The sequence below is a fragment of the Mesoplodon densirostris genome, chromosome X (genome assembly GCF_025265405.1).
Source record: "Mesoplodon densirostris isolate mMesDen1 chromosome X, mMesDen1 primary haplotype, whole genome shotgun sequence".
Classification (NCBI taxonomy): domain Eukaryota; kingdom Metazoa; phylum Chordata; class Mammalia; order Artiodactyla; family Ziphiidae; genus Mesoplodon; species Mesoplodon densirostris.
The window spans coordinates 23,829,361-23,900,320 of NC_082681.1; the positions used below are offsets into that span (position 1 = coordinate 23,829,361).

At 49.2% G+C, this 70,960-nt stretch overlaps 1 protein-coding gene across 1 annotated transcript; it reads right to left on the bottom strand.

The window, feature by feature from the left end:
* Nucleotides 1-4,494: 4,494 nt before the first annotated feature.
* Nucleotides 4,495-29,814, bottom strand: XPNPEP2 (X-prolyl aminopeptidase 2). The gene is made up of 21 exons (XM_060087242.1): nucleotides 29,561-29,814; nucleotides 26,988-27,058; nucleotides 25,434-25,544; nucleotides 24,427-24,490; nucleotides 23,319-23,423; nucleotides 22,989-23,075; nucleotides 21,832-21,978; nucleotides 18,470-18,571; nucleotides 17,714-17,795; nucleotides 17,235-17,430; nucleotides 16,370-16,459; nucleotides 14,895-15,004; nucleotides 14,128-14,205; nucleotides 12,951-13,022; nucleotides 10,910-10,970; nucleotides 9,548-9,617; nucleotides 8,949-9,053; nucleotides 8,470-8,529; nucleotides 7,883-7,959; nucleotides 5,137-5,226; nucleotides 4,495-4,832 (listed from the first exon to the last, which is right to left on the bottom strand). The coding sequence occupies exons 1-21, from the start codon at nucleotides 29,607-29,609 to the stop codon at nucleotides 4,638-4,640; spliced, it is 2,022 nt and encodes a 673-aa protein (XP_059943225.1). The 5' UTR covers nucleotides 29,610-29,814; the 3' UTR covers nucleotides 4,495-4,637.
* Between the last annotated feature and the right edge of the window lie 41,146 nt (nucleotides 29,815-70,960).

Here is a 70,960-nt window from a genome sequence, read left to right on the forward strand (position 1 = left end):
ATATCCTGTGTGTCTCCACCTTGTCACGGGCAGGGTCCCTCAGCCCAAGCTATTCTAGAACACAGGAGATGTGACAAGCAAGGCGGCCTAGGACTACTCAGGACCACTGGGAGGGAAATTAGCGTTTCAGCTTCAGGGCCTTGCCAGGGACCACTGGGGCTTTCTCAACCTCCCAGCCTACCTCACTTGAGCTGCTTGCTCAGTTCCTGTTTCACAAAGAAACTAGGAAGTGAGGAGATAGGCCAGCCTTAAGGCAAGGGTTGGCTGGGCAGGGCTGGCGCTGGGGAGTGCCTCCCACTCCCAGCTGAGAGAACCCTGGAGGACAGAGATGGACAGAGAGGAAACAGTTGCTCTTGACTCTTTCATATTCCTATTTTTTGGCACTAGGAGTGCCCAACCACTGAGGAAGTGCCCAGTGAGTTGGTAAAATTCACTGCTGACGTGGTTTAGCTGGTGAAGAGTAGCGAGCCCCGCCCCTTCTGTGGTCCTAGCCCATGAACAGCTGGAGCAGCTGGCGGGCAAATGAGAGAGAACTGACAGTTATCTTTTTTTTTTTTTTTCGATACGCGGGCCTCTCACCGCTGTGGCCTCTCCCGTTGCGGAGCACAGGCTCTGGATGCGCAGGCTCAGCGGCCAAGGCTCACGGGCCCAGCCGCTCCGTGGCATGTGGGATCCTCCCGGACCGGGGCACGAACCCGCGTCCCCAGCATCGGCAGGCGGACTCTCAACGACTGTGCCACCAGGGAAGCCCGACAGTTATCATTTTGAAAGTGAACCATTTAGACTCTTTGTGTACGTGTGCAGGTATGCATGTATGTGGCATCTTACCCACGCTCTTTCCTATTCCAGAAAGGATTTAAAGGGTCAAAAGTGTAGCTCAATCCCATCATCACCACTGCTGTCACAGCTGTGTGACATCAAACAGGTCTCCATGGGCCTCACTTTGCTCATCAGCGCCAGTAAGGGAGTGACAGAGGCACACACTGAGAGGCACAGGGGAGCCAGCACAGAGCTGAGTCAGGAATGCTGGGGACTTCATCCCAGCTCCTGCCCCAAAGGACAGCGTCACCTTGGGCAAGTCCCTTCCTTTCTCTGGGCTGCTGTTGCAGTTTCCCCGTCTGGACACTGAAGGGACCAAACCTGGTTTTTGTTTATTTGGTCCTGGAGCTCCTAGCCAGGACGGCCTATGGCATTTGTGGGGCCCGGTGCAAAATGAAAGTGCAGGACCCCTTGTTAAAAAATTCTTAAAGATTTCAAGATGGTGACAGCAGAGCATCACATCAAGAGTGGGGCCCTTCTAAGCACAAGGCCTTGCACGACTGCACAGGTCAGTCACCCAGGAGGTGGCCCTGCAATTGCTTCCAGTACAACTTTATGGGAAGCCCATCCAGCCCCCCCCCCTTTTTTTTAATGGAAGTATAGTTGATTGACAGCATTGCATCATTTTCAGGTGTACTGGGGCTCTGCTTTGCCTTGTGGCATTTCTGAGGAGCCTTGAGCTCTGGGAAGCATAGCTGGGAAAACAGATTAGATACTTGCTCAAAAGTCTGTCTGGTTTTGACAATTTGTATGTAAAATTTTGGTCCCAAACGTTTTCCTTACCTCCCTCTAAAAGTGGGCAGATAATAGCATTTTCATCTCTTGTCTGTGCGGCTTCCTGGCTTACAGAGCGCTGTCACATCTGGATCTTACGGGCTTCTCACCTCATGAGGAAGGCGGTCCAGGTAGTTTACAGAAGGAATAACTGAACACCAGAGAGGTGCAGTGACTTGAGCAACGCCACACACAGCTGGTACAAGGACCCTAGAATCCTAACGCCTAGGAAAAGGGAGTTTTCCACATGGCCTGCTCCACAGCGGCAATCAGCAGGCGAGGAGGGGTTTGGTAAGCTCTGTCCTCCAGCATAAAAACCAAGGACCGGAGCCCAAGGGGACATTTATTTATCTTCGGTAATGATGTCTCAAGCGCCCTGCATGTGTTAGGAGCCCTGCTGTGGGTGCCCTGACCGTTTCCCTGCCTGATCCGGAGGGAAGCCCTTGAAGCAGGATGCTCCATGTGCTGGGCACCTGAGGCCCTGGAGGGGAGGCGCTCGGGTGGCTGCGGCCCCCTCTGCAGCCAGGCTTCTGAATTCAAAAATGGTGGATTAGAAGAGGCAGTTAAACTGTGGGGAGGAGATGAGGCGCAGCCCTGGGTCTTGCACTAAAGGGAGGAAAGGGGGGCATGTGAGCTGCCCTGGGCTGAAAGGCCTGCGAGTGGGTCTTGGCCAGGCACCCAGGCCCTCCTGCTGCCCAGGAACCCCAGGATCAAGTGTCAGGGGTCAAAGGTAAAGGCCTGGGCGGGAAGGCCCTGGGGAAGCAGGATCGTGTGGAGAACATGAGCTAAGTGCTACTCACCAGCCACGTGATCCTGATTGAGTCTGTTTTCTCATCTGTAAAACAGGGAAAGCCAGATCCCTTGCCCTTTTTTGAGAGAATGGGTCCTGGAGTCATTGGCCTGGTTTGATTCCTGCTTTTTTCATATCCTTGATGCGTGACCTTGAGCGACTTGGTTAATCTCTCTGAGCCTCGCTCTGTTCTCTCACTTGTAAACTGGGAACCATAAAAGTACTTTCTCAGAGGTTGTGGGGATGAAATGGGAAAATGGGATAACGTATGGTACGCTTAAAAATTTCAGAGGGTAGGTCTCATGTTTAATGTTCTTACCACAATAAAATTTAAAAAATGTAAAAGAATGCATGTAAAGCACAGTGCCTGGAACATAGTAAACACTCAGTGGATGGTAGCTCTGATGATGATGATGATGGTGGCGGCGACGATGGCCACTAGTTTTATTATGAGCAGCTGTCTTTGTGGGGCGATCCTGTGGGGGAACAAATGACTCAGCAAACAGAGGCCCGCTGTTGGGTGTTACAGGCTCTCAGTGAGGATGGCTCAGAGCTGTGGCCTTTGGGTGCAAGTATCGGTGGTGATAACTGTCACAGGTCACCCTCATGCTCGGCAAGCTAGGCCTGGTGGTCCCGTCTGGGGGGCTCCTCTGCCCCAGAGACTTGCTTCTCTCCTCCCCCGACTCTGCTCCACTCCTGCTGGCCCCAACTTTCCGTGACCACCTTTGCCAAGTCCTCCAGCATGGGGCTCCCCTCATCCGGTCCACAAGGCTACCCGTCCTTTAGCACAGGAGGTGGTTGGCTGGGCGTGGCATTCATGCGAATCCACGTATGCGCACGCATGCTCACTTGCACGTTCTCAAACACATGTGCTCCCCAACTGAGCTTCTGGGAGCCTCACGTCCCCGCTGCCACCGCAACTCCTCCCCTTCCTCTCCCACCACAAAAGCCACAGGTAACAGCAGTCCCCGGCTGCAGAGCAGACAATGCAAAACCCAGAGGCAGGCTTCCTTGCCAGGCTGTTTTAAGCATTCAGCAGGATGTGAGCCCAGGTGGCTAACGGCTGGGCTGGCCAGAGACAGCTCTCCCCCACCCTCCCCCTGCCCCAGCTTGGCGAACTTGGAAGGGGCTGGGAGGTAGGCTAAAGGATTCTGCACAGTGCCAAAGAGCAAAAGAGCTGGACTGCTGACCCATTCTGGCCCCGCCACTTTCCCACCAAACATGGTGTGTCCCTGGGCAGGTCCCACCCCATCTGGAGTTCAGTTCTCTTATCTGTAAAATGGGGAAACCAGATTCTACCCACACAGGTTAAAGGTCATCCAAGAGTGTGGAGGATTTAACAGCCTTGTCCCAGTGGCTGCACTTTGGAAAGCTCAAAGGGTGACACACGTGCCAGGAAGTCTGGGAGAGTGATTGGGCACTGTGCCTCAGGTTGTTTCTAACTTTGGGTAGGGCCGTATTCCAGAGTGCTCCCCGCGTCCTCTCCTACCCCATGGCCAGATTGCTACGGCTTAACTCCCTATGCTGTCAACTGGCGTGGAGTCTGCCTAGGGTTTAGGAGTGATAGGCTCACACATGGGTGGGTGGGGCGCTGGTGTATGTGCCCCTCTCCTGGCTGGTCTCCCTGACCCTGGGCTGGCAGTAACACAGCCAGAGGACTCAGCCACCATCCCCTCCTCTCCCTCTACAGGCACAGCAGGGAGCCCAGAGGCAGCAATTGTTCCTTCAGCTTGTGGGCTGCAGCCAGGAGGCCACTGCAGGGCCAGGGACAGTGGGGGTGGACAGAGGTGGCCTCAAGGATGCGGGGAGACCAACAGGTCAGGAGCCAGTGTGGGTCTGGCTCTCTCCAGCAGGTGCTGACAAGGTGGGGCTCTCCCAGGCCCATGGAGCCCCTGGGGGGGTAGGGCAGTGTCCTATATTGGTCTTTTGGGGGTGGAGCAGACAATAGCCTCTGCCAGGTTACAGGCTAGGCCTACCGGGCTCATGGGAGGAAAGGGACTAGCTGGCTCCTGTATCCTGGGGCTGGGGGTTTGGGGGCGGGGAGCTGAGGGTGAAATGTCGAAGCCCAGGTGTGGCGGGGAGCTGGGGGGCCGGGGAAGCTGTGACCCAGAAGCCCTGCACCCCTAGGGCTTGGCCCTGCAGAAGGAGGCTAAGGGCGGTGGTTTCCAAGCAATGGGTCAGCAGGGGCTCTTGGGGCACGGGTTGGGGGGTGAGGGGAGCTGAGTGAGAGGGTCAGGAGGGGAGTCTCGAGCTGCTAGACACTCCAGCTGAGGATGGTGAGAGCAGAGACTGTCATCAGAGGGGCCAAGGAGGCGGTGGGCGCTGCCCTGGCGACCAGGGGCTCCGTGTGCTGCTGCAGCCAGGAGAACTCCTCCAGCAGCTGGCGTCGCTGGAGCTCGGGGCCCACCTTCTCGCGGATGGTCTGGTAGTAGCGGTTCAGGTACTGGAGCTGCAAAGGGTAGGAGGGGTAAGGGCCTCCCCAGGCCAAGCTGTCAAGGTGTGGGAGCTTGGTGCCATCCAGTGTCACTTAGGCCCAGGTCCCCACAGGTCCCCAGCCATCATCAGGTGAGCAGGGGAGGGATACCCCAGTGTGTGCCTATAGGTGCCATCAGTGTGGACCCTCCCAAGGGAGGGGAAGGGGCGGAGGGTCTTGGCTTAGGGGAGGCAGAGGTGAGAGAGGCCCAGGGCTGGGGAGAAGGCAGTTAGTGACTCGAGGGCTGAAGGGTAAACAGAGCCGAGGGCCGCTCGCTCACCTGCTCGGGGGACAGCAGGCTGACATCGATGAGGTTCCGGTCATAGGGCACCAACGACACCACTTCAAATGTCAGGTAGGTCCCTGGGTACTGGGGCGGGGCACAGGGAAGGTAGGAAGGCAGAAAGTGAGCGAGGGGGAGGAGCTCGGCTGAAGGGCTGGAGGGAACACTCCACCCAGAAGCCCTGGGCATGGGGAACTGACCTTGTCAAGCCTGAACCCTCCACAGTGCCCTTGGCCACCCCCGCGTCTACCAGTTAGGCACCCGCCTTTGGTGCTTCCCTCATGATTCCTGAAGTTTAGACTTAGGCCTGTGTTTTTCAAAGTGTGTGCCTCCAGAGCGCCAAGGGAGCCTGTTAAACATGTAGACAGATTCTGGGGTCCACACCCCAGATCACTGGAGTGAGAATCTCTAGAGCAGAGCTGGGAACCTACATTTCAATAATTTTAAGGTAAGTATTAGGCTTTTATATCTTTCTGTCTGATTTCCATCTCTGTCTACAGCTCTCTCTCTATCCATATCTCTATGTTTCTATCCACTGATGTATCTTTGGAGATAAATATAAAGAAGAAGAAATAGCCCATAATTCCCATCTCCCAGAGAGCTCTTGCATGTATGTGCTTAGAAAATTCAAAGTACAAAAAGATACTCAATAAAAATGGAAAGTCTCCTCCCGGCCTGGTTTCCTTCCTGAAAACATTTTTGGCACATATAGTATATATATATGTGTATATTCTAAAAATTCACGCAAAATGGATCCTACTATCCGCTTTTCTGCACCTCCCCGCCCCGCTTCCATAGTAAACCTAGGAGAGTGCTCCATATTAGCACAGGGAGGTCTACCTCACTCTTTTTAAGGGTCCATAGTGCGCAGATGATAATTTATTTAATCAATGATGGATATTTAGTCTGCTTCCATTTTTTAAAACTATTACCATCACTGCTACAATCAACATCATCGTATAAACATCTTTATACAAAGTGACGTTTTGGGACTATATCCAGAAGGAATATATCTGGCAGTGGGAATGCTGAGACAAAAGGTATAGGCATTTTCGGGCTTCCCTGGTGGCGCAGTGGTTGAGAGTCTGCCTGCTGAAGCAGGGGACACGGGTTTGTGACCCGGTCCAGGAGGACCCCACGTGCCACAGAGCGGCTGGGCCCGTGAGCCATGGCCGCTGAGCCTGCGCATCCGGAGCCTGTGCTCCGCAACGGGAGAGGCCACGACAGTGAGAGGCCCGCGTACCGCAAAAAAAAAAAAAAAAAAAAAGGTATAGGCATTTTCAATGTGTATTTTGATAGATATTATCAAACTGCCCTCCCAAAAGGTTGTACCAATTTGTACTTCCCCCAGCAATGTATGAGAGTGTTCTTTCCCCCACAAACTCACAAGCACTGGGTGTCATCAAAGTATTTCGCTATTGTCAATCAAATGGTATTCTATTGTCACTTTGATTTGTACTTCTTTAAGAATAAAGTGGAGCATCTTTTCACATTTATGGACCACTTGTGTTGATCTTAGTGAATTGTCTCTTTACGTCTTTTGCCCATTTTTTTCCGTTTTCCTTATTTCTGTCTTACTAGATTTTTAAAAGCTTGTGGTAAAAAGGACATTCCCCCTTTCTCTGACATACGTGCTATACTCGTCATACATCTTTTGAGTTTGTATATGGTATTGTTCCCATATAGATGTTTTTTATTTAATTGAGTCAGAGTTATCAATCTTTTTCTTCATGACTCCTGAGTCTTACGTTGAAAGGCCCCTTTCCTCCCTGGGATTATAAATGAATTCAGATAGGTTTCCTTCTAGATCTTTTATGGTTTCACCTTTAAACCTCGATCCATTTGGAATTTTATTTTAGTGTAACAGTGAGGTTCTTCAGTTTAATTCCCCCCACCAAATTATTAGCCATTTGTCCCCCCTGCCCATTTATCAAACAATCTTCCTCTTCTTTACTGTTTTGAAGCACCAGCTTTATAGTAAACTAAATTCCCATCTTGTTTATGGAAATTAGAGGGTCTATTTCTGGACTATTCTGTTCCACTGTTCCATCTTTCCCATCTCTGGTGTCTTACTGTTTTAGTGATGGCTGCTTCGTAGTGTGGGCTAATATCTGCAAAGGCTAGTTTCCCTTATTGGTCTTTTCCAGAATCTTCCTAGCTATCTAGCTATCTTTGCAGGTCTATTTTTACAAATAAACTCTACTATCATTCTGTGAAGTTACAAAAGCATCCAGCTAGTGTTGAAATTGAGGTTGCCTTGAATTTATAGAGTAACTTAGGGAGAAATGACATCTTCATAATACTGAGGCTTATTTCCAGAGACCGCCATTTACTTAAATCTTTTTTATGTCCCTCAGTAGAGATTTTCTCCGTGTAAGTCTTTTAAAGTTTATATCTAGGTATTTTATCTTGTTGGTTGTTATTATACAGAATCTTTATACCTAACAGTCTCCCCTGGTGATTATTATGTCCATTGAGAACCAGTGATTTAGGGCAGGGATACTGATTCATTTGGTTTGGAGTGGGACCTGGGCATTAGCATTAAAAAAAATCTCCAGATGATTCTAATATTCTAATGTGCAAACAGGTTTGAGAAACTGATTTATGGAATTATTCTGGCACTAAGGAATAAAGAAATTCATGACCCTACTTTAAATTCTCCTTTGACCTTCCTTACCCCCCATGCAGCCCAGAGTCACTGCCACGCTGTCCACACCTCCAGCCCACCTCAGTGGCACTTTACCTTGGTCTTTGCTTCTACCACGAGGGCCACATCTTCAAGACGGATCCCAAATTCTCCATCCTGATAGTAACCAGGCTCTGGGAGACACAAGAGATGCTGGTGACATTAGTAGGGGAGGGGACCCAAGCCCAGGTTTCCTACGCTGACTGAGGAATGGCTGGAGGGCCCGGCTGCCCCCGGCTGTTGGCTTGGGCAGACCCAGCACCTGTTAGACGCTCCGTGGCTACTCGGAGGCCACTGCCAGGCTTCAGATTCCCCACCCTCCCTTGTAACCCAGCGGGGAAAACTTAAGAGCCCACTTGGGTCCTGGAGGCACTCCCCTCTCCCTGTGTGCCACTGTCCTGTTACCCCGGCACTTGAATGGAGACTCTGGAGTTTGGATGTACAGCTGGAAGCCAACTCCCATGGGCAAAATGAGGGTGTGGGCTGAAGGGGCTTGGGGTTAGAGTGGGACAACCCATTCGGGGCTGGGAGTGGGGAGGTGAGGGAGTGCAGCGGTGGAGCCGGGGCGGGCCTGTGTGGGGTTGTGCTCCTTGAAGGCTGGCGTTCCCTAGACTGCGGTCCTGGAGGAGCCCCGAGAGCCATACCGATGGAAGTGAACATGCCCTTGGCCATGGCAATGTTGCCAGACTGGAATCCCACTGGCCCTGGAAAGGGAGAGTCAGGGACAGTGTCAGCTCTCCTGCACTCACCAGCTTGGAAACTAGCAGGTTCCGGGGAAGAGGAGGTGACTGGGATCCCTAGCAGCGTGTGTCCACCGCATCACCGTCTACCTGCGACTGGTACAGACCAGATTGGCTCTGGCTTTTATTTCTCTGGGGTCTATGCCAGTCAGCCACTGGGCCTTGACCTGCCTATCCTCTCTCTGAGGCCATCCTAAATGCCAGCAGAGTGGCCAGTTGCCAGCATTTCTCACTTACCCTGTGGAGCACCAACTCCCCACCAGCTGGGAAACCTTGCATGGGTCACTGCACCTCTGTGGGTCCTGGTCATTTCCACACCTGTGAAACGCTCCACCTCTTTCATTAGAGGGGGAACTCCAGGGGAGTGCTGAGGAGATACCTACATTCGTGCACACACAGGAAGTTGCCAATGCCGTGGCCTGTCCCATGACCATAATTGAGGCCAACATCCCACAGGGCTCTGCGGGCAAAGGCCTCCACCATTCGCCCTGGAAGAGAGATGACCTCTGGTCAGCTGGCTGGACCCCAGACTATTGGCTTTGCCCCTTCCTGCTCTCTTTTTTCAGACCAACCACCAGGATGGTGCCTGAGGAGAGGGCCCCCCGAGAGGCAGGTAACCATGCCCTATCTCCAGTATACTGTACGTTATACCCACTACCTGGACCTCCCCACCTGTGAAGACACCCGCTTCCTCCAGGAATCCTCCCATGACCGCTGCAGCCCACACTGACCGCCCCCACCTCTGAGCTCCGGCTCCAGCTCCTGAGTTGGACTAGGAGACAGGAGGCCTGGGCTCGAGGCCTGGCTCTCCCACTAACCCTCTGTGTGACCTTGGGCAAGTCACTTTCTCTCTCTCGGTTGGATTTTATCTATACAGTGGATGGGATGATGATATAATCCCTGCCCCACTAGCCTCCCAGGGTCTGAGTGCAGTGAAATCAGGGCCTGAGGTTCTGGGTCCAGCCTGGTTTGCAAAACCCACCTGATGTAGCAGCTGGGAAGACGAGTCTGGAGAGATCAATGTTTCCTATCAACACGCGGGTATACGCCTCCTGATGGGGAGAGGGCGAGGGAATGCGGTGTGTGGGCCCAGGCCTGGGTTGGGGGATGTTTGGGGGAGGGCATGCTCATGTGTGTTCACCCAGGTTTTGGAGGATGGCCGGAGGAGACCGAGGGGGACCTGCTCAAAGCTGGGGCTTGGTCCATGCGGTTCCCTTTGGCTGGTCCACAGGGACGCTTGTAGGTGGGGGTGAGCTGAGGCCACAACAGTAGGGATTGGGGAGGCAAACTCTCTGGGCTGGAATCCTGACATGGTCACTCACAAATCTGACCTTGAGCAAGTGATTTTAACTACTCTGTGCCTCAGTTTCCTGGTCTGTAATGGGACGGTCATAGTACCAGCTCATAAGGTTGTTGGGAGGACTAGGTAGACTCGTGCATGTCGGGTGCTCCCGACAGACTAAATGCTCAAATAGGGGTCAGCACCCTTCATTGCCATTATCATGATCACCCTTTAGTTTTCTTAAGGGCTTATGGTTGGGTTGAGGCCTGATAATTGGCAGGTCGGCCTTACTCTGTCGGGGCTGTTACCTTGTGGTAAGAGGGAGGGAGGTGGGCTGGCAGTGGCCTCTTCTCCTGGTCACTCCCTGTGGCGACGTGGGTGAGTCCCCTTCACCACACACACACACACACACACACACACACACACACACACACACACAGGCTTGTCATCTTGAGCATGATAGCCTGGGGCATTGGATCTAACAGCTAAACTGAGCTCCTTGAGGCCTGACCAGTGTTTGTTTTCCCTCTCTCTGTCTCTGGCACAATGTCTGAGCCACAGTCCACTTGCTGAATGCACAGATGTGGCCCCCTGCTCTCCAGCCCCCCAGAAGCCCCCAGACGCGCACAGACCATGTCCCTGCCTTGACCCCAAGTGGACCAGCCCTCGCTGCTTCCTGCAAACCTAAAGCTCCTTTCCACCTCTGAGACTTTGCTAGTGCCCTTCTCTCCCCCTGGAATGGAATGCCTGTCTTCCTCTTTTCTGTTCAGCACAGTGCTAGGTTCACAGACAGCACTAAAAAAAATATTTGTTCATTGAGTTACTGAAATGGGACGATGATAAGTTTGGACTGAGACCCTGTTGGGGGCCTGAAATATCTCTGGGGAAGTAGTTGAGGGCACTGGGTTTTCTGGTACTAATTTGCTGTGTGACCTTGGGCAAACTACTTAACCTCCCTGGGCTTCAGTTTCAGCCTCTGTACAATCAAATGGCTCTTGGCGGAGTGGTTGCTTGGGTGTCCGTTGGGTGAGTGTGGGTAGGGAAATGTGGTCCAATGCCTACCTTTTGGAAAGCAGAGGGGGTGCCCCAGTGGACTGTTCTGGTGATGTCTGTTGTCCCGTCCCTGTGGAGAAGGACAATCAACATGTCCAACTCTTCTGAACACCTCGGGGTAGGGATCGCGGCCACGTGCTTCCCGAGTGCTTTCCACTAGGGTTTGAGTGGCAGGGCTGGGATGGGGATGGGGAGGGAGGTGAAAGGAAGAGGATGGCTGCCATCATGCAATTCCCAAACTCAGCATCTATGCATGCAGGGCCTCTACAAAGCTATCACATTCAAAATCACTATGTTTTCTGAGAGGCCCAGTTCCCCACATACATCTTCTACCCCCATACCAGCCATTTTGGTTGTTTTGTAAATATGGGTTTCCTTGGGCCAGGCTGGCTCTAAAAGCAAGGCTTCCTCCAGGCTTCCTAGGAGGTAGGAAGGGATGGTCCCATTCTTACAGATGGGGAAACTGAGGTCCAGAGAGATCATAACACTCTCACACATTCATATACTTATTTGCCATTTATAGAAGGGAGGGAGGCAGAGCAGACGTCATTATCCCCATTTCACAGGTGAGGCAATTGAGGCCATGAAGCCATCTCCCTCCCTGAGCCTCAGTGAGGCCAGGTCTGGTGCAAGCACTGACTCCGCACAGTTCTCTCCATTGTAAACATGGATCTGCCCCAGGGATTTGCTCAGAGTCCCAGTGAACCGAAGCTGCCAGAAGCCAAAGAGTCTGACTCCCAACCACCATCTGCAGCCGTTCCCTCAGGATGCCCGCTGTGGCCACCCCTGGGGGTGGGGGCAGTGAGGAATGATCCCAGGGCCCTAGGGACTCCTCCTTGGGAGCAGGTCACAGGGCGTGGCTGACTTCTTCAGAAGGAGAGAAGAGGAAGTGAGATGGCCATTTCCCCGGCCTCACCCTGCTGAAGCACGCCCCAATCCAGCAACGCCCCAAGAATTCACTTCCCCTTCGCACACTGGCCATCTCAAGTATACACAGCGCCACACCAGTGACTGCGAAGGCTGCTAGGCTGAGTGCCTGCCAGGCTGGCTCCTAGAGCCCCGTTAAGGCTAAGTGTAGGGCCTTTATCATTAGCACATTCACCGCAGGATAGAGGATGGGAAACTATTCCTTGCTCCTCCATCAGTTCAGCACACCCCTTTGTATCCCCCACTCTAAGTTTCCCGCAGCCCACCTGCTTCCTAGATGAGAAGGGAAAATCTTCCAGCCCACCTCAGCTCAGCTCCCATGTGAATGAATGGGCTTAGTCTATTCTGCATGGCTGTAATGTCCAGGTGTTCAGGTTGTGCACTGCACAAAGGTACCACATCTAAAGAAATGCCATTCACTGAATGGGTATATACTAATTTCAATGAGTGCACACAAGTGGACATGCAGATTGTGGGGTCCTGGAGCACGGGACAGTGCCCCCCCCCCGCATAACCCTATCTGTGTTTGTGCACACACTCAGAAGAACACGCACATGTCTACTCACAGACACATCCCCGTGCTGATGGGTGTGCCCTGTCCCAACTGTGCTGCAGGTGTCCCTTGAGGTTGCTTCACTCACCTGCTTACTGCTCTTGAAGGCCTGATCCTGCCCCCGCTCCCCATGACATGGTCACCTCACTGTACAATGAGGGAAGAGGTGGTGAGGACAATGCATCGTGCTGGTGGCGTGCGGGACATGTCCAGGGTGTGCATGAGTGGGTGAGAATATGGGCGCTGTGTTTGTGCAGCCAGGCGGTGTTGCTGAACGTGGCTGTTCAGACTGTGTAATAACGTTCGGGCTTAAAAAACATTTTACTTGCACAAGGGGAGTCTTCCTGATTCTCACGGGGCAGCACCTGTGGGCATCCCCGCTGTTTTGGCCTCTGTCTGTTGCCCACCAGGCAGGGACCCCCACGTGTGAAAATGGGAAGGATACTCAGGCACATTCAGTCCAGGCCTCTCCTTTCTCAGATGAAGGATACACGCCCAGGAAGGGAAAGCTTTGGCTGGCTCTTGGCTGAGCTGAGATAGCCGGGCCAGGGCTGGGTGGGGAGTACATACCAGTATTGTCCCCCGGAATCCACCAGGTACATCTCATCTGAGGACAGCTTGCGGTGCAGCTCCTTGGTGGGGCTGGGAAGGGGAGAGATGCTGAGAAGGGAGCAGCCTAACCCTGAGCTGGGTGAGGTGGGGGTCCTGAGTGAAAGCAGAGGAATCTCCTCCCCCCTGGGAGCCGGCCTTCTAGCTAACTCCTTTGGGGAAGCCATCATCCCCCAAAGGGCCCTGGGAGACTACTGAGCTTCTGCTGCTAATGTCCTCAGCACACATCTGTTCATCCTGCACCTCCCCGAGCAAGGCCCTGGTCCCCAGGGAGGGGAGAAAGGAAAGAGCCCCGAAGGTGGGAGATGGGAGAACTTTAATGAGCACCCAGCTGAGCTATCTTTTTTTACATCAGGAGAAACAGGTCTGCAGAGAAAGGGCTCACAGAAGGCCCTGAGGGAAAGCCGTGAGGGAGCTGGGCCTGAACCCAGATGCTGAGTCTAAGGCTTTCTCTAACTTCTTGCCACCTCTGGGAGCAGAGGGCCCCAAGAAGCCAGGGCACAGGAAGGGAGGGTACCCGAGGGTGGAGCTGGAGAGCAGGAGTTGGTAGGGCTGAGGAGTTCCTACCCTGTTACTCTCTAGTAGGGAGAAGGGGCTGGGCTAAGGCAGCTGAAGGCTTGGGGACGCTGGAGGAGGGAATTCTGGGATGGGTCAGGCCAGCCACTGGAGGGTGTCTGCCCTCTCCCTGCTTTGTCCTTGCCAGGCTGAGGCCTCTGGTTGGCTCGACCCCCCACCCCCAAGTTGCATCAGGCAGGCCTGCAGGTGTTTGTTTTGTACGGAGCCAAACATCTGGCCAGCCTACATCTTGGGCCCACCTTGGTTGGTTCAGGCAGAGTGAATGGGCCCTTCTCCCCATGTGCTTGTGAGCTTTAAGGATTAAATAACTCACAGGAAGCCAAGGAAAAACATCCAGCTGCAGCCCCACCATCTCCCTTCCAGATCCTTCTGCCCAGAGTGCTCACAAAGTCCCAACCTCTCGAGCAGGGAAATTATCAAGTCTTTTAATTCAAAGGAGACTCCCAACGCCCGACTGGGCTCCATTCCCCACCTCCAGCCTCCACAATGCTAAAGGCCTCAGAGCTTAAATGTGGACTCAGGTCCTCCACAGAGCCCCAGAAAAGTCTTTCTTCTGAAGTACCTGTAGTGGGCCAGGGCAGCATTCAGGCCACTAGCAGAGATGGTTTCAAAACTGGATCCGGAGAAGAACTCTTCTTCTCTGGAAAGGACAAGACAGGAATGATCAATGAATGGGCTCAGGGACTAGGCTGGGCCCAGGGTATCCAACAAGGGCAAGTGAAGGTGACGGCTGCCTCTACCTCAGCCAGGCTCCATTTGGCCTTCCCAGTCCCACCTCCTGTCACTTCCCAAGCTCTGACCTGTCACTCATAGACCACTCACGGTCAGAGAAGCAGAGATTGTAGAGGCCAATTTTTCCTCCTCTACCTCCATTTTATAGATGGGGAAACCAAGGCCTGTGTCCCAAAGTGAGTTCCTAGTAAAGCAAGAGTGAAGAAACCTAGCTCCCTGTATCTGATAACTCCCTCAACTCCGGAGCAGCATCCTGGGCTAAGTGTGCCCTCAGGGAACCTCCCTCCCCAACCTGATATTCTCAAGTGGTCCAAGGTCCTACCTGGCCTGAGCTGGCCTGAAGCAGACACTAGGGGGCGCTGGTGGGTTGTGGCCCTTCACGTTGTCCCACTTTCCACAGAGCTGGGGAATGTCATCCAACACCTCTGCCCAGCTTCCCGACCACGACCACCCAAGAACTTGTCACTCCTTGTTCCAGAGGGGCCCTCAGATACAAGAAGGGTCTTCCTTCCCCCATAAGGAGACCAATCCCCCCCCTCCCTTCCCCCACCCCCACGCTAAGACAGTCAGCCGAAAAGGATGGCTGTGGTCCTTCACCCTCGGAACTTCTCCAGCAGCTCTGCCCCTGAGAACTCATCCACGGTGCCTTTGGGCACGTTCTTCTCCAGCCAGACCAAGTATCGGATCACAGCCACAGCGTCCCGCACCTAGAGCAGGGCAGGCAGACAGGCGGGCTGAGGAATGGTCTCATCCGGGGCTCAGGGATGAAGGAGATGGGGGGACTGCTCTGGGAGATGAGCTTTAAAAACATGAGGGTCTTACTGGCTATTCGATGATATTAAGGGATTCTTATTAATGTTTATATATATGATCAGAGTGTGGTCATGTTTTGAAAAGAGTTCTTGTCAGAGATACTGAAATGTTGATAGGAGAAACGATATGATAGATGGGCTTTGCTTTAAAATCATCCAGCAGCCGAGGATGGGGAGTGAAGATAATGAATGTAGGGTTGTAGAGGAAATGAGATTGGCCTTGAGCTGATGATTATTGAAGCTGGGTGATGGTGATGGGGATCATTATGCTATTTCCTCTACATTTTTTTTTTTTTTTTTTTTGCGGTACGCGGGCCTCTCACTGTTGTGGCCTCTCCCGTTGCGGAGCACAGGCTCCGGACGTGCAGGCCCAGCGGCCATGGCTCACGGGCCCAGCCGCTCCGTGGCATGTGGGATCTTCCCGGACCGGGGCACGAACCCATGTCCCCTGCATTGGCAGGCGGAATCTCAACCACTGTGCCACCAAGGAAGCCCTCCTCTACTTTTGTATATGCTTAAAATTTTCCACAAGAAAAGTTTTCAAAAATGAGGCAGTGTATCCTAATTTTAACAGGAATATCCAAAGGGGCAAGCCATCCTCTCCCTGGGGTGAAGGAATTATTATAACTAACACTTATTTAAGACTTGGAATGTGCCAGGCAGTGCTCAAAGCAATATATTAAAAATATATAATTACATAATTATACTTATACATATAGAACTATATAGTCATTATATAAGTATCATATATTTATGTAATTATTATATATTTATAGGTACATATTAGATATATAAATGCATATATGTACACTATATATATTTATATTAATTATGTACTACAATGAATATATTTAAACATACATTATTTATTATATATTATTTATACCATACAATGTAGATATATATCTTTAATCGTCACAACAACCCTCTGCTATGGGTTACAGTTATGATCCTCATTTTACAGAGGAGGTAACTGAGGCCCAGAGAGGTGAAGTGACTTACCTAAGGTCACCCAGCTAGGTGGTGGGTAGAGGAACTAGGATTTGAACTCAGATACCATAGCTCCTGGGCCCAGGCTCTAAACCACTGAACCACCCTGGGAACAACAGGGTGGAGCACAAGTGGGTGCCCAGGAGTTTGGTGTCCACGTCTCTGTTTCACTGAGGGCCTTCTTCAGGCTCCTCCGGCAGGGTCTCCTTTCTAACCCATCAGACCCGGAGCTCCCCAGAGGCGCGTGTGTCTGCCTGCCCATGGACTTACATGGCTGGCCCTGAGGAGGGTCTGCTCCTTGCTGTTTTTCACCGCCTTGGTTACCATCACTGGGGAGTACGTGTCTGCTATGAGTTTCTCCTGTGAGGGGCAAAGAGGAAGCGGTCTGGGAGCCCTCTCTAGGGCACGGTGGTGGTGCTTGAAAAGGATTGGCAGGAAATTCCAGCTCCGATGAGACTTGACGTCTCCTGGAGTGGCAATGCCCTTCCCACGTGTGCTTTCTGACTACGCAGGGCTTTCCCAGTCTTCCCTTCCAGCCTAACCTTCCCTCTCTCCCTCCCTCCCTCCCTTCCTCCTCCCTCCCTGGTCCTGGATCCCAGCAGCACTCTGGGTTGGATCCGAGCCTGGCCCCTGCCAGCCACGGGCTGTTCTGACAGTGTTTCCTGCACATCTCATATCATGACAGCTACCACTTACTGAGCGCCTGTCATGCGTTAGGCACCGGGCTTTACATGCACTGTCTCCTTTAAATCTCCTCAGAGTGACTCTTTTGAGGTTGTGACCCTTAGTGCCATTTTACAGGTGAGGAAAAGGAGGCCGGATTGACTAAGTCACTTGTCCAGGGTCATGGCACAGCCAGTTCTCAGTCTCAGGTTTGGTGACCTCAAAGCCTCTGCTCTACCAGCCTGCACTCCCCCAGCCTCCCTGACAATCTCTGAGCTCTCTGTGGACAGATGTTCTGTCTCTTCCTGGGGAACCCTAGAAAGAAAGTCCCCTAGAAAGGGGACTCAGTGCACCACTGCTGACTGACCAACTGCCAGAATGGCCCAGGGGCTGTCCCCCCCCACCCCCCCTGTTAGGTTGAGACTTATCAGGGCTGTTGGAGGGTAGGGAGGATGGTGCCTGGCAAACCCACCTTGGGTATCACTTCATAGAGCCCATACGAGGTGTAGCTGGTCCCGATCCAGATCTTCACGACTCCTGAGGTGTAAGCCCGGACGCTGTCACGGACTTGGCCGTAATCTTCGAGTTGCACACACATGGAACGCGTGCAGCTAGAGTTCAGGTACTGCAGGGTCTCGGAGCTAAAGCGACTCTTGTTCGCAAATAACCTAGGTGGACAGGGAACACCAGGAGGGTCCAGAGAGAATCTAAGGAAGGTGCAAAAGACCAGCGGCCCTTTGTTCCTGGAGGTCAGAGGAGGCCTGCGCCAGGCAGCTGAGCAGACCAGGTTTGGAGTACGTGGGAATAGAGGTCAAGGGGGTCAGGAAAAGCTGATCGGAGGCTTCCTCAAGGGTCCTACTGGGGCAGGCACCCCGCTTCTCAGAAGGCTGCATGTTGGGGCAGTGAGGAATTAGAGGACGTCCGTGACCGCAAGCCAAGGACAAGCCCTACCTGATGGAGGAGTCAGTGAGCAGCGTGTAGGAATAGAAGAAGGGGTTATAAGGGATGTCACTGCTGCGAAGGTTGAAGAGCCCTGGGGAAGAGAATTGATGGGGACTATTTGAGGCTGACCTGCCTGACGCAAGTACACGTGACACCTTTGCCCTACTGTTGGCTTTGGCCTCCAAGGATCCCCAGCCGCACGCCCGCATCCTCTGCCCCTGAATGTTTCTCAGTCTTTCCGGAGTGGGGCAGGGTCTCTGAAGCACTAATGAGCGCTAGGGGCACTTTCTCCCAGAGAAAGGCAGATACCCAGCCAGTAGTCTGCACACGGTGTCAGTGGGTTCCCAGAATACCTGAAGCCCAGAGCTGGGGTCAGGTAAGAAGCGCTGAGCCACGATGGGATAGAATAGGGCTGCACGGGGTGCTAAAGCCGGGAAGCTGAGTGCCCTGGGCTTGGGGCCAGGAGGTTGGGAGGTGTTTGCTGGGCCTCCTCCCCTTCATGAGACAGAAGCCTTTGCTTCTGTGGTTTCCTGGTCCTCTGATGGCCCGGGGGCTGGCCCCAGATTGCAAGGGGCTTCCTGGTTTCCTTAGTGAGCAGACGTGAGTTCCTGCCCTCACCTTAGTTCCCGCAGGCCATGACCACGGAGCTCTCAGAACCCATGGGTCAGTGGTCGTTGGGGGAGGAGTCCTGTGCTGCAGAGCCCAGGAGGCTTGGGGGTTGGGGGGAACGCAGGCACCCCCCTGCATCCACAAATCTATACTCACAGGCCGTCTCATCAAGTGCAGACAGAAGCACGGCAGTCGGGGCCTCACGATGCTTCTGCATCTGGCTGCGGATGCCAGATACTTTCTCCTGCCAGCTGCTTCCTAGAAGCAAAAGAGCCAAAAGAAAGCAGAAGTGATCTACCTTCTCTTTGGCACTGCGTTCCTGAGAGGGCTCCCTTAGGGCAATAGTTTTCCATTCCTTTAGAAGCAGTAGAACCCTTTCTTTAACCAAACTCTTGCTTGTGTAATCATTAAGGACATGGGCTCTTGACCCAGGCTGTCTGGGTGTAAATCCTACCTCTGTCATTACTTGCTGGGTGACCTTGTGAAAATTAACCCCTCTGTGTCCTATCTTGCACATCTGTAAAATGGGGATGGATTATAATAATAGTGTCTACCTCAATAGAGTTGTTATGAGGTCCAAATTAATAATATTTGTAATGTATGTGGAACTGTGTCTTGGTGTATAGAAAATCTGGTATAACTTTCTGATTAATAAATAAGCATGCAAAACAGAGATCAGGGGAGCAGCCCTAGTTGAAGGGCAAAGGGATAGGGCTGGGCCATGTTTAATCCTCTTCCTCACAGTAACCCCAGCACTTACTAAAGCCACTTGGGTCTGGGCTAAGCACTTTGTGTACATTGTTTTAATCCTTACTTGGCCCATTTTACAGATAAGGAAATTGAGCCTTCAGAGAGGTAAAGTGACTTATCTATGGTTTTCACAGCTGGCAAGGGGCGGAACTGAGACTTGAACACAGGTCTGTTTGACTACATGGTTCACACTCTTAATCAGTATAGACATTGGACTATCTTGCTAACCTTGTTAGTCTCCAACCTTGTCCTTAAACTCTGTGTCACAGAGCTGTCGTTTCTGGGATGCTTGTATCCTGGTTCTAGGACTTTGGTTTTCATCTTTTTTTCCTGCTCCCTGTAATCCCTCTAAAGAGTCTGCCCCTAGGCAGGGATAGGAATTTGCTGGCAGAAGATCATTAGCATTAAGGGTCCTAGTTGGGCTGAGAGATTAGCATAAACAACATAATTCAATTTAAAAAATCTGTATGCAAACAGGTAAAACTGTTCATCAAGAACCAAAGCTTTTGGTGCGATACTTCTTCTAGGTTTATTTTATTGTATTGTGGTAAAATACACATACCGTAAAGTGTTATCATTTTAACCATTTTAAAGTGCACAATTCAGTGCCTTTAAGAACATTCACAGAGCTTCCCTGGTGGCGCAGTGGTTAAGAATCCGCCCGCCAATGCAGGAGACACGGGTTCGAGCCCTGGTCTGGGAAGATCCCACATGCTGCGGAGCAACTAAGCCCGTGCGCCACAACTACTGAGCCTGCGTGCCACAATTACTGAAGCCAGTGTGGCTAGAACCCGTGCTCTGCAACAAGAGAAGCCACCACAATGAGAAGCCTGTGCACCACAATGAAGAATAGCCCCTGGGCTTCTCTGGTGGAGCGGTGGTTGAGAGTCTGCCTGCCGATGCAGGGGACACAGGTTCATGCCCCGGTCCGGGAAGATCCCACATGCCGCAGAGCGGCTGGGCCCCTGAGCCATGGCTGCTGAGCCTGCGCATCCGGAGCCTTTGCTCCACAACAGGAGAGGCCACAACAGTGAGAGGCCCGTGTACCGCAAAAAAAAAAAAAAAAAAAAAAAAAGAGTAGCCTTTGCTCGCCGCATCCAGAGAAAAGCTCGCGTGCAGCAACGAAGACACAACACAGCCAAAAATAAAATAAATAAAATTTTTTTAAAAAAAGAGCATTCACAAAATTGTGCAACTACCACCACTATCTAATTCCAGAAACATTTCCATCATCCCAAAAGGAAACCCTGTAGCAATTAGGCAGTCTCTCCCCATTTGCCTCTCCCCCCAGCCCCCGGCCCCCGGCCACCACTAATCTGCTTTCTGTCTCCATGGATTTGCCTACGCTGGATGTTTCACACAAATGGAATTCTACAATATGGGGCCTTCACTGACTTCTTTCACTTAGAATTATGTTTTCAAGGTTCATGGATGTGATACATTTTTGAGACAACAAATGAAAGCCAATTTAAATTGTTTGATACACACAGGTATCTTTGAACTTTTCATGTTCTTCCCTTTGCTCTTTGCCCCCTTTAAAACCTGTGAGTGGCTGGAGAGAAAGTCTCTCTTGTCTCTGTGAACTTAGAGACTCTGTTCTTGGGCTTCCAGGCCCAGTTCTGGCTCTGGATGGCTTTTCCTTGAAGACTAGCAGCCTGTGATGGCTTGGCTTCCTCTCACTTGTGGGAAGTGATAAAACCCATGTGAATTCTCTCCCAGTCCCTGGAAGGTTTTCCCCTTTATCCACTCCTCTTCCTGACATAACTGCACCCTTCTTTATCTGAATGGGATGAGTTTTATTTATGATGGAACTGTCTTGGATAGCAAGTTTCTTTAAAAACTGCGTCAAGATGCAGAAAGTTTCTGCAAGTGTCATCAGAATGGATAAAGAAAATTGGACACAATTTTGACTTGTTTCATCAGACTCACTATTTTGAAATTTCTCTCCTGTTTTGGGGATTTCTTTCCAAATAAGAAGTGTGCATAGACCTGTGTGTGGAAAGGGACCTCTCAGATTGCCCAATGTTTCTAGGAATCCAAGTCTATGGGCTTGTTTAGAATTCCTAGGAAGGTAGGGGCTGGTGGTGGCCAAGACATTGATTTATACTCAGTAGCCTGGGTCCAGTCAGTTTAGTTACTACTTACAAGAATTACAGAGCATACTGTTCTTTTATGACATATTTAGATGGTGTCAACGGGGTCAAGATTATCGATGTTAGAATTTTGAGGGTCAGTTAATTTTCTTTTGTGGTCCGGCCAACACTTGAACCCTAATCTGTGCCACAGTCTGAGCTTGAGCTTAGTTTTTGCTTCCTTTGTCCATGCCAGCCCATCTGACCCCAGCCATCTTACATCTAAATTCCTCATCACTGGAGGACCAGAAGTCAAGGTCTGAATGATTCAATACAAACCAGTCTTCACTACCAGACAAGCAGCTCATATCATGTTTTTTTCTCTCTCTTCAAAGGGGTAGGTTCTTTTTCATCTTTCTCTGACTCCCTTGTTTCCCCCCTTCCTGTTCCCTCTTGCTTCAAATCCTGACACTCTTTATTCCAGCATTTTCTAAATATGCTTCGAGTAACTTCTGATTCAGACTCTCTGAGGGGATGGGGCCTAGAAACCTGCATTTTAAAAAAGCATCCCAATCTATTCAGGTGCACATGGAACCATTGCTTTGGGGCCTCTTAGGATGAATTTTTCAGCCAAAGGAGCAGCAGCGGGGGCCTGTGTTGCTCCAAGGTGGGAAAGAGAACGGGCGTAGGAATCACCTGTGAATGCCTCCTGCAGGGCATAGATGGGCTCACTTGGCACCGGAGGCCTCTCTGACCCCCACAGCAGGTCCACAAGGTTGACGGTGATGGACACCAGCTCTCTGTCAGAGTCTCGGAGGGCCACGTTATAACTCTCCCAGGAATCTGCAGAGGCAGGAAGGAGTCACTTGTCCCTTGCCTGTGTATGCCTCCGGGAAAATTGTGACGCAGGCAAAGCTCGTTCTTGTCCCCTCTGCCTCCTGTCCCGCTCAAGCAGCCTGGGCTGTGCCCTCTCGCCTTTCTCCTTCAGCTAGCCCTGAGCCCGCCCCAGTGTTGCCCACGGTCAATTAGCTAAGCTCGCCCTTTTAAGTGCCAAGGGCTGCGGGGCCCTCTTTTCGGTCCTGTCTGTTTGACTGAACTTCAATGCCACAGCCCAAAGGAATGGTGAGGTTCAGGCCACTGGAAAGGCTGGCAAAGAAGCCGGATCTGAAGTGGGAGCCTTTCAGTGCATATTCACGAGGACGGCACCTTGGGGGCAGGCTGGCCAGCTGGTGGGGGCACTGGAGCTCAGGGAGCTGTGCTCCTGGATGGGAGGGGAGGGGACTGTGCTTCTTTTTGTAAAAAAGTTGTTTGGCCACGCCATGTGAGCCATGAGGGATCTTAGTTCCCTGACCAGGGATCAAAGCCACACCCCCTGCAGTGGGAGCACAGAGTCTCAACCACTGGACCACCAGGGAAGTCCCAGGGACTCTGCTTCTTTACTCAGAAACCCTCTCAACTCCTTTGACCCTTCCAAGCTGCCTTCCAGAAGAGGGTTACCAAGTGATTCTAGTGCCTTGATTGTTAGAGTTCCAGGGCACAGAGAATGGTTCTAGGTTTAAGAACATCCCGGTCTACCCACTGGCTAGGTCTTAACGATTCCCTGAGTCTTCTAGGTTGGGTCTCTGCACTCCTGACTTAAAAAAAAAATCTATGTTTATTCTTTTAAATATATTTTCATTACACAATCCAGGAATACACCCTTGTTGCAAAATATTCTGCAACTACAAGTTCAAACACTCTATCTTTAGAGTCACTCTGCACCTGCTTCTACCAAGATGTGTTTCTTTACATCCTGAGGGCCTGAATCTCCCTTGTCGGTGAGGACAAACGCAGGGACTGAGGGAAGAACATACTGATGGAGAAGAGGAAGGGGTCGAAGCCCACACGCCCTCCAACAGGAATCTCGGTGAGGAGCCAGGTGACAACAGGAGTGGTGCCAACTGCGAGAAAGACAAGAAGGGACACTGAGGTTACCCCAGGCCCTCCAGCCAGGCTTCTGTCTGTGACAGTCCTTCCACGTCTGTCCTCCGTGATATCCGCCTCAAAGATTAGGGACGGCTTCAAATTTCTTGAGCTTCCCACAGGGGCCCAGCATGGCCTTCCATGCACCCCCGTCACCTGTACCTTCCCAAACCCAGTCTGGGTTCCAGGGCTTGGGGAACAAATCCGTGCCGCCCTCTTACCTTCCTTATGGAGCTCCCAGTTGCAGTCCATCTGTCGCTCAGCCTGGGTCCAGTAGCGGCTGTCGGTCCAGAGGGCGGCTTTCCCCATGGTCACCACGGCGATTCCTGGGGCAGAACAGAGAAACTTGGAGGGGAGGGTGGAGGTGTAGAGCGTGGCTTTAGTTAGCCCTTCAGCAATGCGGTGCTGGCTCTGACATGGTCACGGGGGTCTCTGGAAAGAGTTGCTCTCCTCCCTTGGAAGGGAGTGAGGCAGGAGACGTTAAAGGGAGTGTTGGGCGGAAGGTAGCTGGAAGTGTGTCCTGAGTTGGGCATCTCTGCTTTGCCTTGAGGCCCTTTCCTAAGGGGGCATTTAGCAGGACAAGTGGGGTCTGCTTTTGGCCATCCCCAAAAGTCGATGCTACATGTAGGTGCTCTCAGCAAAGATGGTGTGGCAGTCAGTATGAAGATGCGGTGGCTGATGGGAACACTAAGCCAGGGGCTTAGCTGAGGACAGGCAGAGAGGCCAAACCCAGTGACTTCTGCAAAGAGAAGAAGGGCCCGTGATGGGCAAGCCAGGCAGCTTGAAGCCCAGGGTAGGGATGTTTAAGGATCAGCAAGGGAAGCTTAGGTTTCATTCAAGGGGCCAGGATCAAGGTGGGAGGCCGATTCCAAAACTGGGACCCCATAAATGGCCTCTGTGTTTGTGTCTCATTTGGCCACGTGAGGTGATGTTATTCATAAAAGGACCAGCAAAGTAAAACTTTGTCCCCAAACGAGCCATTGTGTGAAGGGAATCAGTGGGCTCCTAGTGGCTAGATATCGAGGTAGCAACTGTCCCAGAAATGGAGCCCAGGGAGTGCTGGGTGGGCCAGACTGTGGCTGAGGCAGCGAGCACAGGAAAGAAGTCAGGAGGGCCATCTGCCTCACGCAGAAGCGTGGCTGCTGGGCTATGAGATGTGTGCCCTGGTGACCCCTTTTGGAGTGGTGAAGGGGGAGGCAGAGAGAGGAGCAGGGGCCTCTGGACACTCGCTCCTGGGCTCCTGGCTGCTGAGAACTAGCCACACCAGGGCCTCTCTGACCACTCTGGGTCTCCCACCAGAAACAATGAGGGCCGGGTAATGGCTGTCACCTGCAGACCCTGTAAAGCCTGTAATCCACGCACGCCTCTTGTCATAGTCGCCGATGTACTCGCTCTAGGAAATCAACAACACCGTTATTAGCCTTCTTCATGGAGTCACACCCCACATGGAAGGCCCCCAACCACATCCCGGTTCTTTCTGTCTAGTCAGTTTCAACCAGTCCTACAAGCCCAATGGGTACATCATAAATAAGTTGTGCAGAGAGCTTTACACATTATTGTGTTTGGGTTCTCATAATCCTTGGAGACAGATCTCATTATTCCCATTTCGCAGAAGAGGAAACTGAGGCTCAGAGAAGTTCAGACACTTACCTACCCAAGCTTCTTAGCCCTTTTTGGCAGGTGGGAAAATGAATTCAAGTAATCGTATTGACACTGAAAATGCCTTGTCTTCCAACTGGGCTGTTGCTGGGAAGGTGGATGGGGTGGAGGTGGATCCAGGGTGGGAAAGGGTGGGATGGGTGGGTAGGGGCGCTGCTTTGGGAAAAGCAGTTCTGGCTCAGACCATCTTCTTTCCTGTCTGCTCCCCTCTCCCAGCCTACACCCCAAACTTGTGGAATCTTGGATGCTGGATCATTTCAGCGCTCCATCCATCAGCTGATGGGAAGGGCTGAGCCAGAAGGGAGCTCAGGGTTCTTCTAATTCAGTTCCCAGCCCACATTCTAACCTCCTAGGGCAGGGGTATCCTAAACATTCATTCTGGATCCACCATCTAGGAACTGATCAAAATCTTTCTGAAGTTGTTTATAGTTTCATTGCCTGAGGTCAAGGAGATTTGGCAATGTCTTCTCTCCTATGTAAAGGAATACATTCTTTCAGTTGCCCTAAAAGGCCCGTGTCCAAGCTCCCCACTTCCTTCCCTTTGCCTGTCAAATCCTTTTTCTGTCTTCCATCTTCCAATTCTTAACAGCGTCCTGTTTGTGGCCTGTTCTCTTAGGCCAGACCTGGCTCGGGGCAAGTGCGGGGGTGGGGGGTTGGTGGGAGGAGCCATCTCTCACCATGTGGGCATCCGTGTCGGGGACGATGTAGGCAGAGATATTCCGGGTGTGCATCTGCTGGCGGAGGGCTGTGAGCTGTGCTGTGGTATTGACCACAGTAACTGGAAGGTACTGACAGGTGACAGGAAGACACCAAGACACACACACACACAGACACACATTGCTTAGAGAAAATGTCGCCGGGGCCCCCATCCTCTCCTTAGGCAGGGATTGGGGTTGGGTAGGCTGGGCCAGCCTGGAGAGGGATGGGGCAGAAGCTGATGTTATGGATTAGTCTAGATTAAGGTGCCTGGGCTGAGTGGAGATGGAGGTGTTTAAGAGTTTGGAGAGAGACTTTTTGTGACAGTAATGGGACCTGAGTCTGGGATGGGGTAGGGGGTGGGTAAGAACTGCAGGGTTCTGAGCCCTGGCACTGGGCCAGGCCAGGGGATGGCCCCTCTTTGGATACCTTGGGGTAGAGTTGCCACTTTAGCAAATCAAAATACAGGATGCTCACCCAGTCACATTTGAATTTCAGGTAAATAATGAATAATGTTTTAGTATAAGTGCGTCCCAAGTACTATTTGGGGCATACTTATATTAAACACGTTATTCATCATCTGAAATTCAGATGTCACTGGGCGTCCTGTGTTTCACCTGGCAGCCCTATGTTGGGGACTTGTTTCAAGTTTCCACTCACTGGTCCCAAATGGCAGAGGAGAGTGAATGAGTGCCCCCAGCAGTTTGGGACATTGTCCAGAAAGATCGTCTCCAAGCCAGACATTTTGTTAAAGGTTATTTTATCTTAAAAATAAAAAGTGTGGGCTCTTTGTTTTGTTTTGCCTTCTACTCCAGGATACATCCATGTATATTTTAATATAAAAATAATGTGGTTTGCCCACCTACCTGCCCACCCCAGTGGTCTCATAAAGTGGATGAGGCAAGCGGATGTATCCCATTTGTCCTGAGACTTTAGTGACCTGCTGGCAGGCCCATGAGCCCTCACCTTCTGGCCTGCTCCTGTCTGGAGAAGCTCTTTCACACTCGCATCTAGTTGTGGAAAGAATCCCTCTGGTCTCCACATAGGGAGCTGATGACCTTCCAGCTCTAATACGCTGGGCCTTCTCACAGTCTTCACACCCGAGGCCTCCCCCTCTTGACCTTGCGCTGGCTCTTCTAGCCCTCTGTCTTCCGCCCTCCTCCCCTTTCCTCTAGAATTGTTGTTTTCTTTCCTCCCATCCTCTTCCTGGCCTCTGTCTAGCTAGCCTCGGCTAAAGGCTGGCTAGGGGCCTCCTCCCTCCCTCTCGCAGGGGCTGCCTGGGCTCAGGCTTAGAGGGAAGGAGATGACCTGCCGTGGGAATGGCTGGGAGGGAGGGATGGGGGCGGATGTCAGACACCTGAGAATGCGCCGCCCGCCCCGAGGGAGGTTAATCAGAAACAGTGGCCCCAGAGTCCGGAAATCAGGAGGAAGGCTGGTAGAGGGTGAGGCTAGCAGCTGGGCCCATGGGGGATGGGGAGGAAGGTGGGAGCTGTGGGCCCGGGCGGGGCGGGGGCGGGGCGGAGGCAGGGCCTCACCGGAGGGCTGATTGAACAGTTTCTCACATCCTCTCTCAGGTCCAGTGACTTTGGGTGGCCCCAGGCACAAGCTAGAAACCAGAGAAAAGTCCAGGGTCACTTGGAGACTGGATAGGTCCTAGAGAGCACGGGAACATGTTCCCCCAACCCCACTCCTGGTCCCCGCAGGGCCTCCATCCTTTGAAGCAGGAGATGCTGTCCAACTCTACTTGAGGATAAAAATAATTACATTTCATAGGAAATCAGGCTGAATTGGATGGCACCCTGGGTCACAATCAAAGAAACCTGTTTCATCGACAAGTGATTGCCACTTTTGGATGGGTTTTAGTGCTCATTAAATCAATTTTTTCCTTCCAATCTAATTGGGTCTTTTCAGGATCTACCGAACTGGAAAAGTTGTGTGTAAATTAAATTTTTGTAATCAGATTTTCTCTTAAATGCTCTAGAGCATCTCGCTAAATAATAACCCCACCTTCGTTTTACCCTTCTATAAATCTAATTATATATATATTGGGTTTACTTAAATTCAAGGCCCACTTCTACCATTTCTTACGGTCCAAATATCTGCCTCTCATTCCAGGCTACAGAAGCCAGGCAATCCCAGGCTGACATCGTCCCCTGGTGGGGAAAGTTGGGTTAGCATTTAAAGAGCTCCTACTATGTGCTAGACACCAAACTCAGCCATTTACCTATAGTGTCTCTTTTGATACTTGCAAAAACCCTGGGAGACGGGTATTATTGTCTGCTTTCTACAGAAGAGGAAGCTGAGGCCCAGGTACGTTTAGTTACTCGCCCAAGTTTTACCACAGTGAGTCCGTGGCAGAGCAGGAATTTGAACCCAGGCCATCTGAGTACAAAAAAGCCAACCATGGAAGGGTGGTGCCCCAGAAGGGACAGAATATATAGAGACTTAGTTTCCAGTTGGGGCTCTGCCGCAAATTTGGTGTGTCCCAAGAAGAGTCGTCCAGTATTCAGTGAGCAAACATTTCCTAAGCCCCTGCTGTGTGCCACGCACTGGGCTAAGTCCTGCAGGCTCTGGGTCTTCACACCCTGAAAGTCCAGGGGTCTCTGATAGGCCTTCCCTCCAGCACCCCACCTTTTAGGGAGGGAATCTCCCCAGAGGTAATGGGGGTCTGAGTCTGGGGAGACACTCTACTTTTCCTTTCTGAGTGGGTTGAGCTACAGATGGAAGGAGTACCGCTGGGTTCCAACACCATGAATGCCCTGCCTCACTGTCTCTCCCGGTCACATAAACTCAAGGGAGAGATGAGACCCACCCTGTTGATTGAAGAAAATGAACACTCATTTCTGTAGGAACAGATCTCTGGCAAAATGGTGGCGCTAAAACACCAACATAAGAAGCAAGACACAGCCAACCCATGTCCCTCTAGACACCCCAATTGCTGTTCTCTGAGGTCAGGGCTGTGGCTTCCAAGGGCAGGCTCTGCAGCCGAACCACTCTGTGGTCCCTGGCACGGGGCCTGACACTGGGGAGGTGTCAGGAACTGGGTACTGAATGAATGAGTAGGGTCCTGCTGCCACAGAGCAAAGGGAAGGAGGCCTCCCTAGGGCCAGGGTGGAGTGGATGTGGAGGATGCTGAGCTGGGCACTTAGCTGTGACTAAAGAGTACAAACAGGACACCATAGGGTGACAAAGACCAAACTTTAGCTAGACTCCACCAATCCCTCTTCTCCACTAGGCCTTGACTTCCAAGTCCATCCTGTCCTTACTGGGCCTGCATCGCCCAGTCTTAGCAAGAATCCTGCTAAGTCAGTTTAGAGAGAATTCCCCACTGCTAGTATCTCATCAACCTTGATATCTGATAAAATTTCTCATCTCCCATCCTTGATATTTGATCACCCTGCCTTCAGCAAGGATCGTATTAAGTCAGTTTAGCAAGAATCTCCTCACCCTTGATGTCTCCTCTTGGCAATTTTCCATCCACTGACCCCCTCACTCTGCTCATTGACAAGAAGTCCTCAGCCATCTTTGCTGTATCCGGAGTTGAGCCTGATCTTTCTCCCCTACTGCAGCGCCCCTATTGCAATAGCCTTGAATAAAATCTTCCTTACTCTTTTTTTTTTTTTTTTTTTTTTTTTCTTTTTGGGTATGCGGGCCTCTCACTGTCGTGGCCTCTCCCGTTGCGGAGCACAGGCTCCAGACGCGCAGGCCCAGCGGCCATGGCTCACGGGCCCAGCCGCTCCGCGGCATATGGGATCCTCCCAGATCGGGGCACGAACCCGTATCCCCTGCATCGGCAGGCGGACTCTCAACCACTGCGCCACCAGGGAGGCCCTTCCTTACTCTTTTAACAAGTGCCAGAATCATTTTTTCTTTAACAGGTGGGAATGGAAACAGGCCAAACCAGACTTGAGGTGAGTCTTGAGGGTCCCCAGGACTGGCCCTGGGGTTCCTCTTCCTCAAGACAGAGAGAGGGACCAGGAAAAAAAGAGACAACCTAGGCCCAGCCTTCACTCCAACCCTTTCTGAGCCCACAGGGGAGAGGCCAGAACTGCTCTCCAGCTGGACCTGCCCTCCCAGCATGGGAGGGAGAGACGGGGGATGCACATACCACAGAGGAGGACAAGCCAGGGGTAGCATCCCCAGGGAGCCTGGGCCATGAGGTCTTCAGATGTCGGTGCTGGGTGGATGGAGGGTCAAGGGAGAGTGGGCAGGGCTGTTTCCTTGGCCTCTTCCTCCAGGCCTTTCCGGGACGGGAGCAGCCAGGGGGTGGGGGCTGGCAATGGGGAGGAGGTGTCCAGCTGGTGGATGGAGAGTCCTCTGGTCTTTGGTTTCTGAGGGTTCCAGGAGTCAGGCTGGGTGGAGAAGGCTCGACTGCCCCAGGCAGCCTCTGCTGGCTCCCTGTCACCCAGAACAGGGTGTGAGCCTGCCCCGGGCAGAGTCCAAAGATCTCTGAGACAGAGGAGGAGCAGCTGGTCTCAATCAGCCTGCTTCTCCCAGCCCCCTCTTCAGCAGCCAGCCCCTGCCATTCCCGAATTCTGTCCCCCTCCCTCCAGCAAGCTGTTTCCTATTAGCTCCCTCACCCCAGGCTCTGGCTACAGCCTCACTTTTGCTTTGAGATGGATGTTGATCCGTCCGCCTCTTCTGAGCTGGCCTGACTCAGAAAAAGCGAGTGTCCTCTCTGCCCAGTGCCTGTGAAGCCCCACTGCACCCCTCGGAGAAGTTAGTTACAGCCGGAGACTGACTTTCCTGGACTGAGGGCTGGGTCCCCTCAGGAGAGTCCCTTCTGTAAAAGTGGCAGCAGTCACTGGCAGAGGGGAAGACTGCCCTTCTCTTGGGATGGTGGGGACGGTGGAGTCCATTCAGCTGTTAGTGCCATATGCACCCGAGGGAATGAAAGCCCAAAGGCCCATCTGGAGGGGTCGGGGGACGACATTGAAGAGGGAAGAAGACCCAGAAAGGGGAGTTTGGGGGCTCCCAGAAGACACATTTGGTTAACTGGACATGCCCTTTCTACCATAGCTTCTAGAAGAGGTCTTTGTTCCCCTGCGGTGTGGGTCACTGCCAACGGACATGACTCCCTCTGGGGGAAGTGGGCAAACTGAGGCCAGCCCTGTGTCCACCCACTACATCAGAGGGCAGCTCACTGCACCAGCGCCAAAGCAGCCCCCAGTCAGAGCCGTCTACACCCCTAGACCAGAAAGGAATACTTCCTAGAGACAAACAGACCCAGTGGGCAGGTGCTCCACCTAGCCTGGAGGGCCCCAGAGGCAAACCACCCATTCCTTTTGATCTTATTTTTAACGTAGTTACACTCGGCTTACATCCATAGCAAGTTTAAGGCAGCTTTCAAGTAATCCATCCAAGGATCATAAAATAGATCATTTCGAAGAGGGAAGGGGGGCCTTCGTGGGACTCCCTGAAGGAAGGGTGTCTAAATGAGTGAGGAGGTTCAGGGAGCTCCACCTCCAGGAATAAAAGTACAGGCAGAGCCCAGAGCCTCAGAGGACAGCCTAGGACTGGGGATGAAGTTATGCCCAGAGACCAAAGGACTGGGGAAATGTCCCTCCAAAGGCCTTTCCCTCCCCTGTGCACTGTATTAGCCATCCGCAACCGCAAGCAGGTAGACTTCATGGGGTCACACAGGGGAGGGACCTGGAAGACAGCCTTCTAGGACAAACAGCCCTGCCTTGACCAGTGACCTGGGAGCCAGGTCACCCACTAACCTCACAGTCTTGGGCAAATTGAAACAGGAGGGAAGGGGGCAGGACACAACCTTTAAAAGAATGACATAGCCATAGGACATGACAAAAACTCGTTAGAACCAGCTAGGTTCAAGATGGCGGAAGATTTGACTTCCAGTGGACCTTGAGCCTCATTATAAGCTCATTGTTATACATTAGTATAAGCTAAGTGACACACCCACAGGTGCCATGACAGTTCCGAGGCTGACCATCAAAGATCAAAAAGTGGGCGGTAGCCCAGTTCCTGGAAATCTCTGCCCCTTCCCCAAAATACTTGCAATAATCCTCTTGCTCATTACTCTATGAAATTACCCAGCCAGTAAAAACTAACCACGCCATATTTCGAGACCTCTCGCCTTCTGAGAGGGCCCACACTCTTCCTGTGGAGTGTGTTTCTCTCTAAATAAATCCACTTCTTACCTATCATTTTGTGTCTCACTGAATTCTTTCTGCGATGAGACATCAAGAACCTGAGCTTCATTAAGTCCTGAGACCAGGTGTGTGATCTCAATTAAAAGACTATGGGTTCAAGTCCCAATCTGAGTTGCACAGTTTCAAAATGATGTCACTTCTCTGAGCCCACAGTTTCCTCACCTGTGAAATGGGTAATAATTGTAGTAACTTCTTAGGAATATGATGAGGGTTAAATGCATTCATGTTTGTCAAGCTCTCAGAACCTGCTTGCCACAAGGAGTAAAGGCTGTGTGAGTTTGTTAAATCAAATGCATAACTAGAACTCAAACCATTCTCATCTGTACCTGGTTCTTTCTGCCCCGGCATTCAACACTGCTGAAATGGCAGTTAATGTTTTAGCAAAGATCAGCTGGGTTCAAGTGCCAACCTTGGAAAAAAAATAACCTGAGCAGACATCCCTCCCCCATCTGCTGGACTCTGCCCTGGGATGGTCTCAGAGGCTGCACACAGGACTCAGCCCTCTGGTTCTGTCCCCAGGGTCCCTGTCTTGGCCCTGGTGGCAATGATGACCTCACCTCCCTTCACCCTCAGCTCCTCTCTTATCTCAAAACCAATGTCTTTACTCATCACTCTGGGGGACTTGAACCCAGGTTGGCAACAGGCCTGATGTGGAAAGGAGTGATTCAGTGCGGGAAGGGTGGATGGCCAAGAGTCCTTGTGTCAACATTGTTTCAATGAACTGTCACTCACTGGAGTCTGGCCGTGGTGGTGCAGGCAGCCCATCTCTCCAAGGCCAGCTGAAAGGCCAAATTCTGAAACTGGAGAATTTGTTCTTCAGGGCCACTCCTGTCCCTGCCTCTTTTTTGGCACCCTGATCCCATCTTAGACTTGCCATCCTGCCTTCTGACCTAGGTCTGCCCACTCTGGGTACCCAGAACTGCCTGACTTCATCAGAATGCACGTACCTAACTTGCATTTTCTCCCACTTGGTGAAAACGGATGTCCTGAGCCACCATGCCGATCACAATCAAAGCCCATCTCATGTGTATGACAGAAAATGCATGTAAAGCGGCCAGCATGCCAGGAACTCTAGCACCAGGGCCACAGGCAGCCCTGCTGTGGGACCCTCTGGAAGAGTAGAAGCCAAGGACGGCCTGAGAGCGAAGTGGGAGCCAGCAGGCCAGAGCCGCAGAGGGCATCCTGACAGCCTCGGGGAGTAGCATTGGGGCGAACATTGGCAGGAGAGGCACAGAAGTGGCACTGCAGGCAGTGGTCATGGGGTGGGTTGGGGGCAGATTGGTGGCGTTGACATAAACAGCAGCCCGAGAGAGCATGGGCAGGTGGCACCGTGGCCTGGAGCAGTGTGTGGCAGCAGGAAAGTTGGAGACCCAAGCGTGCTCCGAGCATTGTGAAATACCCCACTGGGGATGTCCCAAGATACAGAGGATGAAACCTCAAAAGGGAGCCTATGGTCTTGCTGTTCTGCAGGTGGGAGGGGACTTCGGATCTAGCTGTTGATGTGACCTCAAAGGCCGAGAGACCAGCCCCCGCTTGCCATGTGGGCAGAGCACATGCCTGCTGCTTCCAAAGCCCCTTTCTACCCTTCCATCAGGTTAGTCAACCATCCTGGGAGACAGGCAGTCCTCACCTGCAGAAGAGGAGGCAGGCTGGAGAAGAATAGTGGCGTGGCCCAGGTCCAAGCTGATCAGTGGCAGAACTGCAACTCAAACCTGGTTTTGGGGGCTTCAAAGCCCCTGCTCCCTCCATTGGGCCTCACTGTCGCCCCCACCTGAAGTTCCTCCACGGCTCCCATTGTCCTCAGGATAGAATTCAATCTCTATAGCTCAGAGGTCAAGGCCTTCCTCCCTTATATGTCCCATCACCCATCTCTTCCTGCCCACATTCTCTCCAAACATCAGAGTCTAGTTCAAAAGTCACCTTGTCCACCAAGCCCTGACCCCCATCTCAAATTCATCCCTCCCCTTTGGAGGCTTCCATAGCATTTTGTTTGAGCTTCTATATTAAAAGCTTGCCTTGACCCTTTGCTTTCCTGACTCTCCCCTCCTAGGTCACCCATCCCTGAGAGCAGGAGCTTGCTATTATAAATGGCTGTACGCACCACAAAATCCAAGACAGAGCCCAGCAAAGAGTGGGCTCAATACAAGCTTGGTGAATTGACACTAAACCCCAACAATGTGTGGACTAGCCCCCCATCCCTAATCTGGAAGGAATGCCCTTGACGGGGAGGGGCAATTGTCTAGTCCCCAGAAGGCTGCTGTGGTGCTTTTGGGTGCTCCTTCTATCACATCTGCCCCACTTTGACAAAAAGCCAGCCCTGCCTCGGTTGTGTGTGTGTGTGTGTGTGCGCATGCATGCATGTGTAGGGTTGGCCACAGGGCTGGAGGTAAGAGTTTGTTTCATAGAAGCTGGTCTTTGGGGTTTCCCTGGTGGCACAGTGGTTGAGAATCTACTGCCAGTGCAGGGAACACGGGTTCAATCCTTGGTCCAGGAAGATCGCACATGCTGCGGAACAACTAAGCCCGTGAGCCACAACTACTGAGCCTGTGCTCTAAAGCCCGCGAGCCACACCTATTGAGTGTTTATTCCTAGGTATTTTATTATTTTTGTTGCAATGGTAAATGGGAGTGTTTCCTTAATTTCTTTTTCAGATTTTTCATCATAACTGTATAGGAATGCACGAGACTTCTGTATATTAATTTTGTATCCTGCTACTTTACCAAATTCATTGATTAGCTCTAGCAGTTTTCTGGTAGCATCTTTAGGATTCTCTATGTATAGTATCATGTCACTTGCAAACAGTGACAGTTTTACTTCTTTTCAGATTTGGATTCCTTTTATTTATTTATTTTCTCTGATTGCTGTGGCTAAAACTTCCAAAACAATGTTGAATAATAGTGGCGAGAGTGAGCAACCTTGTTTTGTACCTGATCTTAGTGGAAATGGTTTCAGTTTTTCACCATTGAGAACGATGTTGGCTGTGGGTTTGTCATATATGGCCTTTATTATGTTGAGGAAAGTTCCCTCCATGCCTACTTTCTGCAGGGTTTTTATCATAAATGGGTGCTGAATTTTGTCGAAAGCTTTCTCTGCATCTATTGAGATGATCATATGGTTTTTCTCCTTCAATTTGTTAATATGGTGTATCACATTGATTGATTTGCGTATATTGAAGAATCCTTGCATTCCTGGAATAAACCCCACTTGATCATGGTGTATGATCCTTTTAATGTGCTGTTGGACTCTGTTTGCTAGTATTTTGTTGAGGATTTTTGCATCTATGTTCATCAGTGATATTGGCCTGTAGTTTTCTTTCTTTGTGACATCCTTGTCTGGTTTTGGTATCAGGGTGATGCTGGCCTCATAGAATGAGTTTGGGAGTGTTCCTCCCTCTGCTATATTTTGGAACAGTTTGAGAAGGATAGGTCTTAGCTCTTCTCTAAATGTTTGATAGAATTCGCCTGTGAATCCATCTAGTCCTGGGTTTTTGTTTGTTGGAAGATTTTTAGTCACAGTTTCAATTTCAGTGCTTGTGATTGGTCTGTTTATATTTTCTATTTCTTCCTGGTTCAGTCTTGGAAGGTTGTGCTTTTCTAAGAATTTGTCCATTTCTTCCAGGTTGTCCATTTTATCGGCATATAGTTGCTTGTAGTAATCTGTCATGATCCTTTGTATTTCTGCAGTGTCAGTTGTTACTTCTCCTTTTTCATTTCTATCTATTGGTTTGAGTCTTCTCCCTTATTTTCTTGATGAGTCTGGCTAGTGGTTTATCAATTTTGTTTATCTTCTCAAAGAACCAGCTTTTAGTTTTACTGATGTTTGCTATTGTTTCCTTCATTTCTTTTTATTTATTTCTGATCTGATCTTTATGATTTCTTTCCTTCTGCTAACTTTGGGGTTTTTCGTTAGTCTTTTTCTAATTGCTTTAGGTGTAAAGTTAGGTTGTTTACTTGAGATGTTTCTTGTTTCTTGAGGTAGGCTTGTATTGCTATAAACTTCCCTCTTAGTACTGCTTTTGCTGCATCCCATAGGTTTTGGATCGTCGTGTTTTCATTTTCATTTGTCTCTAGGTATTTTTTGATTTCCTCTTTGATTTCTTCAGCGATCTCTTGGTTATTTAGTAGTGTATTGTTTAACCTCCATGTGTTTGTATTTTTTACAGACTTTTTCCTGTAATTGATATCTAGGCTCATAGCACTGTGGTTGGAAAAGGTACTTGATACAATTTCAATTTTCTTAAATTTACCAAGGCTTGATTTGTGACCAGAGTGATTTTTTTTTAAACATAGCAATAGATAACCAGAACAGCCTTCTAATGACAAAATTTAAAGGACCATTTTAAGGGTAGTGACCTCTCTGTGGTAGTTGATCTAGTAGAACCGTTCCCTCCTCTTGAAACTTTCCCTTTCTTTGACATCCTTGACAATTTTTCCTGGTTTTCCATGGTTGCTTCTTAGTCCTCTACCTACACTCCTTTATATTCTTTGCCTTAAATTTTGATGCTCTGGCCTCAGCCTTCTTCTTTTTCTCTTGCAGCTCACTCTCCCTGGAATATCTCAGCCATCTACTAAGTTGATGCTAGTCCAGACTTCTTTCCTGAGCTCGAGACTCATAAAACAAATTGCTCACTGACAATCTCCACCTGGATCTCTCACACTCACCTTTTCCAAAATGGACCTCTTCATTTCTCCTGTACCCCAACATGTTCCTCATCCAATGATCTCCAAAGTTCCCAACTCCATGATTGGCATCCCTAGCCACCCAGCTGTCCCAGCCAGAATACTGACAGTCATTTCAGACCGTTCCCTCCTCACTTCCCTCACATTCAGTCACCATATTTTGTCAAACCCACCTCCTAAATACATCTAAAAATCTTTGTGGTTGTCTTCTGCAACATCTCCACTCTCCCCTAATCAAAACTGGTGCTCATACAGTCTTCTGTATTCAGACCTGACATACCCAAGCTACAGCTGCTGTGGTCCATGAGCTTGGAGCTGTTTCCTTCAGTGAGGAAGGTGAACTGCTAGAGCAGCTACAAAGTTTGTGTTCTCAACCACTGGCTGTGGTGTGGAGGCTAGTTTGGAGGGAAGAGAGTAGAGGCAGACAAACCAGTTAGAGTCTATGGCAATTTTCACGTCTCTGCCACTCCCTGGCTCTGTGACCTTAAGCAAGACATTCACTTCTCTGAGTCTCAGTTTCTTCATCTATAAAATGGAGACAATAATAATTTTACCTACTTACAAGGTTGTTGCTAGGATTCATTAAGATAATGCATGTGCAACATTTAGCACAGTGTCCTGCACACAGCAAATGCTCATGCTCAATAAATGATTGTGGAGTGTTCAAGAAGGAGGAGTAGATGGGAACTTGGCTGGCTCTAGCAGCTTGCCTTCTTTGCTGAAGACAACAGCTCCAAACTCATGGACCACACCAGTTGTGGCTTGGGATCATCGTCGGGTCTGAATAAGAAAGACTACGTGTGCATTTGTGTTGATTAGGGTTGAGTGCAAATGTTGCAGAATACATCAGCGTTGTGTTCCTGAAGTCAGGGTGGCAGCTAGGGGCTGGAGAAACTGACTTAACCTGCCCAACTGTAGCCAGCATGTCTGGAGTCAGACAGCAGAGGGCAGCAGAGGTTGATTCTACTGCAGTTCCCTGGGTTGGAGTGGGGGTGGGGAAGAGAAACCTAAAGGAAGGACTTGTGGTCCTAATTCCAAATTCTGGTGGACTGGGGAAGCTGTTCAGAGAAGAGACATGCTCTTGGGATCACTCTCCCTTATGGTCTGGGGTGAAGATGATTAAGGAAGTAAGACAGCTTGCGAGGGGCCAAAAAGGCTAGAATTTAGGGGTGGCATCTGAGTGAGTGAGTTGGGATGTTTACAAAGTATATTAAAGAAATGTATATATCCTAGTCGTGTCTCTATTTGGGCCTTCTAACTTTTCTTGGAGTCCCAGTGGTCCTTCTAAGGGCAGAATTATCAACTGGGGACCCTAGAGGGTGGAGATACCCTTATGTGTGTTCAATGATGAATTCGTAGTACACGTAGGGACCCCATTCCTAAAGTACGGATGAAAAGAAGCCTCAGGCTCACAAGAGGGAAAACCAAAGCCCAGAGAGGGGAAATGACTTGCCTAAGGTCATATAGCTAAGATTCAATGTCAGAGTCAACATTCACTGAGACCCTACAGGTACTGCTGAACACACTACACACATTACCTCACTTCACCCTCACGGTAACCTTATGAGGCAGAATCAGATGTTTTATTATCACATTTTACAGATCAAGAAACTGAAGCTCAGAAAGGTTAAGCCATTTGCCCAAGGTACAGCCAGGAAGTAAACCCAGGCAGCCTGATTATAGGGCCTGTGCTATTAACCACCTCATTCTACTACTTGCCTAGACCAAGGGTTAGGTCTCCAGACTCCCAAATCAGGGCTTTTACCATTATTCAACATTGTCTTGGATGGAAATCCAATTTTAGAAAGTCAAATCCTGGTCTTAAGTATAATAACAAGGCAGTTTCCTTCTTTAAGTGGATTTTCAGTTAATTCTTTTGTAAGGTAAATACCCCCATTTAAAAAAAAAAATCTCCTCTCATCTATAATTTACCTGCTCTGTGATGTTCCTATATTGTGAGAACTGTCTGGGGAATGTGCTACTTGGTATGCTTCCTACGGAGCATTAACGCCAATATGTGTTCTGCTTTAAGTGGCTTCTTTGTCAGACTGCTCTGGCTCTCTCCTGAGATACCTTCCTACCTCAGACTGTCAGTGTAGGTCCAGGGACAGTGAAAGCTAGTTAAAGCAATGGAATTTTTTGGATGATCATCTATTTTGTTTTCCTTGTAGTATTGCTTATTGTTGGCCAAGCAAACATTCTTATGCTTTTTCAGTATTTGCATGGAGGCATGCATGAATGCATTCATTCATTCATTCAATACTTGCTGAGCACCTACTATGTGCCAAAAATTGTGCTAGATCCTGGGGGTACAGTGATGAGCAAAGTGAGCACGGTCCCCGCCCTCATGGAATTTTGAGTCTAGATGGGCAGCACGTGCCCCTCACTGGATTTGGGCATCGCCTGTCTTCTCCACCCTCACTGCCTCAGCTTGAGCTCTCGCCATCTGTCTCTTCCTTGGGTCACTGCATCTGGTCTGCCATCTCTGCTTCCTCCCAACCCCCCACCCCAGCCTGCACAGAGCAGACAGCAGCAGACAGACTCCACCTTGGAAAACATCCCTTTCAACATGTCACATCCTTCCCCTGCTCAACCTGCTCAAAATCTTTCAGTGACTCCCCATTTCCTGTCAAATGGGATCCAAATTCCTTCACCATCTGGCCAGAGTCAAGCAATTGCATGAGCCCATCCTGCCCTATCCCCCACCCCTTATTTTCTACCTGTTCCTCTGTGAGTAGGGAGGGTCTTCTTACCGTCCCTATGCACTGCCATCTCATTCCTCATCCGTACTGCACTTCCATCTCTGAGAATCCCACTCGTCCTTCAGAGGTACCACTGCCCGCAGGAAGCTTTCCCTAAAGCACACCCCCCACTTTCTGCTCTCCCTTCTCTGTGATTCCTGGATCCAAGTCCTGGCTGGTGTGAGAACCAGATGAGAGCCATTGTGGGCAAATGCTTTGTATTGCCTAATGTTAGGCAGTCTTCATATTGGTTCTCATAGCTAGCATTTATTGAGCATGTGTTCTCTGCCAGATAGTGGGGCTCAGTGGTTTACAGACTTCATCTCACTGAATCCTCTATGAAATAGATAATATTTATTAAACCCATCATTTAGTTGAGGAAACTGAGGCTCAGAGAAGTTAGAGATCTGGCCCAAGATCGCACTTAGAGATTGGTCCATCTGGGGATCCTGTGCTCTTTCAGGAGATGGTCCATTGGACGGAGCTGGGTTGAATCTCAACTTTGCTGTTTTTAGCTCCCTTAGTTGAATACCATATGGCCTTGAGGGTTTTTTACACTTGGTTTTTAAAAAATTCTATTGATATTTCCCCTGGTCCTGACCCTCTGTTTCTATTTTATCATTATTTTATTGTTGTAAGTCATCTAAAGTCTTTGGGAAACAAGGCATAAGTAATTGAATTCGATGCAAATAAAATGCATTTCTCCTGTCTCCACACCCAGTGTCCAGGAGAGAGGTGGGTGCCGGTGTTATGGGTGAGCATTGTCTCACTCTGTGCTCTGTGGGCCCTTGAGGAAAAGGCAGTACAAGTCAGAAGCCAAAGGTCAGTTCCTTCTGTGAAATAAAAGGGCACAGAGTCTGTGCCAGGTCCTCTAGCAAAATGCCTAACTGTGGCATGAACTCTATTTCCTTCCATGGTTTTATTTTTAAGGAGCCATCAGGTGGTGATGGATGATTCATGCTTTACTTACTCTTCTTGTTTATTTCCCTTCCTCGACCTTCAGATTTTTTTCCCCTTAATGTTTGTTCCGGGTTTTGACAAAGCACTGAGGTACCTGACTTGCGTTGGTAACTTTTTTTCCCTAATGTCTTCGCAGGAAAAAAAAAAATGAAAGGAAGTGACAGTATTCCAAAACCATCTTGTATTCCATCAGTGGATGGATTGCACCTGCTACTCCTAAGGTCACTCTCCTCTTGTTTCCTTTTACAGTAAAACCTCATTAGAAGACACTCCATGAGTACCGGATGGGGATGGCTTGGGCCCTACCTGACCTGACTTTGCCCACTCTCAGCAGAAAGAGTCATCTGAATAAATGGGCTCCATGCACTGAGTTTCCCTACTTCAAGGCAGCAAACTTTGTCACTCTTTTGGCAGCACTATTTGTGTACAAATGATGGATGCTGGGGAATCTTTTCATTCAGGCAAGTCTTCTAAGACCTCGATTAGGTTACAATTTGTTAGCCTACTTGGAGTTACTGTGAATTATTCAAAGCAATAAAGCTTCGTTTCTTTACAAGTAACCTACAATACAAATGGTTCACTAATTTGAAGGTCTACCTCCAATTAGTGTAAGTGAAGTTGGACTGCATTCAGTAGCAATTTATTGATTTCTCTCATCGTAGAAATCACCCTCTCTAGTCAAGAACACTTTCTAACAGCCCCAGCACTGTGGGAAGACTGGAAGAGTGGGTTCCCCCTCAGAGACAAAGATGTGCTGGCCACTCACCTGTCCTTGAGTTGGAACCTTAGTAATAGGCATCCCTTTGAACTGATACATCCATATACTTGTAATCTTATACTTTATGGCTAAAAACATGGTCTGAAATTCATGGTCAGTATATGGCTGGGATGGAGAACTGGTTCTGTGTGATATTGGCCAAGTTCCTTTACCTCTTTAGGTTCGAGTTATCTCATTCTGCGATTGTATACTTAGCCTGTGAGTATGATTAAGGGCCATCAGTGGCCAAGGTTAGGGCTCAGCCTGTGGATGAAGAACTAAGCAAAGGGGCCTTCCTTTCCCAATTCTTACTGCCTGCTCATAGGTAGCCTGATGCTCTACCCCACTGAGCTAAGATACAAGACACTAGACAGCTAGAGGAGACTGGAATTGCAGGACAAAGACATTTAGGAAGGTGGGGAAAGATAGTGGATCATTTATATTCCCTGTAAAGAAGGCAAGAAGAAGAGGGTCACTTCTGCAGTCACTGGTGTAGCAAGGCATTCTCAGACTCCAAATAAGTATTTGAAATGGGTGACTTCGCTGTGAATTTCTCCCTGCGAGACTCTGGCCATGGGATGCTGCTGGAGTATGTTTCAGTGAAGCTGTCTTTTCTCTGTCTGTAGTAAGGGTGGGGAGGAAAGGAGATGGGCTGGGCCACCTTGGCCATATTTGAGCTACCAGATGACAATAGAATTCCTGCTCAGAATGCTAGGGAAATGGGTTTCTCTGATCTCCTGGGAGGAATTGTAATCACCAAGTGTTGAAAAGCCTAGGGAATCTGTAACTGAAGGCTGCCTTTCATTTGGGACAGGAAGAGACAGACACGGAGGGTGAGACTGATAAGTGCAAGGGCGTGAAGCACCGTTTCCCTGGCAGGATGCTGGGGCTGGCCTGGAGAAGAGGAGGTGGTGGTGGTGATGGGGGAACCTACCCTCTTTGACCTAAATGCTCACAACCACCTTATGAGGTCATTACCATTATTATCCCCACTTTACAGATCAGGAAACTGAGGCACAGAGAGAAACAGAGGTCACACAGCTGGTGAGTTACAGAGCTGTAACTTGAACGGAGGACTGACTCCAGAGCCTCCAGTTGTGGTTATTGGGAAGAGCAAGTCCTCCTGGGACAGCAGGGTGACATGGAGAAGAAAGGATGGAGAGGGTCATGGTAACATGGCACCTCAAAGGCCCTGAGGTGGCCTCCATGCCAAGAGGTAGTATAAGGTAGTGGGGAAGAGCGTACATCAGTGATCCAACAGTCTCCGTCAACAGTTTGGGTACAAACCCCAGATCTACTGCTTCCTGTCTTGTGACCTTGGGCAAGTTTACTTGACCTCTCCATACCTCAGCTGCTTCATCTGTGACATAGGGATGTTGGGGTAATCATAGTACCTGCTTCCTGGGATTGAATGAATCAATACAGGATTGAATGAATCACTGCCTGACACCCAGTGAGGACCACCTAGCTATTTAGCGTCTTGTGCGGCAATGAAGTGCACAAGGGCTAGGGCTGTGGTTGGCTGGGAGCCCTCTGAGCCCCAGTTCCTCGTGCAGCCCACTTTAGGGTTCCTGTGAGAGGCAGATGAGGCAGTGCAGAAAGAGAACGGCACACAGTGATCCCCGCAGCTGTTTTGCATGATTACATCAGCCTCTTGCAACAAACGCTAGAATCCACATTCTCCTGAAGGCCTGGATCTGGGAGTTCACACATTAAATGAGTGGGTCATTGGCAAGGGATGGGGAACAGCTTTTGCTATGCAAAGAATTTCATTTTCTTAAATTAATTTGTATTGGGGTATAGTTGATTTACAGTGTTGTGTGAGTTTCAGGTGTACAGCAAAGTGAATCAGTTATACATATACATATACCCACTCTTTTTTAGATTCTTTTCCCATATAGGCCATGACAGAGTATTGAGTAGAGTTCCCTGTGCTATACAGTAGGTTCTTATTAGTTATCTATTTTATGTATAGTAGTGTGTATATGTCCGTCCCAATTTATCTCTCCTCCCCCTTTTACCCCCTGGTAACTATAAGTTTGTTAAGAATTTCATTTTTAATGCAAGCGACTTTAGGTGCTGCTGACAGACAGTGAAGAGGGAAAGAAGCCATGGCCTCAGGTACCTCTGGGCTCAGATCCAGAGCCCCAAGAATCCAAAACCTGCAAGGCGGTAGAAGAACTCGGCTTCCAGAGCCAGACCCGCCTGGTCCAGTCCTCACTCTAGTGCAGACTGAGTGGCCTGGGGCAAGTAACTTCACCTCTCTGCCTCAGTTTCCCCATCTGGAAAATGGAGATAGGATTTATACCTCACAGGGCTGTTGTAAGGGTTAACTGCATGAACACGTGTGGAGAGCTTAGAGCAGTGCCTGGCACGTAGCATGATTATTGTTGATTTATTTCCCAAGAAAGCAGCGAGATGAGTGAGAAATGAAGGAAGACGGGCACTCCCCCCCACCCTTTCCCCTTCCCCCATGACTGGAAGGTGCTCCTGGCCAAGTGCGACATTGATGCCAAAATAGCACAATAAAGGAAAGGAAGCCTCTCAGGGAGCAGATGGGCTCCCACTGCCGCCTCCCAAGGAATGTGCTGACTCTTCAGAACAGGCCTTTGGCTGTCACTTAGCACAATCATGGAGCAAAGGGAAATGATCAAGTTTGTCACCAGGGTCAGTGCCAATTTATTTAAGGAAGTGGTGAGCCTGAAAAGGAGGATGTGGGTAACGGGAGGTCCCATACATTCCTGGAGCCAGTTTGCAAAACCTTCGGGGCAGCAATCCCAGGTGAATGGGGAACCACCCCTCCACACATGCCCTTCCAAAGTTCCCAAGTGAGCAACCTTGACCAGAGGCTGGGATTGGAGGCTCTGAGCCAAGCCTGAGAGGGGGGTTGGTGGCCTGTGTGGGCTGCGTCCAGCTGAGGCCCTCATGCTTTCTTTATTCTATTCAGCAAATTTGTATCAGGTGTCCAGTCTGTGCCAGGCACTGGGCCAGGAGCCACGGGAGATGCTGGGAAGAATGATACAGGTAAGGTCCTTGCCCTGGAAGAACACACAGAGGGTAGAACCTATGCTCATTACATCCTGGGAAAGCGTCTGAGAAACACTGAGGGGTCAGGGACCAAATGGCCACCCCTTTTCCAGGGAGTTTACCTGGAAGAAAAGAGAATGTCTGGCAAGGATAATGCTTAACACGGAATAACCTCTCTTGGTGGAATTAGCGGGGGGAGTTATTTACTGGGGGGTGAAGGGGCTACAGCAGACTGTAAACTCATTCAAGGAAAGGCTTATGCCTTTGTCACTCCCTTCACCAGTGACTAGCATGGCTTTAAACCTAAAGAGACTCATAGGCAGAGCATTTAGAATTCGATGCCACCAGCTTTGATTGAGTGCCTACTATGTGCCAGGCACAAGGCCAGGTGCTCTCCCATGATTGGATATTTTACAAAATCTGAGTTGGATTAATGTAAATACTGAATGATTGGGCATGAATCATAGAAAGGGGCATGGGTATAATATAGCCCAGTGGTTCTCAGGGTGTGGCCCCTGGACCAGCATCATCTGAGAACTTGTTAGAAAGGCAAATTCTCGGCCCCACCCCATAGGCACTGAATCAGAAACTCAGGTGTTGGGTCCAACAAGCTGTATTTTAACAAGCCTCCCAGGGGATGCTGACACATATTCCAGTCTGGAGACCACTGCTCTAACCCAGTGATCTTTAAAAGGGGATTTCGGCTGCCATGGAGGTTCTGGGGGAAACTCTGGGGAGGGGAGGGGGGCTGGAGCAGCCCTATTTTCTTCTTCTTCTTCTTCTTCTTCTTTTTTTGACCTCACCATGCGGCTTGTGGGATCTTAGTTCCCTGACCAGGGATCAAACTCATGCCACTGCAGTGGAAGTGCGGAGTCTTAACCGCTGGACCACCAGGGAAGTCCTGGAGCAGCCCTATTTTCATCTGCTTTACATGTTGAGCTGCTACATCAGACTTTGTTTAAAGAAAGTGTTTTAAACTGAAGAAGTCTGAAAGCTCTGACTCTATCCTGCCTCATCATCTGTACAGATGGAAACACTGAGGCCCAGAAAGGGAAGGCTCTGGGAAGCAGAGATGGACTAGCAGCCAGGCCTCCCAACTTTCAGCCCAGGGTGCTTACCAGCATCTCAGGCAACCACCTCATGAGAGAGGAAAGAGGAAGACTAGCCTTTGGGGCCGTCTGTTAGTAAGATCCTGGGGCCTGTCTGCTTCTCTTTCTAGTTATGCCAGGAAAGGCCAGGGGCTTCCGGGGTTCTTGCAGGAAGCCCTCTGGTTTCGTCTTTCCTCCTGTGGCCCAGGGTCTGTAGCCCTAGACTCCCTCCCGGCCAGGCTGACTCTCCCGCCCCCTACCCCAACATTCATCTCAAGGCAGGACATCACGGAGGTCTGCCTGAGCTTCCCAGCCTCTCCCTCTATTCCCCATCCCGCCCTCTTAGGCCCACCTGATGTCTGAGACCCTGCCCAAGTCTGCATTTCCCTGCCCTCCATTCCTTGCCCACCCCAATCCAGGCAATGCTCCATCATTGGCATCATACTATGAACTGGGGTCACTGCGAGCTTCTCCTGGGAGGTCACTGCATTCTGTACCATGGCACCTCCCTCCCCAGCCCCCAACACCGCCAGGCCTATGGTCCCAGCAGGCAGCTCACAGGGCTTGGTAAATGGGCAGGGGAGGGCTTCCCTGGTGGCGCAGTGGTTGAGAGCCCGCCTGCCAATGCAGGAGACACAGGTTCGTGCCCCGGTCCGGGAAGATCCCACATGCCGTGGAGCAGCTGGGCCCGTGAGCCATGGCCGCTGAGCCTGCGTGTCCGGAGCCTGTGCTCCGCAACGGGAGAGGCCACAACAGTGAGAGGCCCGCGTACCGCAAAGAAAAAAAGGGCAGGGGAGATGCTGGTGGGGTTGGGGTCTGCACCACCAGCTGCTGGCTCCTCCCAAGGCCCAAAGACCCAGCTGGCAGGATCTCCCCACCGCTGCCTGTGCCCTTTCAGGGCATCACCTTTGACTTAGGACTTGAGCTTTTGCCAACCTCTATGGCTTTCTCCAGGGCCAGGGCACTGAGTGCAGCCGTGTCCACAGCACAGGGGAGTACGCAGCGGCTCCTCTGGGTGCCAGCTGAGGACAGCGACTAGGCTGGGGCAGGAGTCTCGAGCCACTGAGCCTACGTGGACAAAGTCAAGGCCACTTCAGTGCGGTGTGTGAGTCAGCTGCTTGGCTCTTCCCTTCTGGATGTGTGGGTATGTGTGTGGGGTGCATTCTGGAGGAGGGAGAGAATGAAGAGAAATTGGAAACATGACCACCGAAAGGCTAACATTCATAGACCAAACCAGCTCATCTCCCCTGCCAAAGGGTGTTTGAAACCCTAGCCAGGCCCGCCCCTGTCCGAACTCTTGCCCTCTGTGGATGGGCTTATAGCAGGAATTTCACAGCTGATGGAAGCTGGGCAGTGTGAGGGAAATAGCCCGGGCTCCGGAGTCAGATGGATGGACATTCAAATCCGGGCTCAGCCCCTCACTAGATGATCAGACTCCACCTCCTTGAACTTTGGTTTCCTCAGCTCCCATAAAAGGATGGTAATATTAGGTTGAACCATATGAAAATGCTATTTTGTAGGTTAAGAAATGTTGAAGAGTGCCAATTTCATATTGGTCCAACCCAATAGCACCTTCCTCTCAGGGTTATTGTGCAGATTAAATAAGGCCAGATACAAAATTGTTTATACCAGCACCTGACACATAACAAGTGCCCACTAAGCGATAGTGGTGAGGACAGTGGGTATCTAACACTTCATGTTGGCCTCAGACTGAAGCCCAGGCCTGCCCATCTCACAAATGCGGGTCCTGGATAAACTGAAATACATCAGTGACATAATCTGAGGGGTTAAAATGGAACTTTGGCCAAACACTCCTCCTCTCTGGGCTGGGTCAGCTCTTAAAATTTCTTGCTTATTGCTTCATGCCTTACGCTGGAGCTCTGGGACTACAGCAAAGGCAAGTGCCTGAAGACGTACACGGGCCACAAGAATGAGAAGTACTGCATTTTTTTTCACTTGAAAAGCCAATATCTTTATTAAACAAAGGTGACAATGTTCATTTTCCAAAGAAAACTACAAGCAAAAAAACAAAGCAAAACAAAACTAAGAAGAAATGGGATTTTTCAGATTTACCTTGATGGTTTTATGCTCATTTTCTCAGTGAACCAACCACACCAGACATTTACTAAAGGTAAAATATATGAGCTTCGTAGTGGAGGAATCTTGCAGAAAGCACCTGAACCTCAGGTGTAATGGGACAAATGATTATCAGGTGACTGAAGCTCACAAGACACATGATCACTACTGTGGTATTCCTGGTGAAAATACATAAGAAAGTCATAATCTGAAACTATCATGAAAAAATGTCAGTTTTTTGCAAATTTCAGTCCATATATACCTCCCACGTTCCCTGACCGTTATACTGTATTTAAATAGGCTTTCTTATCAATATACAGGGCAAATCTTTCCTAATTACCTTTTCTCCCAGAACCTTGAGTTATCTGGGCCACTAATGCCATCCCACTTAAAAGAGCATTTTCTTAATGACGCTGTGATAAGCTGGTCACTCTTTGTGGTAAAGCCACTCTCCAATGAAGGCTCCCATTTAAGTCACAAAAGGGGAACAGATTCAATCATTGACTCATCAATTCATTCATTCTTTCAACAGTTGGATCGAGAAACTATTGTGTGCCAGGTAGTGTGCTGAGTGCTGGGTTGAAGAAGCTATGGTCCCTGCCCTGGAGGAATTTGCAATTTGGTACGGGAGAAAACCCCAGGAGAGGTACTGACAGTCCACTGTTGACAAGCATCCTAGTCATAAAATGTGTGTCCCAAGACTCACGGGAGTACTGAGGAGGGATCATCAAACTCTGTCTGGAGGTCTGGGAAGGCTACACAGAAACAAGTGATATGCCACATGGACCTTGAAAGATAGGTAGGAATTCCTTGGATGGAGAAGGAGTGGCACTAGAAGGACATTTCAAGCAGGGGAAACCTAACATGTAGAGAAACAAGATTACAAAGGGGAGTGATTGGTCTGAAGTTCAGTGATAGGGATTGATTCAAAGTTCAGTGTGTCTGGAGCATGGGGTAGGGAACTGAGTATCAGGGGCCGAGGCTGAAGGGGCAGGTTAGGGCTGAGTGACAAGATGTATCATGTGCCATCCTAAAGGACTTCGATATGATTCTGTGGGCAATTGAGAACCAACAGATAAGGATTTCCCAGAGTGTGCAGACAGAAAACAATCTGATTTTGTCTGGAGTAGGTCCTGGGAATCTGAGCTAGCAGAGTTTTTTAACTGTTAGTAATTATTCTCAACTTTATTGAGGCATAATTTATATACAATAAAAGGCACTCATTTGTTTAAGTGTACAGTTCACTGAATTTTGACAAATATACACCCATGTAACCAGTACCACCTTAGTCCTGGGCAAATGGGGGTGCTGCTCCATGCCCTGCATCTCCAGGGTGGGGAACTGTGTTTTGCAGCACCTTGCTTACAATTTTCAAAGGTCCCCTTTAGCGCCTGGGAATGGCCGGGGTCAGCAATATCATCAGGGTGGGCTGCCCATAGTACAGAATAAGTTGCAGGCTGGCGGGAGACCAGATCCATGTTATTCCCCTTCAAGAGACACTTTGAACCTCTAGACCCTTACCACTCCTTCATGCTTGGGGCCCACCAGATACCCCAAGGAACTTCAGGATTCTTACCTATGGGATCATCTATGGGACTCTCATGCTTGGGACCTGGTTCCAGGAGGGCAGCATGGCAAGTGGATTGATCCACTAGCCAATGCAGTATTTCTTTGACACAACTGCATGAAACTGGGCAATCAGAATGGTACCGACACACTGGTTTTGGATGATTCAAATAGTGTCTATAGACAGGGGCCATGCAAAATGTATTTACCTAGGCTCTGAGCACCCTAGGAGTGGCCACTGTAAAACCACGACTGCAATCAGGATTTACAACATTTTCCTCCTGGTAAAAAAATTTTCTTGAAGACCTTTGCAATCAATCTCATTCCCACTCTCCATCCCTGACTACCACTGTCTTGCTTTCTGTCACTACAGGTTAGTTTTTCCTATTCTAGGATTTCAAATAAATGGAATCATACACTATTTAGCCTTTTGTGTCTGACTTCTTTCAGTTAGCATAATACTTTTGAGGTTTTCCATGTTGTAGCACATATCATTAGTTTGTTCCTTTTTATTGCTGACTATCCATTGTATTAATATACCATTGTATCGATATACCATTGGTCCATTGTATAGATATACCACAATTTATCTATTTACCTGTTGCTGGGCACCTGGGCTGTTTCTAGTTCAGGTTTTTTGTTTTTTGTTTTTTTGATAAATAAAGCTACTTTGAACAAGGCTCTTTGTGGGCATATATTTTAATTTCTCTTGGACAAATACCTAGGAATGGAATTACTGGGCCAAAGGATTGGCTTATGTTAAATTTTATGAGAGACTACTGAATTGATTTCCACCATGGTTGTACCATTTTATACTCAATCAGCAACGTAAGAGAGTTCCCATTGCTTCCACTTGCTATTGTTTTTTTTTTTTTTTAAATTCAGCCATTCTAATGGGTGTGTACTACTATCTCATGGTGGCTTTAATTTGCATGTCACTGATAACTAATGATGTTGAGGATCTTTTCATGTATTTATTGGTCATTTATATATCATCTTTCGTGAAGTGTCTGTTCTTTAGGTATAATGCACAGACAATAAAATTCACCCATTAAAAGTTTGCAATTCAATGAGTTTTGACAAATGAATACAACAACATAACTAGTACTACCTATCTAGAAGTTTATCAATAGTACTGATCTTTCCAAAGCACCAGCTTGTGGTTTCATTGATTTTCTCTGTTTTTTTGGCTATTTCATTGATTTCTGCACTTACCTTTATTATTTCCTTCCTTCTACTTACTTTGGGTTTAAATTTCTCTTCTTTTGCTAGCTTCTTAAATTTGAAGCTGAGGTCATTGATATGAGACTTTTTTCTTTTCTAATATAGGTATTGAGTACTATCAACATCCCCCTAAGTACTGCTTTAGTGGCATCTCACAAAATTTTATATGTTATTTTCATTTTCTTTCATTTAAAAATACCTTCCAATTCCCTTTTGATTTATACTTTGACCCATGGATTATTTAGAAGTGTGTCATCTAATTGCCAAATAGTTAAGGATTTTCTGACATCTTTTTGTTATTGATTTCTAATTTAATTATGTTGAGGTCAGAGAACATATTCTCTTTGATTTCAATCCTTTAAAATTTATTGAGACTCATTTCATGGCCCAGCATGTGGTCCATTCTAGATAATGTTCCATGTGTGCTTGGAGAATAATGTGGGTGAAGAATGCAGATGTTGGGTGTAGTGTTCCATTCATGTCCATTTGGTCAAGTTGATTGATAGATAGTGTTGTTCAAGTCTTTTACATCGTCATTGGTTTTCTGTTTACTTGTTTTATCAGTTACTGAGAGAGAAATGTTGAACTCTCCAACTATAATTATGATTTTATATATTGTTTCAGTTCTGCAGTTTTGGATTCATGTATTTTGAAGCTTGTTATTAGGTACTTACACATTTAAGATTGTTATATTGTCCTGATGAGGTGACCCTTTTATCGTTATAAATGTCTTTATTCTTGGTAATATTCTGTGTCTTGAAGCTTACTTTGAAATTAATATAGCCATCATTGATATATCTTTATTCATCATTTTAGGTTTTTTAAAATAAATTTATTTATTTATTTATTTATTTTTTGCTCCATTGGGTCTTCGTTGTTGGGTCTTCGTTGCTGCGTGTGGGCTTTCTCTAGTTGTGGTGAATGGGGCTACTCTTCATTGTGGTGCTCGAGCTTCTCATTGCGGTGGCTTCTCTTGTTGCAGAGCTTGGGCTCTAGATGTGTGGGCTTCGGTAGTTGTGGCTCACAGGCTCTAGAGTGCAGGCTCAATAGTTGTGGCGCGTGGGCTTAGTTGCTCTGTGGCATGTGGGATCTTCCTGGACCAGGGCTCAAACCCGTGTCCCCTGCATTGGCAGGTAGATTCTCAACCACTGTGCCACCAGGGAAGTCCCCATCATTTTAGTTTTAACCTGTGTCTTTATACTTAAAAGATGTTTCTTATAGACAGCAAGAAAAAATTGAGGCCAATTTTATTTTTAATACAGTAGGATGATCTCTGACTTTTAATTGTCTTGCTTAGAGTACATTTACATTTAATGTAGTTGTTGATATGGCTGGGTTTAGGTCATCCATTTCTCTAATTGTTTTCTATTCTTTCCAACAACTTCATCAACTTTTCTCTCTTTTTCTGCCCTGTTTTGGATTGAGTATTTTCTTTATTTTCAAGTAATTTTAGATTTACAGAGAGTTGCAAAGATAGTACAGAGTGTTCCTGAATACTTTTTTTTCTTAATTTCTTTTTCTTTTTTTTTGTAAATTGTAATTTTCATCATCTCTTATGAATGATGAACTGTATTTACTCTTTGGAAAGGGCTTATAGGGAATTAAAGTCTCCATATACATTTTTTGAAATTAATTTATTTATTTATGGCTGTGTTGGGTCTTCGTTTCTGTGCAAGGGCTTTCTCTAGTTGTGGCAGGTGAGGGCCACTCTTCATTGCGGTGCATGGGCCTCTCACTATCACGGCCTCTCTTGTTGCGGAGCACAGGCTCCAGATGCGCAGGCTCAGTAATTGTGGCTCATGGGCCCAGTTGCTCCACGGCATGTGGGATCTTCCCAGACCAGGGCTCGAACCCATGTCCCCTGCATTGGCAGGCAGATTCTCAACCACTGTGCCACCAGGGAAGCCCTCCTGAATACTTTTTACCCAACCTTTTTTACTGTTAACATCTTGCATGAACATGGTAGTGTATTTATCAAAACTAAAAAATTCACATTGGTACAGTATGATAAACTAGACTACAGACTTCATTTGGATTTTTCCATTAACGCTTTTTCTGTTCCAGGATCCCATCCAGATACCACATTTCAGTTAGTCATCATGTCTCCTTAGGTTCCTCCTGGCTGTGGCAGTTTCTCAGACTTTTCTGGGGTTTGATGACCTAGACAATTTTTTTTTTTTTTTTTTTTCTGTACGCGGGCCTCTCACTGTTGTGGCCTCTTCCGTTGTGGAGCACAGGCTCCGGATGTGCAGGCTCAGCGGCCATGGCTCACGGGCCCAGCCGCTCTGCAGCATGTGGGATCTTCCCAAACCGGGGCATGAACCCGTGTCCCCTGCATCGGCAGGTGGACTCTCAACCACTGCGCCACCAGGGAGGCCCAACCTGGACAATTTTTAAGAGTACTGGTCAGGTATTTTGTAGACTGTCCCTCAATTTGGGTTTGTCTGATGTTTTCTCTTGATTAGTCTGTGGTTATGAATCTTGGGGAAGAATACCACTGAGGTGATGTGCCCTTGTCATCCCATTATATCAGGGGATATGTGACATCAACATGACTTATTGGTGGTGTTAACTTTGATTACTTGGTTTAGGTGGTATTTGTCAGATTTCTCAACTATAAAGCTACTGTTTTTCCCTTTTCAAATTTTATTCATTATATGCAAGTCACTAATTTCAGCCTACACCCAAGGGGAGGGGAGTTAAGCTCCACCTCCTGGAGGGACAAGTATCTAGGAATAATTGAAATCTTTTATATTCTGTGTTATCTACACCATGGGCTGCTAGCTATAGCTGTATTTTTTGCTTTGTTTTTGTTTTGTTTTGTTTGCAGTTGCTCTAGGGTTTAAAACAAACATTTTTATCTGAAAAAAAACCCAAAATAATAATTCCAAAAGACACATGCACCCCAATGTTCATAGCAGCATTATTTACAATTGCTAAGATATGGAAGCAACCTAAGTGTCCATCAAGAAATGAATGGATAAAGAAGATGTGGTGTATATATATACAGTGGAATACTACTCAGCATAAAAAAATGAAATTTTGCCATTTGCAGCAACATGGGTGGACTTGGAGGGCATTATGCTAAGTGAAATGAGTCAAAGACAAATACTGTATGATATCACATATGTGGAATCTAAAAAATACAACTAACTAGTGAATATAACAAAAAAGAAGCAGACTCACAGATATAGAGAACAAACTAGTGGTTACCAGTGGGGACAGAGAAGGAGGCAGGGGCAATACAGGGGTAGGGGAGTAAGAGGTACAAATTATTAAGTGTAGAATAAGCTATAAGGATATATTGTATAACATGGGGAATATAGCTAATATTTCACAATAACTATAAGTGGAACATAACCTTTAAAAATTGTGAATCACTATATTGTACACTTGTAACTTATATAATACTGTATAACTATACTTCAACCAAAAGTGGGAATGTAAATTGATACAGCCACTATGGAGAGTAGTATGGAGGTTCCTTAAAAAACTAACAATAGAACTACCATACAACCTAGGAATCCCACTACTGGGCATATACCCTGAGCAAACCATAATTCAAAAAGAGTCATGTACCAATATGTTCATTGCAGCTCTTTTTACAATAGCCAGGACATGGAAGCCACCTAAGTGTCCATCAACAGATGAATGGATAAAGAAGATGTGGCACATATATACAATGGAATATTACTCAGCCATAAAAAGGAATGAAACTGAGTTATTTGTAGTGAGGTGGATGGACCTAGAGACTGTCATACAGAGTGAAGTAAGTCAGAAAGAGAAAAACAAATACCATATGCTAATACATATATATGGAATCTAAAAAAGAAAAAAGAAAAAAAATGATCAGAAGAACCTAGGGGCAAGACAGGAATAAAGATGCAGATCTACTAGAGAATGGACTTGAGGATACGGGGAGGGGGAAGGGTAAGCTGGGATAAAGTGAGAGAGTGGCATGGACATATATACACTACCAAACGTAAAATAGATAGCTAGTGGGAAGCAGCCACATAGCACAGGGAGATCAGCTCGGTGCTTTGTGACCACCTAGAGGGGTGGGATGGGGAGGGTTGGAGGGAGGGAGATGCAAGAGGGAAGAGATATGGGGACATATGTATATGTATAGCTGATTCACTTTGTTATAAAGGAGAAACTAACACCATTGTGAAGCAATTATACTGCAATAAAGATGGTAAAAAAAACAAAACAAAAAAACAAGCATTTTTAACTTATCACAATCTATCTTCAAATTGCATTATATGACTTTATGTACAAGTAAGAACCTTAAAACAGCATACTTTGATTTCTCCTATCCTTTGTAGTATTGTTGTAATACATTTTGCTTCTACGTATAAGCCTCCAAATCCATTATTATTTTTGCTTTAAATAGTCATTTATCTTTTTCAAAATAATTTATTCAGGTGAAATTCACAGAACATAAGATTAACCATTTTAAAGTGAACAATTCAGTAGCATTTAGCAGTCAATTATCTTTCTTTAAAATTAATTAATTAATTTATTTTGGCTGCGTTGGGTCTTCATTGCTGCGCGCGGGCTTTCTCTAGTTGCGGCAAGCGGGGGCTACTCTTCATTGTGGTGCACAGGCTTCTCATTGCGGTGGCTTCTCTTGTTGCAGAGCACGGGCTCTAGGGGCATGGGCTTCAGTAGTTGTGGCACACGAGCTCAGTAGTTGTGGCTCACAGGCTCTAGAGTGCAGGCTTCAGTAGCTGTGGCGCCCCAGCTTAGTTGCTCCACGGCATGTGGGATCTTCCTGGACCAGGGCTCGAACCACATCCCCTGCATTGGCAGGCAGATTCTTAACCCCTGTGCCACCAGGGCAGTCGTTTTTTCCTTTTTTTAAAGGAGTATATTGTTTGGTGGCTGGGTAGAGTGGCGTTGGTGAGTTCAGTTGTGGAAATGTGGAACTTGACTTGCCTGCGAGCTGCCCTACTGGAGAGGGCAGTTGGATACGTAAACCTGGGGTTCAGAGGAGAGCTGGGGGCTGAAAAAATAAATGTGGAGTTTATGGCATATACATGGTAAGTAAGGCCATGGGAATGGGTGAGACTGTCCGGGAAGAGTGTGTCCTAAGGGAGGAGAAGGCAGCCCCAGACAGAATGAACATCCTCATTTCCAGCAGAGAGGTGGGTACTGAGAGAATGCGCCACAGTTCAGGGAAGTCATGATGGGGGAGGAAATAGGATAGAGTGGGAGCCCTGTTTGTCCTGTCCATGGCAGATAAGCCCTGGGAGGGACTGCCTGGAGGCTCAGGCTCCAGGGGTAGGAGTAGGGGTGCTAGGAGAGAAGTCACCAAGCCCCCAGCACATTCTGCTGACTCCACTGTTCTTTTGGCTTCTGCCCTGCCCTGCCTGTCTCACCTCCAGGCACTACCACTAACACTAGTACAAAAATAAGGCAAACTAGGGCAAGCAAAGGCCTAATAGAAATAGAAATAGTTTCTAAACCCCAAAGTAGGAGAAAACCTCAACTGGTATTTTGGAGGCGACAGGCAGCAGTTGCCCCTCCGTCTCCGCAGGCCAGCGTTGTCAACTTGGCCCTGCACTCTGCCTCTGGGCCCTGCAGGCTGGCCACACTCCAACCAGCCCACACATCTGCACCCTCCGCCTCTGGCACTGGGAACCATGCCAGTGCCTCCCAAGGCGGTCAACCATGTGGCCAAGCCTAGGGAGCAGAGTAGGAGGACTCTGAAGCAACTGGGACATACAAGGAGAGTCGGGAAGGGGACAACTCTGCGTGGTGGTGGAGGGGATGCCTCAGCCCAGTCCTGGGTGCCCACCCTCAGTGGCCTCCCTGACTCTTCTTGCCTAACCTCACTCGTGCTTCTCAGAACTAGTGAACTAGCAATGGTGCCACCACCCAACTATTACTCGAATCCATTCTCTGCGGACTATTATTCTTCTGTTGGCTCCTGTCTGTCTCCTCAATGGGCTGGGAGCTCTCCCAGGCCAGGGACCTGCTGCATCGCTGTTTGCTTGGCTTCTCCCCATTCAACCCACCTTGGAAAAATGCCCCAGGGCACATTGAAGGGGACCCTTCATCAGTTTTACTGTCAACTTTGCTGTCTACTCAGATACACAGCATGCTGACTAACTTTTTTTTTTTTTTTTTTTTTTTTTTTTTTTTTTTGCGGTACGTGGGCCTCTCACCGTTGTGGCCTCTCCCGTTGCGGAGCACAGGCTCCGGACATGCAGGCTCAGCGGCCATGGCTCACGGGCCCAGCCGCTCCACGGCATGTGGGATCTTCCCGGACCAGGGCACGAACCCGTGTCCCCTGCATCGGCAGGCGGACTCTCAACCACTGCGCCACCAGGGAAGCCCCTGACTGACTTTTGATGTACTGCTGAGTTCCTTTTAACTGGGAGCCTCTTGGAGCATATAAAGTAGGATCTGGTTCCCCCCAGTGTCATTTGCACTCAACTTCTCAAGGACACAGCTTTTGGGTAGAGTGAGGTAAAGCTGGATTTCTTTTTTTGAATTAAGATGAATAGCTGGGAGCCCTTCCAGACCATCAGCAATGGGCCCATGCTCAGCCCCTCCCCCAGACTTTCTGGGCTTCAGGGGGCATGTGCATCTCTTAGGCTACTCATCTTGACCCACTGGATCTTTACCTTCTGTCAGTGGGGGTCCTCTGAGAAGCAGACATCAAGATGAGGTTAGGGACTTCCCTGGTGGTGCAGTGGTTAAGAATCCACCTGCCAATGCAGGGTACACGGGTTCGAGCCCTGGTCTGGGAAGATCCCACATGCCACAGAGTAACGAAGCCCATGCGCCACAACTACTGAGCCTGATCTCTAGAGCCTGTGAGCCACAACTACTGAAGCCTGCGCGCCTAGAGCCCATGCTCTGCAACAAGAGAAGCCACCACAATGAGAAGCCCGTGCGCCGCAACGAAGAGTAGCCCCTGCCTGCCGCAACTAGAGAAAGCCCGCGTGCAGCAACGAACACCCAACGCAGCCAAAAATAAATAAATAAAGATCTTCGTGAAAATGAAAAATGTTTCTAAAAAAGAAAACGATGAGGTTAAGTGTACAAGCGATGTATTGGGAGAGACACCTGTGAAGGATGCAGGGAAAGAAGTAAAAGCAGGCAGGGAGCATCTTCCCACTGCAGTACAGGACTGACACTTGAGAAAGGAGAGGAGGAAGGAAGGAGGCGTGGGTAGGAAATGTCTCAGATCGCAGCACAGTTCTGAGAAAATCTAGATTGACGGGAAATCCCTGAGCAAGGTTTGCCTGTTGGAGGAATCTCATGTCCCAGCGATGGGCTGGGATTGGTGTCCTTGCTGGACTTAGTCCTTGGCTCGGAGCAGCCTGGGGGAAACATGGCCTTGATATGAACACCACCCATGGATCCCAAAGTGGAGCCCCTTGGGCTGTCGGTGAATGCTGCTCCCTGCAGCAGGTTCTGTCGAAGGGAGCTCTGAGCTGTGCAGTGCGTCTCCACGCCCACCACACCCTCCCTGCAGCCTCCTGGCTTCTCTGCTCTGCCACCTTGCCTAGCACGAGTCCTCACTGGTTTGTTCCCAAGGCAATCATTTCTCCCCTTCCAGCTGAACTCCAGGCCAGACGATCTGCCTGAGCCTCGTCAAGCTCCGCAGCAGGCCCCAGGTCCCCGACCCCTGCCTGGCTGGAGTGCCGCTTGGAGCAGCCTGGGAGTGGGGGCCGCTGGGGAGGGGCTGTGCACTTTGATTCACCCATCGGCCAGGTGGTCAGTGCAGGTGGCAGAGACATTAACAACAGCCCCCAAAGGAAGGCTGCTGCTGCTTCTCTCCTACCTCTGGAAGGGTAGCCACAATGCCGGCCTGGCTGGTGGTTCCTCCTGGCCCAAGCACCAGGTCTGCTTTGGTGGTGTGTCTCCACAACCTGGTCTAAAGCCTGGGGCACAGTGGGTGCCCAATATCTGTTGGTGGAACAAGTGCCTTCTCCTGGTTTTCCCTCCCAGTGATCCCCTTTGCCCTCCACTAGAATGTCAGGTTCATGAGGGCAGGAAATTTGTTTTGTTCACTGCAATATCCTAGTTCAGAGCCTGCACTCAACAAAGAGCATCCATTGGGTGCCAGAGCCCTATTCCCAGGAGCACAAGAAGGAGGAAAGCGTAGGCCTGGCCCATGAGAGCTCACAGCCTTCTGGGGAAACACAGCCTCTTAGGCAGCAGATGGGGAGCCAGGATTTACTCTGAAATAGCTAGACATAAGGACCGATTTAAAAGAAAGCTCTGAGCAAGAACATAGGTGACCACAGCTGGTTGGAGAAGACTTTGGCATGGAGGGGGACACTGGAGTGACTGAGGTGACAAGAGCTGGCTGGAGACAGTTGCTGCACGTTTCCTTTCTAGGCTTCTTATTTATGGGGAACACATGTTCTGAGCCAGAACTCTGGACACATGGTGTGACCAGGGGTCTGGATGTGGGAAAGTGGGACTGGCCTGGAAAATCCAACAGGACACTTCCTAGTCTCGTGCTGGAACTGCTCATGGTAAGGAACAGCCCAGATGGAGACCAGTCTCTCTGCTGGGAGCTGGGCCAAGTTCCCAGGCAGTGGGTCTTACCAGTAGGCCTATCTTTGGCTCTCTTGCTGGAGGTTGGCATAAGCCAAGTGTATCGAGGAAGGAGAAAGACTTCTTGGACCCATGAGAGAGCAGCAGTACACTCTCTGCATCCAGCTCAGCCTGGCACCCCCAGAGGCACATCCTCACCATGGCAGCACACCCCTCCAAGTCCTTGAGTCTTGGTCCAACAAGAGAGAACACCTTTATCCATTCATGCATTGCCTTTGGACTCCTAGCCATCCTCACTGCCAGCTTAAGAGTGTAATTGCTCAGAGGCAGCTTCCAAGAACCTATCATTCTTTGGGGGAGATTATTCTGTGCAACTTCAGATTTATTGAAGGCTCATAATTGAGAGAGAAGGAATCAATAAACAAAAGCTATTCCCCTGAGATGTCTTAAGGTTGTTCTCCCCACTCTGGGAATGTGATTGGCCTGAGCCTTTCACATTCCATCTTAAGCAGGCAGACTAGGGTTGGGGTTCAGGTTGAGGCCAGGGTTATTGTTCAATTAGGGCTTAGTCCATGCCTAGGGCTAGAATAAAAAGAAAGTGGTCTGCACTGGGGTGAAATCCACAGTCTTGGCCCCCAGTGGATCCCATCAACCAAAGTTAACCAGCCCAGACATTTAGATATTGTCTGTTGCTCATAAATGACACACTAGGACCTGCTTTACAAATCTTTGAGGAAAAACTCAAAGTTCAAAATTTTAGTTGGAACAAAAGGTATATTAATGCAATTAATGCAAGAGTAATGGGTGGACAAGATTCAGCCATGACTGGCCATGAACATGGCAGTGGCAGTTCTTTCAGGAACTGAGGCTTGGCAGAGAGCAATGTTTGGAGGGACTAGTTACTTTTAAGCTGAGGAAAGAATGGGCTGGTCTGGAGCCCCCTAGGGGGTAGGTTCTGAGGGGAAGGGATATGTAGGGACGCCATGGTGAGGGTTCCAGCAGACAGTCTTTGGTTTCCTCCTCCTCTTCCTGTTGGCTGACACTGTGTGCTAACTGTGCTTATTCCTTCACAAGCATTATCTTATTTTGTCCACAGGACACCGTACAAGGAAAGTCTGATATCACCCCGTTTTACAGATAAGGAAACTGAGGCTGAAGAATGTTAGATAACTAGTCTACAAGTTCAGAATGGGGTAGGAGTGGGACTCAGGTCTGTCTGACTCCGGAGACTGTATTACTGCCATCTTCTGCTGACTCAAGTTTTTCCTGGGGTCTAGGCTTGCTGTGGGTGCCCAGGGGACAGGTGGGCACCCGAGATCTTGATTCTCCTGATTCAAAACTGCTCCAAGCATGACTCATTCATAACACCCTTCTGTCCAGTGCCCCTACAGCCCTGCTCCCCTGGAACCCTTTGGTTCTCCTGGGCCTCCTCGGAATTCCGCCAGGCCCTCGTGGGCAGGAGCTCGCTCCCTGGGGCATGTGCTGTCTCTACAGACTCACCCCCAAATGACTGGGGTGAGGCCATCCCCCAAGCCCCGCCGCTTCCCGTCCCTCTGCCTCCCTCAGCCCTACTGCTCTCTGCAGCCTTCCTGCCTCCTGATAACTGTGGGAGGATCTGGCAGCTTGTGCATGAGGTTAACTGGCCCCTGTCCAGGCTGAATTTCACTTGGTTATTTCCTAACCATATTCCTAACCTCGCAGGCCGTCTAGAGACTCAATCTCAGTCTTGGCTGATTCTGAGCAGTCCAGTTTTTAGCTTATCTGTGGATTTCATTAGCGTGTTGTTTATTGGCATCTTACAAAGTTTTTAATGAAGGTGTTCCTGGAGACTGAGCCTGGGGTTGGTCACTCGGGTTGGTCAGAGTCTGGTGTTAACGAGGCCGAGCATGTGGGTCCAGGCTGCATCAAGCCCAGTAAGCTGCGCTGGACTGCCAACCACAGGCTGAGGCTGATCCCAGACCCCGTTTCAGATTCAGGTTGAGTGCTACCCACAGGCCGGCTCTGGGGGCCTGAACTTGGGGTGGCAGTGGGCATGGAAAGTCATACGAATAAACAAGCCAAGGTACTTGCAGAGACGCAGGCTTAAAAGTTTGTCCCGGGTGTCCACCTCCTCCCTCACCTCCCTGACATCCTCAGCACAGGCTTTCACTCAGACCTGTGCCCTCCTGCACTGGGAAGATGGGGTAGTAATGGCGTGTGGAAGGGAGCTGGCCCAGACCCCCGTCCCCACCCTTGCACTGGCCCGGGCCTGGCCACAGTGTCATGGTGTCTCATTGCGGGTGGCGCGGGTGAGGGTTGCCGGCAGGCCTGCGTGGGGGCTTTCTTCTCTGCCCCTCCTTCTCCTTATCCCACCCGAACTGACCCAAACTGGCCCCTCGAGGAGTACAGATGGCCAACCTGTTGTGTCGATGGCTCGTCTGGTTGGAAAGGGTCACGTTTGTCTCACATCCAAGACGGCACAGGAAAGAGGGACTGAAACCAGGTGACTGTGTTGCCCTATGGGCCCAGCCATCTCTGCTCCAGTGGTGGAAATGGCTGGGCCGGCACTGAGGGGCCACAAACCCTCTCCTTGACCCTCTGGGCTGATTTACAAGGCCCTGAAGGGTGAAGCCTGTGGCTGGAAAACAGTGACAAGCACCCGGGCTGCTGGAGGGCTGGGTCCACACTGTTGCCCTCGTTAGCTTGGAGCTCTCCACTAACTAATCAAAGGGACCCTGCATTCTGGGATGGTAAATCTATTTTGCAGCCTCTGCAAGTGTGTAGACTATGCCTTCTATTCTGCTTATGACTTTTCTATTATTTTTCCTCTCTGCCTCCTCCCTCTGCCCATAGCAGGGGCTGAGTATAAGGGAGACAGATACCAGAGGCCGAGGGCCAGTCTACCAAGGGCCGGTCAGCCTCGCCTTTGCCTCATCTGTGGTGCCAGGCTGCTGCATCACAGGTGGGGGGTAGTGCCTATGTGCAACATGATGAGTGCTATGGACTGCATGTTTGTGTCCCCTTGAAATTCATATGTTAAAACTCTAATCCCCAGTGTGATGTTATTAGGAGGTGGGGCCTTTGGGTGATGATTAGGTCATGAGGGTGAAGCCCTCACGAATGGGATTAGTGCCCTTATAAGAGACAGAAGGGAGCTTGCTTCTTGTTTCTCTCTCTGCTTTCTGCTATGTGAGGGTACAGCGAGAAGACAGCCAACTGCAAACTAGGGACAAGACCTTCACCAAGAACTAGACCATTATGGTGCCGTGACCTTGAATTTCCAGCCTCCAGAACTGTGAGGGAAAAAATTGTTGTTTAAGCCACCCAGCCTCTGGTATTCTGTTACTGTAGCCTGTACTGATTAAACTCGAAGTCTTCACAAAGGAAGTGATTCCTGGCCAGGGGGTTGAAGGGTCAATAGTTTTTCCAAATGGGCAAAATGAGGGGGGCGTTGCTGGGGGATGCATGAACAGCACGAGGAGAGGTGCAAAAGCAAGAGTAGCTGAATGGGCTTGGGGACCTGCAGCTACTTCAGCATAGCTGTTTGACTTTTGCCTTGCAGTGCCTGGCACCTGGCTGGTGCTCAGGAGACGTTAGGTGAATGAATCCACCTCCATGACCCTGGGGTACCATATGCATCTATAGGACTTCTGGTCCTGTGTCCCCTGCTAGACTTCAAGCTGGTTAAGGGTGGGTCTGTGAGAGAAAAGTGAACGCTCAGGGTGATGCAGAGGGTTGAGCAATGAACTGGTCTAGAACCCAGCTCTCCTGACCCCCAGCTCACTGCTCTTTTCACTCCACCTACTTCCCTCTCGGTCCACACCCATCTCTCCCTTCCGCAGCCCCTTCAGCGCTTTCAGGCAGAGCCATGCACTCTCACATGACTCCTCACCTCTCTTGTCTTGCACATGAGCTGTTTCTAGTGTGTTCCACCTGTCTCTCCAACTGGACCGTCAGCACCTTCAAGGCAGAGACTGTGCCTCTTCTTTTCTGTGTTCTCTACTGCAAGTTACATATTTCCCAAGCCACACTCTTTCCTCTTTCCCCAAGAGCTTTGTGGGCTCATTTTTCAAGGGCTGGCTGACCCGAACTTAGGAGTTCCTGAACTTTCCACGTACACACCTGTGGCCCCGTCCATGCCATGTGCAGGGAAATCACCATAGTAAAGAACCTCCACCATCCCCTCCTTTGGGAAGTTTGCAGCCGGGACAGGGAGGGAAAATGGCCCCAAATGTAGCATAAAGGTGGCTCTCTGTTATTTTGTTAGTGTGTTCCTGAAATGTGCGTGGGAGTGGAATACCCCATTTGATGCACTGGGAAAAAATCACTAGTTGAGGAAGTCTGATGGTGAAATTTTTTGAACTAATGACATTGAATTTATTTATTTCATTTCTCCATGGCATCTTTTGTTTATTAGGGTCTGAGTCTATTCATTTACCAATTATCTAAGAAAAATCCATCCATCCTAATGAATCCGTCCATCTAAGTGAATTCCACTATGGAGGAAAGTAAATACACACTAATTTATAAAAAGGGATACATGTATTTTATTTGCAGTAACTTCTTTTTCAAAGTGAAAGACTCACACCCTAACAAACCCAATGTGTTATACTAGGACTAGAAGCTGAATACAAATAAAGGCAGTTCTTACCATTCTCGTCCAACAGATGGTTATGGAAGTGTGTTTAGATTTGTATTTAAATGTCATTGGGGCCCACCACCTAGTTTCTCCAATGGAATCCATCCATAGGGTACAGGGAATCAGATAGGCTGTCTTTGGAATCCACTTCTGCTTCTTACTGAGTGACCTCAGGCAAGTGACCTAGCTTCTCTTTTCTTTTCTTTTTTTTACTATTTATTTATTTATTTATTGGCTGTGCTGGGTCTTAGTCACGGCATGTGGGATCTTCGTTGCCGAGTAGGGGATCTTTAGTTGTGGCATGCGGGATCTAGTTCCCTGACCAGGGATCAAACCCAGGCCCCCTGCATTGGGAGCGTGGAGTCTTAACCACTGGACTACCAGGGAAGTCCCAGTGACCTAGCTTTTCTGGTCCTCAATTTCCTTAGCTATAAAATGGGGACAATCAAAGCAAGTGCCTTGTAGGGTTGTGATTCAGATGAAATGTGATGCTGAACATCAAGAGTGTGGATCATCTGAACTAGGTGAAGGTAGGGACTGTGAGAAAGGGAAGCAGCTCCCTCCTAAGGTGACCCTGAAGCATAAATCCATTACCCTAAGGGCGAGTTCTCCCCACCATGCACCCACAGTGGAAATGATTTTACCATTTCGAGGCAGGGTGGGGGTGGGGAGCCAGCAAGGCACATGTGGGTTTCAGCAGGCCATCGACAGATTCTCCCATGACACCTCTATGGGCAAGGTGTCCACTGGGGCTGGATGATAATCATAATCATAAGTATTAGCGAGAGCTTGCTTGGGGAGCTCATGCACTTACGGTAGATTGGACTCCCCTGGTCACGCAGTGGCTAACAATCTGCCTGCCAATGCAGGGGACATGGGTTCGATCCCTGGGCCGGGAAGATCCCATGTGTCGTGGAGCAACTAAGCCCGTGCACCACAACTACTGAGCCCGTGTGCCACAACTACTGAGCCCGCGTGCCACAGCTGCTGGGGCCCGCGCACCTAGAGCCCGTGCTCCGCAACAAGAGACACCACCACAATGAGAAGCCCGTGCACCGCAACAAAGAGTAGCACCCGCTTGCTGCAACTAGAGAAAGCCCACGCACAGCAACGAAGACCCAATGCAGCCAAAAAAAAAAAAAAAAAAAAGGAATGGTAAAGACACAGATGACATTCAAACCTGGAAGGCTTCTGGAGGAGATGATGATGATCTCCCTCCCTTCCCCATCCCGTCCTAGCTGAGGTCGCCTGCAGCTGTACCAGAAAGTTCTTTCCAGCGTGCCCGGCTTCCGACTTCCAGCGCCTGAATCTTCTCTGCTGGAGGGAGGGAGGGCTTTTCTCCAGCACCGGTGCACTTGCCCAGCCCTGACACAGGAACCTGACCCCAGGGCAACCTTCAAATGATGGGGAATGGGAATTCGTGGGAAAATGCTCTAGCCCCCCCAACCCCCACCATCCCAGCTATCCAGTGGGACAGTTCTGAGGAGTGTCCCCACCCTTTCTCAGCCAGTCCCCAGCAGGATGGAGCCCTGGTTATGCCTGGGGCCACCTGCTGTTTAATGCCCTCTTCATGGCTTCTCGCCCTTTCCTTACTTTCCCTATTTCTGCATGAGTGCTTCTTGTGACCACCTCCCCAGTAAACTCCCTAAGCCCCAGTCCTTGTCTCTGGGTCTGCTTTTGGGGGAAGCCCAAACTAAAACAGTTTTTCTATCTTCTACAGTTCACAAGAGAGCCAGGTGGGCAGGGAGACAGGAGCGTGAGAAAAGCTCACTACAAAAGAAATAGAATAAGCCTACCGGACATTTGTTTTCCAAGCACTTTCTTTCACCTACATCCTTGTTATTCAAAGCACAGAGGAGCAGCCAGGGCATCACCTGGGAGCTCTGGAGAAATGCAGACCCACCCCAGGCTGGCTGAATCTGAATCTGCATTTTAACGAGATCCCCAGGTGGTTTGTGTGCCCAGTATAGTTTGAGAAGCCGTGTACATTATCTTCCTCTACTCTCATGAAGATCCTATGACAAAGTGTTACCATTTGTAGTAAGTTCAATAGTGTCCCCCAGGGCTTCCCTGGTGGAGCAGTGGTTGAGAGTCCGCCTGCCGATGCAGGGGACACGGGTTCGTGCCCCGGTCTCGGAGGATCCCACATGCCGCGGAGCGGCTGGGCCCGTGAGCCATGGCCGCTGAGCCTGCACATCCGGAGCCTGTGCTCCGCAATGGGAGAGGCCACAACGGTGAGAGGCCCGCGTGCTGCAAAAAAATAAAATAAAATAAAATAGTGTCCCCCAAAATTCACGTCCACCCAGAACTTTAGAATGTGATCTTATTTGGATTTAGGGTCTTTGAAGATGTAATTAGTTAAGATGAGGTCATACTAGAACAGGGTGGACCCTGAATTCGATGACTGGTGTCCACATAAGAAGAGGAAAGGACGCACAGAGACACACACTCAGAAGAAGGGCACGTGGCAGAGATTGGAGTTTCGCTGCCAGAAGCTAAGGAACACCAGAAGCCACTAGGAGCTGGAGGAGGCAAGGAAGGATCGTCACTAGAGCCTCTGGAGGGAGCATAGCCCAGCAGACAACTTGATTTTGAACTTCTAGCCTCCAGAGCTGTAAGAGAATAAGTTTCTGTTGTTTTAAGCCACCAAGTTTATGGTACTGCATTACAGCAGCCCTAGGAAACTAATAGACTATTATTCCCAATTTCACAGCCACAAAAGTGGCAAAGTCAGGACTTGACCTAGGCACAGTTTGTGTTGCTGATTCAAAGCGCCGCAGTGGGTGCCAGGCCTGGGGGGACTCCGGGATCATTTCCAGGGCCCTGTTCTTAGCCCTGCTCCATGTTGTTACCCAGGACTTGGAAGCAGGCACGGGGACACGTGGCTCAGGTGTGCAGGTGACATGAGGCTGGGAGAGATGGCTGAATTGGGACTCAGGAAGTGTTAGACAGGTTTAGAACAAGGGCCCCAACACCAGATGATGGAACCCCACCGGGTTGAGAGGAAAGCTCAACGCTTAGGTTACAAAGAACAACCGTACAGAAACAGGATGGGGAGAGCTAACTTGACAGATGTTCTGATGGAAACAAAAATTAGGGCAGGCGTGTGGGTGGTTTAAGTGACCTCAAGCTCAGCTGGAGCTGAGACTGTGATGCATTTTGTGGAGCAGGACCATGGCCTTCAGCTGCATCCGTAGAAGCGGGATGCCTTCCCTTCCCCCAACAAGCAGAGACAGCATCTTCTGCTTCTGCTTTGTGCTGCTCTCACCACCCCTGGAGGACTGGGTCAAAGCAGAGGTACCACTTTTTAAAGAGGACTGCAAACTAGAGAGCGTTTGTGGGGCAACCTGAATGGTGGAGATTCAAACATAAAACGGTGATAAGAGCTGCCATTTATTGAATGCTTCCTATGTGCCAGACACTGGGCTAGGTGAGTAAGACAGACACTGTCTCTGCCCCGGGGAAGCTTACAGCCTGCTAGCCAATAAACCTGGATAAATACATGTATTTACTTAGAAACCTACACATGCTGTAGAGGAGTGTGGGGTGCTCTGAGAGCACTAACCCAGAGAACCTGACCCAGATTGGGGATCTGGGTTTTCATCTTTGGGCCAATATATGAAGGCTGACTAAGCGTTACCCAGGGGACCATGGTACCTTTGAAACAGAGCACAGCAGGTTCAAAGGCCCTGGAGCATATTTGAAGAACAGGGAGATGGGATGTGGCTTGCTTAGGTGAGGGTCTTCGAAACATCATTTTGGCTGCATTGTGAGGACCAGATTGGAGAGAGGCAAGAGTGGAGACCAGTCAGGAGAGGGTTGGAGCCAGCCTGTGTTAGTTTCCTATTGCCGCTGTAACAAGTCACCACAAACTTAGTGGCTTAAAACAACACAAATGTCTCCTCTTACAGTTCTGGAGGTCAGAAATCTGAAATGGGTCTCACTGGGCTAAAATCAAGGTGTCAGCAGGGCTGTGTTCTTCTGGAGGTTCCAGGGAGAATCCGTTTCCTCTGCCTTTTCTTGCTTCTAGAGGCCGCCCACATTCCTTGGATCATGATGCCTTTCCATCTTCTAAGCCAGCAATGGCCGATCGACACTTTCTTATGTCCCAACTATTCTGAATCTAACTCTTCTGCCTCCCTCTTTCACTTCTAAGGATCCTCATTATATTAGGACCATCCACATAATCTGGGATAATTCTCTAACCTCCCTGTTTTAAAGTCAGCTGATGAGCAACTGTAATTCCCCCTTGCCACATGACATAACACATTCACAGGTTGTGGGGATGAGGGTGTGCATATCTTCAGGGGGCCATTATTCTGCCGACCACACATCCCGATTTACATACATCACCTCATTCATCCCCCATGCCCCCTCCTGTGAGGTTGGTACTATTAGTCCCCCCTTTTTTTTTTTGCGGTACGCGGGCCTCTCACTGTTGTGGCCTCCCCCGTTGTGGAGCACAGGCTCCGGATGCGCAGGCTCAGCGGCCATGGCTCACGGGCCCAGCCGCCCCGCGGCACATGGAATCTTCCTGGACCGGGGCACGAACCCGTGTCCCCTGCATCGGCAGGCGGACTCTCAACCACTGCACCACCAGGGAAGCCCTTATTAGTCCCTTTTTATGGACAGGACACTGAAGCTCACAGAGGTGACCTGTGTAAAGTCACACAGCTGGGAAGTGGCAGAGTCCAGAGTCAGATTCCAGGCTGATACTGCAGATCCTGTGATCTTAGCCCCTGCCCCGTGCTGCATGTCCACGTGGAGGGCACAGGGGAGCCGACTTCCAGTGTGTAATGGGCTGGCTCTTACTGTGACACAGAGCCAAGTTCTGGGTGACTCCGGAATGCAGAACAAGGTCAATAGTTACAAGGAGGTAAGTTCTAAGTTTTAGTGACTCAGAATGTTAGAACTGGAGGGGACCTGAAAGGTCATAGTGTCCATTTTCTTCTAAGGAAACCAAAGCCCAGAGAAGGGAAGTAACCCACCCAAGGCCACACAGCTAATTAGTTGCCTAACAAGGAACTTTCTATCACAGTTCTCCCAACAGTGGTATGGGCTGGAGTATTAAGTGAGGGGATCCTTGCCACCAGAGGGGGCTGAGCATCTGACGGGGGCCCTGTGCTGGGCACAGGCATTGCTGGCTATTGTGAAGCATGTTGAGAGTAATTGTTTAACCACAAAATGCAAAGGTTTGTGAACGATTTACTCATTTTAATAAGTTAGAGCAGTTCTTCCTACAAGAGTATCAGTCTCACTCATTTGTCCTCTGGTATAAGGTTTTTCTAAAAGTTGGGCTTATTAAGGCACAATCTACATACATTAAGAGTCATCCTTTTAAGAGTATCACTCAGTGAGTTTTAGCAAATATATACAGTCATACAACCACAACAGCATTCCACATAGGAAAGGTTTCCATCACCTCAAGAAGTCCGAAAGGTTCTCTGTGCCACCCCTTTCGTTTTTTTCCACTTTGTTCTTTATCTTTTTTTTAAATTGAAGTATTGTGTTAGTTTCAGGTGTACAGCAAAGTTATATATATATATATATATATGCATGTATATATATATATATATATGCATATATATATATATATATATGCATTCTTTTTCAGATTCTTTTCCCTTATAGGTTATTACAAAATATTGAGTATAAGTCCTTGTACTATACAGTAGCCCTTGTTGGTTATGTTTTATATGCCTCCCCTTTCTTGTTTATTTTCAAATAAACAAAGTTATTTTCAAACAATCATAGACTCACAAGAAGTTGCAAAAACAGGACATGTATCCTTCACGCAGCTGTCCCCAGTGACAACATCTTACATAACCATAGCACAACATCAAGTCCAAGGAAATGATATCAGTACAACATATCAGCTGGACTGCAGACCTTATTCAGATTTCAGGAGTGTTTCCATGCACTCATTTGTGTGTGCATATTTTTGTGTATAGCTCGATTCAGTTTTATCACCTGTATAGTTTTGCATAACCACCACCAGAAAGGAGCTGCCTGGTGCCACTTCCTCAGAGTGGTACGCAACCCCTGCCCCTGGCGACCATGAATCGGTTTCTCTGCCCCTTTTCATAAGCTTTATTGTTAAATTGCATTTTTCATTAGAAACGAAATTGGTGAATGAGTTCACACTGGAAAAATCCAAACTCTGCAGGTATTTTGGAAGATCTCCTTGAGACTTCCTTTTCATGCCAGACCCTTTCTGGAAGGTACACACTGTTAGGGTTTTGGGTATCCTAAGCTTTTGTCTCTGCAGTTGCACACCATGATGGTTAATTTCACGTGTCAACTGGACTGGGCCACTGGGTGCCCGGATTAAATATGATTTCTGAGCGTGTCTGTGAGGGTGTCTCAGGATGATATTGGCATTTGAATCGATGGACTCAGTAAAGCAGATCACACTCCCCAGTGTGGATGGGCATCACCCAATCTGCAGGAGACCTGAATAGAACAAAAAGCAGAGGAAGAGACAATTTGTTCTCTTCCTGCCTGCCCGCTTGAGCTGGGACATTGTTTTTCTTCTGTCCTGGGACTGGGACTTAGGCCATCAGCTTCCCTGGTTTCTCAGGTCTTCTAGCTCGGACTGGAATTACACCACTAGCTTTCCTGGGCCTCCAGCTTGCAGATGGCAGGTCGTGGGGCTTCTCGGCCTCTGTGATTGTATGAGCCAATTCCTCACAAAAAACATATATCTACATCTAGATAGGTAGATAGATAGATAGGTAGGTATCTGCTATTGGTTCTATTTCTCTGGAAAACCCTAACACACATGCAGAATACACATTACATGCACATGTACTGTACCATAATAATATATACTTGTATGTGTGTGTTTAACCTATATATTGCATCATACATATTGTATGAAAAATATATATTGTATGAAAAAAACCCACAGCTGGGTGTTTTCACTTTAACTATATGTCTTGGGTAACTTTCTATATCCACACATTTTTAAGGCTTACTGCATTAAAAGAAAAATCTCTGCATAGCATTCTGTACTATGGTGTCCCATTACTGATTTAACCAATCCCCCACTGGTGGGCATTTAGATTGCTTTTGGTGTTTGCCTATTACAAACAATGTTGCAAAGACCAGCCTCTGTGCACACGTGCAAATCCTTCTCATAAGTTGAGAGAAGTGATATGCTTTCTAGAGTGGAAGACGATAAAGTTCCAGCTGACAGAGAATTGCCCCAAACCCTGGAGTGGCAGTGGGTCCCCCATGTGAAAGGAATCTGGGACAGTTCATTGTGGAGGCTGATGACTGCTGGGCTGGAGGATTTGGGCAGTGCCTTTTAGCTCCGAGCGTTTGAGGTTCTCTGACTGAGCCATCTCATGACCAGAATTGCCTCTCTGGTCTGCTAACTCTGCCTAAGCCAGCTCTTAGGTCCCATGAAGTGAAGGAGCCTAGGGGGGCCCCCTTTATTTGGGGGAAACCATGTATTGTTTCGATGAAGGCTGTTCCAAGTTAATGCTTCCTAGCCCCAGAGAGACCACAAGCCACCCCTGGCCAAAAGATATGATGGAGCCAACAAAAAAACAAGCTCTTCTGCAGCAGCAGGAGTGGTGATAGGTTCATTTTCTTCTAAGGAAACTAAGGCCCAGAGAGGGGAAGTAATTCACCCAAGGCCACACAGCTCAATTAGCAGCCTAACAAAGAACTTTCTAACTAGGGGGTGTAGGGAGTACCTCCTTCCAGACTGTGTATGCGCCATGGGAGGTGTGTTGGAGCAGCTCTGTGTCTAACCCTTTGCTCAGCCTCCACTCCTATCCAAGACGAGCCGTTCAGAAACTGAGGAATGGTCATATTGCAAAGCCCCGCCTGCCTGAATCCCACCATGTGTGCCTAGGGAAAGGCTGCTCGCCAATACCGCCTCCATAACCATTCACCCACCACCTTACCCATTCCCCGGGGCCTACCTGCTGGTGAGGAAGGAAGTGGTAGCTGAGAGAAGAAACAAATATAAGAATTGTCAGCATTTCACGAGCATTTTCTGCTCTCAGAGGGTCTTCCCATCTTATCTGCTCATCACGCAGGTAGCAAGGGCAAGCTCTAGGTTTCATA

Coding starts and splice junctions, on each gene's coding strand:
- XPNPEP2 (XM_060087242.1), bottom strand. CDS start 29,609: ATGGCCCAGGCTCCCTGGGGATGCTACCCCTGGCTTGTCCTCCTCTGT. Junction 9,054..9,547: donor CTTCCCAGCTGCTACATCAG/GTGGGTTTTGCA, acceptor TCTCTCTTCCAG/GGCGAATGGTGGAGGCCTTT. Junction 8,530..8,948: donor CTTCCTGTGTGTGCACGAAT/GTAGGTATCTCC, acceptor CTCCCTTTCCAG/GGCCAGTGGGATTCCAGTCT.